Genomic DNA, 71,669 nt, shown 5'->3' with positions numbered 1-71,669 from the left:
TCTAGGCGACTTTCAATTGGTATCAGAGCCTGGTACTTCATTAGAGCCTAACCGCTCGAAGTGATGTCGGGAAATCACGCCAAGAAGGAGATGGTGACCGGCGAGAAGCCCACCACAAGCCATGGGAAGGCTCCATCCGGGGAGTCCGGCAACAAGGTGAAGGGATCCCCTTCACACGACAAGTCGCGTCGGAGCGGCGAGAAGAAAAAGAAGATGAAGAAAGTGGTCTACTACGAGACCGACTCTTCATCACCATCCACCTCTGGCTCCGACATGACGTCTGTCATTTCTAAGCGCCATGAGCGCAAGAAGTTTAGTAAGATCCCCCTACGCTACTCTCGCATTCCTAGACATACTCCATTACTTTCGGTCCCATTAGGCAAACCACCAACGTTTGACGGTGAAGATTATTCTAGGTGGAGTGATATGATGAGATATCACCTAACCTCACTCCACAAAAGCATATGGGATGTAGTTGAGTTTGGAGTACAGGTACTATCCATAGGGGATGAAGACTATGATGAGGACGAGGTGGCCCAAATCGAGCACTTCAACTCTCAAGCAACTACTATACCCCTCACCTCTCTATGTCGAGAGGAGTATAATAAGGTGCAAGGGTTGAAGAGTGCAAAGGAGATTTGGGACATACTCAAAACCGCGCACGAAGGAGACGAGGTGACCAAGATCACCAAGAGGGAAACGATCGAGGGTGAGCTCGGTCGCTTCATGCTTCACCAAGGGGAGGAGCCACAAGCAATGTACAACCGGCTCAAGACATTGGTGAACCAAGTGCGTAACCTCGGGAGCACCAAATGGGATGATCATGAGATGGTCAAGGTTATTCTTAGATCACTTGTATTTCTTAACCCTACTCAAGTTCAATTAATTCGTGGTGATCCAAGATATAAACTAATGTCTCCCGAGGAAGTTATAGGAAAATTTGTGAGCTTTGAATTAATGATCAAAGGCTCCAAAAAGATCATCGAGCAAGGCGCCTCCTCCTCCGTACCTGAGGCACAACCCGTTGCATTCAAGGTAACGGAGGAGAAGAAAGAAGACTCTACACCGAGTAGGGTCCCCATCGACGCCTCCACGCTCGACAACGAGGAAATGGCGCTCATCATCAAGAGCTTCCGCCAAATCCTCAAGCAAAGGAGGGGGAAGGACTACAAGCCCCGCTCCATGAAAGTTTGCTACAAGTGTGGTAAGCCCGGTCATTTTATTGCAAAATGTCCACTATCTAGTGATAGTGACAGGGGCGACGACAAGAAGGGAAAGAGAAGAGAAAAGAAGAGGTACTACAAGAAGAAGGGCGGCGATGCCCATGTTTGCCGGGAGTGGGACTCCGACGAGAGCTCCACCGACTCCTCCGACGAGGACTCCGCCAACATCGCCGTCACCAAAGGCCTCCTCTTCCCAAACATCGGCCAGAAATGCCTCATGGCTAAGGAAGGCAAAAGGAAGAAGGTAAAATCAAAATTCTCCACTAAGTATGCAACTTACAGTGATGAGGATAATTCTAGTGATGATGAAGATAACTTGCTCACTCTTTTTGCCAACTTAAACATGCAACAAAAGGAAAAATTAAATGAATTAATTAGTGCCATTCATGAGAAGTATGAACTCTTGGATAGCCAAGAGGACTTCCTTATTAAAGAAAATAAGAAGCATGTTAAAGTTAAAAATGCTTATGCTCTAGAGGTAGAAAAATGTGAGAAATTAACTAGTGAGCTAAGCACTTGCCATGACACTATTTCCAACCTTAGAATTGAGAATGCTAATTTAATTGCTAAGGTTGAGAAGTCAAATATTTGTGATGATTCAATTGTCAATCGTAGAAATGATAATGCTAGTTTAATTGCTACGATTGAAAAATTGAATGCCTCTCTTGCTAGCCTTAGAAATGAGAATGAAAAATTGATTGCTAAGGCTAAAGATTCAAATGTTTGCAATGCTTTTATTTCCAATCTTAGAGATGAAAATGCTATTTTACATGCTAAGATTGTTGAATTAAAAACTTGCAAACCCTCTACATCTACGGTTGAGCATGTTACTATTTGCACTAGATGTAGAGACATTAATGTTGATGCTATACATGATCACTTAGCTTTAATTAAGAAACAAAATGATCACATAGCTCAACTTAGTGCCAAAATTAATGAGCATGACTTAGAAAATGAAAAATTTAAATTTGCTAGAAGCATGCTCTATAGTGGGAGACGTCCTGGCATTAAGGATGGTGTTGGCTTCCAACAGGGAGACAATGTCAAGCTTAATGCCCCTCCTAAAAGATTGTCTAACTTTGTTAAGGGCAAGGCTCCCATAGTTCAGGATAACGAGAGTTACATTTTATACCCTGTCGATTATCCCGAACACAAGATTAGGAGAATTCACTCTAGGAAGTCTCACTCTGGCCCTAATCATGCTTTTATGTATAAGACTGAGGCATCTAGTTCTAGGCAATCAACCCATGCTAAATTGTCTAAGAAGAAATCTCCTATTGCATCAAATGATCATAACATTTCATTCAAGACTTTTGATGCATCTTATGTGCTTACTAACAAATCAGGCAAAGTATTTGCCAAATATGTTGGGGGCAAACACAAGGGGTCAAAAACTTGTGTTTGGGTACCCAAGGTGCTTGTTTCTAATGTCAAAGGACCCAAGACCGTTTGGGTACCTAAGAACAAGGCCTAAATTTGTTTTGTAGGTTTATGCATCTGGGGGCTCAAGTTGGATCATCGATAGTGGGTGCACAAACCACATGACAGGGGAGAAGAAGATGTTCTCCTCCTATGAGAAAAACCATGATCCCCAAAGAGCTATCACATTCGAGGATGGAAATCAAGGTTTGGTCAAAGGACTTGGTAAAATTGCTATATCTCCTGACCATTCTATTTCCAATGTTTTTCTTGTAGATTCCTTAGATTATAACTTGCTTTCCGTTTCACAATTATGTAAAATGGGTTACAACTATCTTTTTACAGATTTAGGTGTTATTGTCTTTAGAAGAAGTGATGATTCAGTAGCTTTTAAGGGAGTGTTAGAGGGTCAGCTATACTTAGTTGATTTTAATAGAGCTGAACTCGACACTTGCTTAATTGCTAAGACTAACATGGGTTGGCTCTGGCACCGCCGACTAGCCCATGTTGGGATGAAGAATCTTCATAAGCTTCTAAAGGGAGAGCACATTTTGGGACTAACCAATGTTCATTTTGAGAAAGATAGGGTTTGTAGCGCATGTCAAGCAGGAAAGCAAGTTGGTGTTCATCATCCACACAAGAACATCATGACGACTGACAGGCCGCTTGAGCTACTCCACATGGACCTATTCGGCCCGATCGCTTACATAAGCATCGGCGGGAGTAAGTACTGTCTAGTTATTGTGGATGATTATTCTCGCTTCACTTGGGTGTTCTTTTTGCAGGAAAAATCTCAAACCCAAGTGACTTTAAAGGGATTCTTGAGACGGGCTCAAAATGAGTTCGGCTTGAGGATCAAGAAAATAAGAAGCGACAACAGGACGGAGTTCAAGAACTCACAAATTGAAGGCTTTCTTGAGGAGGAGGGCATCAAACATGAGTTCTCTTCTCCCTACACGCCACAACAAAATGGTGTAGTGGAGAGGAAGAATAGAACTCTATTGAACATGGCAAGAACCATGCCTGATGAGTACAAGACTTCGGATCGATTTTGGGACGAGGCGGTCAACACCTCTTGCTACGCCATCAACCGGTTATATCTTCACCGAATCCTCAAGAAGACATCATATGAACTCCTCACCGGTAAAAAGCCCAATGTTTCATATTTCAGAGTCTTTGGTAGCAAATGCTTTATTCTTGTTAAAAGAGGTAGAAAATCTAAATTTGCTCCTAAGGCTGTAGAAGGCTTTTTACTAGGATTTGATTCAAACACAAGGGCATATAGAGTCTTTAACAAGTCCACTGGACTAGTTGAAGTTTCTTGTGACATTTTGTTTGATGAAACTAACGGCTCTCAAGTAGAGCAAGTTGATCTTGATGAGCTAGATGATGAAGAGGCTCCATGTGTCGCACTAAGGAACATGTCCATTGGGGATGTGTGTCCTAAGGAAACCGAAGAGCCTCCACATGCACAAGATCAACCATCATCTTCCTCAATGCAAGTATCTCCACCAACCTAAGATGAGGATCAAGCTCAAAATAATGAAGATGAAGATCAAGAGGAGCCACCTCAAGAGGAGGACAAGGATCAAGGGGGAGATACAAATGATCAAGACAAGGAAGATGATGATGGTCCCAGACCGCCACACCCAAGAGTCCACCAAGCAATCCAACGAGATCACCCCATGAACACCATCCTCGGCGACATTCATAAGGGGGTAACTACTCGATCTCGAGTTGCTCATTTTTGTGAACATTACTCTTTTGTTTCCTCTATTGAGCCACACAGGGTAGAGGAAGCACTTCAAGATTCGGATTGGGTGTTGGCGATGCAAGAGGAGCTCAACAACTTCACGAGGAATGAGGTATGGCATTTAGTTCCACGTCCTAATCAAAATGTTGTAGGAACCAAGTGGGTTTTCCGCAACAAGCAAGATGAGAATGGTGTGGTGACAAGGAACAAAGCCCGACTTGTGGCCAAGGGATACTCACAAGTCAAAGGTTTGGATTTCGGTGAAACCTATGCACCCGTAGCTAGGCTTGAGTCAATTCGCATTTTACTTGCCTATGCTACTTACCATGGCTTCAAGCTTTATCAAATGGACGTGAAGAGTGCCTTCCTCAATGGACCAATCAAAGAGGAGGTCTATGTTGAGCAACCTCCCGGCTTTGAAGATAGTGAGTACCCTAACCATGTTTATAAACTCTCTAAGGCGCTTTATGGGCTCAAGCAAGCCCCAAGAGCATGGTATGAATGCCTAAGAGATTTTCTTGTCGCTAATGGCTTCAAAGTCGGAAAAGCCGATCCTACTCTCTTTACTAAAACACTTGCAAATGATTTGTTTGTATGCCAAATTTATGTTGATGATATCATATTTGGGTCTACTAACGAATCTACATGTGAAGAGTTTAGTAGGATCATGACTCAAAAATTCGAGATGTCTATGATGGGGGAGTTGAAGTACTTCTTAGGATTTCAAGTGAAGCAACTCCAAGAGGGCACCTTCATTAGTCAAACGAAGTACATTCAAGACATACTCACTAAGTTTGGGATGAAGGATGCCAAGCCCATCAAGACTCCCATGGGAACTAATGGGCATCTCGACCTCGACACGAGAGGTAAATCCATAGATCAAAAGGTATACCAGTCGATGCTAGGTTCTTTACTCTATTTATGTGCATCTCGACCGGATATTATGCTTTCCGTATGCATGTGTGCAAGATTCCAAGCCGATCCTAAGAAAGTTCACCTTAGGGCCATGAAACGAATCTTGAGATATTTAGTTTATACTCCTAAGTTTGGCCTTTGGTACCCTAGGGGATCCACTTTTGATTTACTTGGTTATTCCGATGCTGATTAGGCAGGGTGTAAGATTGATAGAAAGAGCTCATCAGGGACTTGCCAGTTCTTAGGAAGATCTCTGGTGTCTTGGGCTTCTAAGAAACAAAATTTTGTAGCTCTTTCTACCGCCGAAGCCGAGTACATTGCCGCAGGCCATTGTTGCGCGCAATTGCTTTGGATGAGGCAAACCCTTAGGGACTATGGTTACAAATTAACCAAAGTCCTCTCCTATGTGATAATGAGAGTGCAATCCGCATGGCGGATAATCCCGTTGAGCACAGCCGCACTAAACACATAGCCATTCGGTATCACTTTTCGAGGGATCACCAACAACGGGGAGGTATCGAGATTGCTTACATTAACACCAAAGATCAATTAGCCGATATCTTTACCAAGCCATTAGATGAGAAATCTTTTACCAAACTTAGACATGAGCTAAATATTCTTGATTCTAGGAATTTTGATTGATATTTTGCACACATAGCTCATTTATATACCTTTGATCATGTCTCTTTCATGTGCTATGACTAATGTGTTTTCAAGTGAATATTATGCTAAGTCATAGATTGAAAGGGAAAAGGAGTCTTCGGCGAAGACAAGGCTTCCACTCCACTCCATCGAATTATTCATCCTTCGCCATCGCTCCACACCGCTCTCCAATTTGGTATAATCTTCACTCCTATATTATTTGCCAAAAGGGGAGAAAGTAAAAGGGCTTATATTTCACTCACAAGTATCCGTTTTTGGCGATTCATGCCAAAGGGGAGAAAGTATTAGCCCAAAGCAAAAGGACCGCACCACCACCAATTTCAAGTCTTTTTGTCGGTGTTTCGAGACCGGGGGGTCCCTGGGCCGACGTGTGAAAATGTCGCCACGTGGCCCAGCCTAGATGGGTCGGCGCGAGACGGAGCGCAAAGGGGGGAAAAGGCGGCCGGAGCGAGAGAGAGAGAGGTGGAAATCCCGCGGTCTTCGTGTTTGTCCCGCGCCCGGGTCGGGTGCGCTTGCAGTAGGGGGCTACAAGCGCCCACGCGGGAGGGGAGCGAGCGGCCTCACGCGAGCGCCTGTCCCGTCCTCTTCCCCGCGCGGCCAACCCTCTGTAAGGGGCCCTGGTCCTTCCTTTTATAGGCGTAAGGAGAGGATCCAGGTGTACAATGGGGGTGTAGCAGAGTGCTAACGTGTCTATCGGAGGAGAGCTATTGCCCTAAGTACATGCCATCGTGGCAGCTGGAGAGGTTTTGGCACCCGGTTCGTGTGGTGTTGTGGCCGTCGGAGGAGCGCTGGAGCCTGGCGGAAGGACAGCTGTCGGAGCTGTCGAGTCCTTACTGACGTCCTCTTGCTTCCGTAAGGGGGCTGAGAGCCACCGTCGTCACAGAGCGTGCGGGGCGCCATCATTACTTGTTTGGCGGAGCGAGCCAGATGGGACGCCGATCTTGTTTCCCGTAGCCTGAGTCAGCTTGGGGTAGGGTAATGATGGCGCCTCCTGTTGACGTGGTCGGTCCGTGCCCTAGGTTGGGCGATGTGGAGGCTCCTCCGAGGTCGAGGTCGAGTCTGTCTTCCGAGGCCGAGCCCCTGGGTCAGGCGAGGTGGAGACCATCGGCTGAGGACAGGGCTGAGTCCGAGCCCTGGGGTCGGGCGAAACGGAGTTCGCCGTCTTCCGGGGCTAAGCCCGAGTCCGAGCCCTGGGTCGGGCGGAGCGGAGTTCGCCGTCTTCTGGGGCTGAGCCCGAGTCCGAGCCCTGGGTCGGGCGGAGCGGAGTTCGTTGTCTTCCGGGGCTGAGCCCGAGTCCGAGCCCTGGGTCGGGCGGAGCGGAGTTCGCCGTCTTCCGAGGCTGAGCCCGAGTCCGAGCCCTGGGTCGGGCGGAGCGGAGTTCACCGTCTTCCGGGGCTGAGCCCGAGTCCGAGCCCTAGGTCGGGCGGAGCAGAGTTCGCCGTCTTCCGGGGCTGAGCCCGAGTCCGAGCCCTGGGTCGGGCGGAGCGGAGTTTCCTATGGTGCCTGAGGCCGGACCTGACTGCCTGTCAGCCTCACTCTGTCGAGCGGTACAGCAGTCGGAGCGGCGCAGGCGGCGCTGTCCTTCTGTCAGGCCGGTCAGTGGAGCGGCGAAGTGACTGCGGTCACTTCGGCTCTGTCGACTGAAAGGCGCACGTCAGGATAAAGGTGTCAGGCCACCTTTGCATTAAATGCCCCTGTGATTTGGTCGGCTGGCGTGGCGATTTGGCCAGGGTTGCTTCTTGGCGAAGACTGGGCCTCGGGTGAGCCTGAAGTATGTCCGTCGCTGGAGGGGGGCCTCGGGCGAGACAGAGATCCTCCGGGGTCGGCTGCCCTTGCCCGAGGCTAGGCTCGGGCGAGACGTGATTGAGTCCCTCGAATGGACCGATCCCTGACTTAGTCGCACCCATCAGGCCTTTGCAGCTTTGTGCTGATGGGGGTTACCAGCTGAGAATTAGGAGTCTTGAGGGTACCCCTAATTATGGTCCCCGACAGTAGCCCCCGAGCCTCGAAGGGAGTGTTAACACTCGCTTGGAGGCTTTTGTCGCACTTTTTTGCAAGGGGACGAGCCTTTCTCGGTTGCGTTTTGTTCCGGTGGGTGCGCGCGAGCGCACCCGCCGGGTGTAGCCCCCGAGGCCTCGGAGGAGTGGTTTGACTCCTCCGAGGTCTTAATGCCTCGCGCAATGCTTCTGCTGGTCTGGTCGTTCCCTCATGCGAGCTGGCCGTAGCCCGGGTGCACGGTCGGGTCCCAAGTTCTCCGGTTGGTATGTTGACGCTGTCAACGGTTTGGGCGGAGCCAGGTTTGTGAGAGCAGCCCCCGAGCCTCCGCACAGGGCGAGAGGACGGTCAAGGACAGACTCGACTTTTTTACATACGCCCCTGCGTCGCCTTTCCGCAAGGAGGAGGGGGGAAGCACCATGTTGCCCTCGGAGGGCGCCGAACATGGTGTCTCCGGTGAGCTGCTGGTGGGTAATCCGAGTGGACGCCCGTGCCCCATTTGTTAGGGGTCGGCTAGAGGCCCGGAGGCACGCTCAAAAGTACCTGCGGGTGATCTGCCGGACCCGGTCCCCTGTCGACGGGGTCCGAGGGCTCGATGCCTCCCTCTGATGGGATTCCGTTACAAGATCGTTCTCGCTGGTCTCGGAAATGTCCTAGGGTACCTCGGGAGCATAGCCCGAGCCTCGGTTATGTATCGAACGTACCCAGGGTCATCCCTCGCTCTATGTTTGAGGCGGCTGTGAACCCTTCGAGGGCCAGCCTACGAACCCCTGATCAGTAGTGGGCGCGGAGCCCGAGTAGCCTGAGGTGGTCGTTGAACCCTTTCAAGGGGCCGGCCTTCGAACCTCTGACCAGTAGTGGGCGCAGAACCCACGCGCTCTGAGGCGGCTGTTGAACCCTTCCGAGGGGCTAGCCTTCGAACCTCTGATCAGTAGGGAGGCTCGGAGCCTGTTTCCTTCATGGAGAAGGATCCTTTTCGGGGTATCCCCCTTTCCCGGTCCCTGTTGTAAGAGAGAGAAAGAGGAAAAGGAAAAGGATACGAAATCGAACGACGTGGCGTACCTTTTTTGACGCGGTCATTATGGCGAAGGCGAAGCGTCGCTCGCTTCCTCTGCCAAAGGCGCCGCCTGTCCTACCGCGGAGTTAATGCGACGGGGCGAGTGGTTCACAGGGCGGCCGTTGCGCGTGCGCGAGCCGTTCGAGGAACGAAACGCGGGCGAGCCGTCTTCACGCCGTGAGAGAGGGTTCTCTCGCTGCCCCCAGATGGGACGTGAGCTTGGCTGACGACGTGACCGCTGCTCCTGCCCGCCTACCACCGCCATTACTGCCGGCCCATTTTTGGCCGTATTGACCGTCGCGCCTGGCTGGCACTGCTGGGTCGTACGCAGGGTTGCCTCGAGTCGCGGTACTGGTTCCGCAGTCGAGGAGGCGTGGCAGTGGTGCGAGTGGCGGTGCAGTTGCTTGCACGTAGCGACCGGCGCGCCGGTTGCATGACGCGTGGGCGTGGGCCCCCATGCTGGCTGTGTTGGAAGTCGGAGGGGCGCGCCCACTTGGCGCGGTTGCATGCCGCCTGCATGGCTGCCCGTCCTTTCGCCCGCTGGTCTGGGCGAAAGCGGAGGAATGCTCGTAACCGCTGGGCGGTTGCATGCACTGCGCGCGGCGGTTTGGCTTCTTCTGCTCTGGGCCAGCTTGCATGACGCGTGGGACCCAGCCCCCGCGCCGTAGGGGGAGGACCTTGGAGCGTGTTGGAGAAGACTCAACCTACGACGGCTAGGGACGCAAGTGGGAAGAGTCACCTTTAAAAGGAGGGTGACCCCCTTGAAAGGCGACCATGTCTTCGCGCCCCCTTATGCATCGTGTCTTTCCACCTTCCGAGCCCCCGGATGGGGGACACCCGCAATCCTTCCGCCTTGTCGTTGGAGGAACGCAACTCCACGGGAGTTGGTACCTTTCAGCCATCGTTCGGCTTCAAGGATTTTCATCACGCGGCCCGGCTGCACCCCCTCGCCGGTGGTCACCCAAGACGGTGACCACCAGCCCCTGGATGGGGAGAAGCAAGCCGGGCTACGGCCCCCGCCTCTCCCTCAGCTTCAAGGATGCTTACCATCCTTGCTGGGGCGGAGAGCGAGGCGAGCCGGGGCTCTACCTCCCGCACGGGTCGGCTGGCCACCTCCTCTTCCAGCTTCTGGTGGAGGAAACCATCCCCCAGCTCTGCGGAGGAGGCGTCCTCCAGCCATGCCGGGGAAGGCGAACTGTTGCTGCCCAGCTAGGATGCAACATTCCGCCCTCTTCCTCGTTTTCGTGGTGAGGACTAGAGCGAGGACCTGCCGGTGCGCTTTGGAGCGGCCCGCTCTTTGGCTTTGATGTCTGGTTCGCGTCCCTTGAGCGGGGACGCGAACGAGAGCCTTCCGGTCGCCGCGTCCGTCCTGGGACCATAGCTGCCGCTGCAGAGGTCGCTGGCGAGTCGCCCGGAACTTGTCGTCCCGCAGGCTCCCCGGTGTAGAGGTCGTTCATGCCCGCGGGGACGGAACCGGAGTTCCGTTTGTAATGGCACCTTGAATGCCGGTCTTTTGTTCATTATGGCTGTCGGGGCCTGAACGTGTATGTATTTTTGGCGCGGAGCCGTGTTTTTTCCTCATTTTCGAGCACTAAGACTCGCATGTTGGTTGTCTGAACCGCTTCACCAAGCGTGAGTCGCCCCGTGCAAAGGTGACGAGTGAGGTATCCGTATCCCGGAGGCGTAGGAGTCCCTCGGCTCGGTCGGCCTTGCTGTCCGAGGCTTCTCTTGCTTAGTTAAAGGAACCCCTCGGCTGCTCTTCGATGAGCCGAAGCCAGGGGTAGCGATGTCAGCACGGACAGAGGCAGAGTTGGCTCGAAAAGAAGACTTGGTCGGCCGGAGCCTGGCCGGGTCGTCCGTTAGCGGGACCGACGCCGGAGTTGATCTGCCGAGGCCTCGGGCCGGGCTGATGTCTTTGGGGGACAGCTGGCCGAGGCCTCGGGGTGACCAGCCGAGCCGCCTGCTCGAGCCGGATTCTTGGAGGAGACCCTAGCGGCGATGGCCCGGGCGTGATGATGACGTCGTCCTTCAGAGTGGAGATCCTCGGACCGCGTCGCCGTCCGAGGCTAGGTCGGACCTCGCCGAAGGTGTAGTCGACGCCGAGGGTGCTGCTGCTCCCTTCAACTATCGAGACCCGAGCCTGCAGGATCGGATTATCTTGTAGTGTGTGTTTTCTGCGGCCGCCGAGGCCCAAACACACCATCGCCGTGTTGTAAAGCTGCACTTCTTTTCCACTTGTTTCGAATATCTGGACTTTTTCGTCGGTAACAGAATTGTCTGTGCGAGCGAGAGTTGCTTTTCACGGAAGGTGATGAGTGAGGTATCCGTATCCCGGAGGCGTAGGAATCCCTTGGCTCGGTCGGCCTTGCCGCTTACGCGCACTCTTGCCCGTCCATAGGGTTCTGTCACCGACGCAGTCGAGAAGGCCCGAAGAATCGCTTCGGCAGAGGGGCTTTCGCGTGGGAACACTTGTTCGGTCCACGGAATCACTTATCCAAACGCGAGTTACTTATCGCAGAAGGTGATGAGTGAGGTATCCGTATCTCGGAGGCGTAGGAGTCCCTCGGCTCGGTCAGCCTTGGCTGCTTACGTGTACTCCATCGTTTTCAGGATCCACTTTCGAAGTAGTCGAAAAGCACGAAAGACATTCTGGCAGAAAGGATCTCTTTTCGAGGAAAAATTCGACGCAGAGGGGGTTCCCCCCTTTTAGCCCCCGAAGGAGGGTCGGGCTTTGCCGAGGCAAGGTTGACCCTTCCTTGATGACTAAACTTTGCGTGGGAACGAGGTATACGAACAACTTGAAAGCATCTTAAGGGTAGAAGCGATGTAGCTGTTGGATGTTCCAAGCGTTGTTGTAGACCTCGCCTTGACTGTTGGCCAGCTTGTACGTTCCGGGCTTCAGAACTTTGGCGATGACAAACGGCCCTTCCCAGGGAGGTGTGAGCTTGTGCCGCCCTCGGGCGTCCTGTCGCAGCCGAAGCACCAGGTCGCCCACCTGGAGGTCTCGGGACCGGACCCCTCGGGCATGGTAGCGTCGCAGGGACTGCTGGTACCGCGCTGAGTGTAGTAAGGCCATGTCCCGAGCCTCTTCCAGCTGGTCCAGCGAGTCTTCTCGACTAGCTTGGTTGCTTTGGTTGGCGTAGGCCCTCGTCCTCGGGGGACCGTATTCTAAGTCTGTGGGCAAGATGGCCTCGGCCCCATAGACTAGAAAGAAAGGCGTGAAGCCCGTGGCTCGGCTCGGCGTTGTCCTCAGGCTCCAGACCACCGAGGGGAGTTCCTTCATCCATCGCTTGCCGAACTTGTTGAGGTTGTTGTAGATCCGAGGCTTGAGTCCTTGTAGAATCATGTCGTTGGCACCCTCTACTTGCCCATTCGTCATGGGGCGAGCCACGGCGGCCCAGTCCGCCCGGATGTGGTGATCCTCGCAGAAGTCCAGGAACTTTCTGCCGGTGAACTGGGTGCCGTTGTCGGTGATGATGGAGTTCGGGACCCCGAAACGATGGATGATGTTGGTGAAGAACGCCACCGCCTGTTCGGACCTGATGCTGTTTAGGGGTCGGACCTCGATCCACTTGGAGAATTTGTCGATGGCGACCAACAGGTGCGTGTAGCCCCCGGGTGCCTTCTGTAAGGGGCCGACGAGGTCCAGACCCCACACAGCAAAAGGCCAGGTGATGGGTATCGTCTGTAGGGCCTGAGCAGGCAGGTGGGTCTGCCTCGCGCAGAACTGACACCCTTCGCAGGTGCGGACAATTCTAGTCGGCCACCGCCGTTGGCCAGTAGAAACCTTGTCGGAAGGCGTTTCCGACAAGGGCCCGAGGTGCTGCGTGATGGCCGCAAGCCCCCGAGTGTATCTATTGTAGGAGCTCCTGGCCTTCAGCGATGGAAATGCATTGCTGGAGGATGCCTGAGGGGCTGCGGTGGTAGAGCTCTTTCCCGTCCCACACCAAGACAAACGACTTGGCACGCCGCGCCAACCGCCGAGCTTCGGCTCGGTCAAGGGGTAGCTCTCCTCGGTGGAGATATTGCAGGTACGGGGTCTGCCAGTTTCGATTAGGCGTGACCCCGCTTCGCTCCTCCTCGACGCGCAGTGCCTCACCCTCGGGGGCCGAGGGTACCTCGGGCTGAACCGAGGGTGCCTCGGGCCGAGCTGAGGGTGCCTCGGGTTGAGCCGAGGGTGCCTCGGACTGTGCCGAGGGTGCCTCGGACTGAGCCGAGGGTACCTCGGGCTGGGCCGAGGGTGCCTCGGGCTCGGACGTGTCGTCGATCTTGACGGAGGGTTGATGCAGGTCTCGGGAGAAGACGTCCGGGGGAACCGTTGTTCGCCCCGAGGCTATTTTAGCCAGCTCGTCCGCAGTCTCGTTGTAGCGTTGGGCGATGTGGTTGAGCTCGAGCCCGTAGAACTTGTTTTCCAGGCGCCGAACCTCATCGTAGTAGGCTTCCATCTTCGGGTCGCGGCAGTGGGAGTTCTTCATGACTTGTTCGATGACGAGTTGCGAGTCACCGCGAGCGTCGAGGCGTCGGACCCCTAGCTCAATGGCGATGCACAACCCATTGACCAGAGCCTCGTACTCAGCCACATTGTTGGACGCCGGGAAATGGAGGCGTAGCACGTAGCGTAGGTGCTTCTCGAGGGGCGAGATGAAGAGTAGGCCTGCGCCGGCCCCTGTCTTCATCAGCGACCCGTCGAAGAACATGGTCCAGAGTTCCGGCTGGATCGGAACCGTTGGGAGCTGGGTGTCGACCCATTCAGCCACGAAGTCCGCCAAGACCTGGGACTTGATGGCCTTCCGAGGGGCGAACGAGATTGTTTCGCCCAAGATTTCCACCGCCCACTTTGCGATTCTACCCGAGGCCTCTCGGCACTGGATGATCTCCCCCAGGGGGAAGGATGACACCACAGTTACCGGATGAGACTCGAAGTAGTGTCGCAACTTCCGCCGCGTCAGGATCACCGCATACAGCAGCTTCTGAATTTGGGGTAGCGGATCTTGGTCTCGGACAGTACCTCGCTGATGAAGTAGACTGGCCTCTGGACGAGCAATGCATGCCCCTCTTCTCGTCTCTCAACCACAATCGCGGCGCTAACCACCTGAGTGGTCGCGGCGACGTAGATCAAGAGGGCTTCTCCGGCAGCGGGGGGCACCAAGATGGGCGCGTTCGTGAGGAGCGCCTTCAGGTTCCCGAGGGCTTCCTCGGCCTCAGAGGTCCAAGTGAAGCACTCGGCCTTCCTTAAGAGGCGGTACAGAGGCAGGCCTCTTTCGCCGAGGCGTGAGATGAAGCGGCTCAGAGCCGCAAGACATCCCATGACTCTCTGTACGCCTTTCAAGGCCTTGATGGGCCCCATGCTGGTGATGGCCACGATCTTCTCCGGGTTGGCCTCGATGCCCCGCTCGGAGACGATGAACCCCAAGAGCATGCCTCGGGGAACCCCAAAGACACACTTCTCGGGATTAAGCTTCACGCCTTTCACCTTGAGACATCGGAATGTCACTTCAAGGTCGGAAAGGAGGTCGGAGGCTTTCCTCGTCTTGACTACGATGTCATCGACGTAGGCCTCGACCGCCCGACCAATGTGTTCGCCGAACACATGGTTCATGCACCGCTGGTACGTCGCACCCGCATTCCTCAAGCCGAACGGCATGGTGACATAGCAGTACATGCCGAAGGGCGTGATGAAAGAAGTCGTGAGCTGGTCGGACTCTTTCATCCTGATTTGGTGATACCCTGAGTAGGCATCGAGGAAAGACAGGGTTTCGCACCCAGCGGTGGAATCCACGATTTGATCGATGCGAGGCAGAGGGTAGGGAACCTTCGTACATGCTTTGTTTAGACCAGTGTAGTCTACACACATCCGCCATTTCCCTCCTTTCTTTCTCACAAGCACAGGGTTGGCAAGCCATTCGGGATGGAATACCTCTTTGATGAACCCTGCCGCCATTAACTTGTCGATCTCCTCGCCTATGGCTCTACGCTTTTCTTCGTTGAATCGGCGCAGAGGCTGCTTCACGGGTCGGGCTCCAGCTCGGATATCTAGCGAGTGCTCGGCGAAATCCCTCGGTATGTCGGGCATGTCCAAGGGACTCCACGCGAAAACGTCGGTGTTTGCGTGGAGAAAGTCGACGAGCACTGCTTCCTATTTGGGATCGAGCTCGGAGCCAATCCGGATCTGCTTGGAGGCGTCGCTGCTGAGGTCGAGGGGGACAGACTTAACCGTCTCCGCTGGCTCGAAGTTGCCGACGTGGCGCTTCACGTCTGGCACCTCCTTAGAAAGGCTCTCCAGGTCGGCGATGAGGGCCTCGGATTCGGCGAGGGCCTCGGCGTACTCCATGCACTCCACGTCGCATTCGAACGCGTGTTTGTATGTGGGGCCGACGGTGATGACCCCGTTGGGGCCCGACATCTTGAGCTTGAGGTAGGTGTAGTTGGGGACGGCCATAAGCTTCGTGTAGCATGGCCTCCCCAGTACTGCATGGTAGGTTCCTCGAAACCCGACCACCTCGAACGTGAGGGTCTCCCTTCGGAAGTTGGAGGGTGTTCAGAAGCAGAAAGGAAGGTCGAGTTGTCCGAGGGGCTGGACGCGCTTCCCGGGGATGATCCCGTGGAAAGGCGAAGCGCCTGCCTAGACCGAGGATAGATCAACACGCAGGAGCCCGAGGGTCTCGGCGTAGATGATGTTGAGGCTGCTGCCTCCGTCCATGAGGACCTTGGTGAGCCTGACGTCGCCGATGACGGGGTCGACAACGAGCGGGTATTTCCCCGGGCTCGGCACTTGGTCGGGGTGGTCGGCTTGGTCAAAGGTGATGGGCTTGTCGGACCAGTCTAGGTAGACTAGCGCCGCCACCTTTACTGAGCAGACCTCCCGACGCTCCTGCTTGCGGTGCCGAGCCGAGGCGTTTGCCGCTTGCCCACCGTAGATCATGAAGCAGTCGCGGACCTCGGGAAACTCTCCTGCCTGGTGACCTTCCTTCTTGTCGTCGTCGCGAGCCCTGCCACCCTCCGCGGGTGGCCCGACCCTGTGGAAGTGGCACCGAAGCATGGCGCACTCCTCAAGGGTGTGCTTGACGGGCCCCTGATGATAGGGGCACAACTCCTTGAGCATCTTGTCGAAAAGGTTGGCACCTCCGGGGGGTTTCCGAGGGTTCTTGTACTCGGCGGCGGCGACAAGGTCCGTGTCGGCGTCGTCGCATTTCGCTTGCGACTTCTTCTTGCCTTTCTTCTTGGCGTCGCGCTGAGTTGACGCCTCGAGGGCGTCTTCCGATGGGCGGCCCTGGGGTTGCTTGTCCTTCCGAAAGATAGCCTCAACCGCCTCCTGGCCAGAGGCGAACTTGGTGGCGATGTCCATCAGCTCGCTCGCCCTGGTGGGGGTCTTTCGACCCAGCTTGCTGACCAGGTCGCGGCAAGTGGTGCCGGTGAGGAACGCGCCGATGACATCTGAATCGGTGATGTTGGGTAGCTCGGTGCGCTGCTTCGAGAATCGCCGGATGTAGTCCCGGAGAGACTCTCCCGGCTGCTGTCGGCAGCTTCGGAGGTCCCAGGAGTTCCCAGGGCGCACGTACGTGCCCTAGAAATTGCCAGCGAAGGCTTGGACCAGGTCGTCCCAGTTGGAGATCTGCCCCGGAGGCAGGTGCTCCAACCAGGCGTGAGCGGTGTCGGAGAGGAACAGGGGGAGGTTGCGGATGATGAGGTTGTCATCGTTCGTTCCACCCAGTTGGCAGGCCAGCCGGTAGTCCACGAGCCACAGTTTCGGTCTCGTCTCCCCCGAGTACTTTGTGATAGTAGTCGGGGGTCGGAACCGGGTCGGGAACGGCACCCGTCGTATGGCGCGGCTGAAAGCCTGCAGACCAGGTGGTTCGGGCGAGAGACTCCGATTCTCCCCGCTGTCGTAGCGTCCCCCATGCCTGGGGTGGTAGCCTCGGCGCACCCTCTCGTCGAGATGGGCCCGACGGTCGCGGTGATGGTGCTCGTTGCCGAGGCGACCCGGGGCCACAGGCGCTGTGTTGCGCGTGCGCCCGGTGTGGACTGAGGCTTCCCGCATGAATCGGGAAGTCGCGGCGCGATGTTCCGAGGGGTACCCCTGCCTTCGGGAGGCGGAGCTTTCGGCCCGTTGGACCGCGGCGCCCTCCAGGAGATTCTTGAGCTCTCCCTGGATTCGCCGCCCCTCGGTGGTTGATGGCTCCGGCATCGCGCGGAGAAGCATTGCTGCTGCAGCTAGGTTCTGGCCGACTCCACTGGAAGCGGGTGGCGGCCTCACCCTGACATCGTTGGCGATGCGGTGCTGGATACCTTGGGGTAGATGGCGCACTTCTCCGGCCGGAGGTTGGCCCGCCCGTTCCTGCCCGATGTCCCGGCGGATCGGCTCAAGTGTTCCTGCTCCCTCGTCGAGCCTGGCCTGCACCCCGTGGATTTGCTCGAGCTGTGGGTCATGACCCCCCGCCTGAACGGGGACCACAGCTAGCTCCCGTAGGATGTCAACGCGAGGCACAGGCCTAGGGAGATCACCGTTCTCCGGCATACCAAGATGGTTGCCTTCGGAGGGACCCCCTAGATCGACGTGGAAACATTCACGACTTGGGCCGCAGTCCTCGTCGCTGAGGCTGCGGCTACCGTCGGAACAGTCGGAAAGGCAGTAGTCGCATGCGGTCATGAAGTCCCGCATGGCACTGGGGTTACCAAGTCTGGAGAAATCCCAACAGAAGTTGGACACGTCATCTTCCTTGGACCTTGAGGGCCCGTAGGTCAAGACGTCCGTCAGCCGGTCCCAGGGTAACCGTATACGAAACCCCAGAGGGTTTGGACTCGCCTCTACGAGAGCGTTCGCCAAAGCGAAGTCGCTTGGCGGGTCGAGGCTAAATCCAAAGGGCGTGAGATGGGAATCGGTGGGTACCTCTTGGTCGACGAGCGGTGACGAAGTCACGTCAGGGACTGACTGCACCGTCGTCTCAGGTACGAGGGTGACGCCTAGCAAGCCTTTCGCGAGCGTGCTGGCGTCGTCCGTTTGCTTGGAATTGGCGTGTTGCGGGGAGACGGCGCTCGTCTTCGTCTCAAACCCGAGGTCGATGCCCGCCGTGCCCCCCGTCGGGGCGCCGGCGCCGTCGACTCGCTCGACAGTCGACGAGGTGCCGCCGCCTGCTTGGCCTTGGTTGCCCCGCCTCCTCCTCCGTCGGCGGGGGAGAGGGCGGGGTGAGCTCGAAAGTTGTTCTTCCACCACGCCGGGTAGACGTCGTTGATTCCGCCGCCGGCGGGCGGGCTGTCGGCCGCCATTGTCGCTGTCGCATGGCGAGGGAAGGAGTATCATGTCGTAGCTGCCGTCGAGGGACATGAACTCAAGACTCCCGAAACGGAGCACCGTCCCGGGCTGGAAAGGTTGCTGGAGACTGCCCATCTGGAGCTTGACGGGAAGTTGTTCGTCAACACGCAGCAGGCCCCTACCTGGCGCGCCAACTGTCGGCGTTTCGAGACCGGGGGGTCCCCGGGCCGACGAGTGAAAATGTCGCCGCGTACCCCAGCCTAGATGGGTCGGCGCGAGACGGAGTGCGAAGGGGGGAAAAGGCGGCCGGAGCGAGAGAGAGAGAGAGAGAGGTGGAAATCCCGCGGCCTTCGTGTTTGTCCCGCTCCCGGGTCGGGTGCGCTTGCAGTAGGGGGTTACAAGCGCCCACGCGGGAGGGGAGCGAGCGGCCTCACGCGAGCGCCTGTCCCGTCCTCTTCCCCGCGCGGCCAACCCTCTGTAAGGGGGCCCTGGTCCTTCCTTTTATAGGCGTAAGGAGAGGATACAGGTGTACAATGGGGGGTGTAGCAGAGTGCTAACGTGTCTAGCGGAGGAGAGCTATTGCCCTAAGTACATGCCATCGTGGCAGCTGGAGAGGTTTTGGCACCCGGTTCGTGTGGTATCGTGGCCGTCGGAGGAGCGCTGGAGCCTGGCGGAAGGATAGCTGTCGGAGCTGTTGAGTCCTTGCTGACGTCCTCTTGCTTCCGTAAGGGGGCTGAGAGCCACCGTCGTCACAGAGCGTGCGGGGCGCCATCATTACTTGTCTGGCGGAGCGAGCCAGATAGGATGCCGGTCTTGTTTCTCGTAGCCTGAGTCAGCTTGGGGTAGGGTAATGATGGCGCCTCCTGTTGACGTGGTCGGTCCGTGCCCTAGGTTGGGCGATGTGGAGGCTCCTCCGAGGTCGAGGTTGAGTTTGTCTTCCGAGGCCGAGGTCGAGTCCGAGCCCCTGGGTCGGGCGAGGCGGAGACCGTCGGCTGAGGCCAGGGCTGAGTCCAAGCCCTGGGGTCGGGCGAAACGGAGTTCGCCGTCTTCCGGGGCTGAGCCCGAGTCCGAGCCCTGGGTCGGGCGGAGCGGAGTTCGCCGTCTTCCGGGGCTGAGCCCGAGTCCGAGCCCTGGGTCGGGCGGAGCGGAGTTCGTCGTCTTCCGGGGCTGAGCCCGAGTCTGAGCCCTGGGTCGGGCGGAGCGGAGTTCGCCGTCTTCCGGGGTTGAGCCCGAGTCCGAGCCCTGGGTCGGGCGGAGCGGAGTTCGCCGTCTTCCGGGGCTGAGCCCGAGTCCGAGCCCTAGGTCGGGCGGAGCGGAGTTCACCGTCTTCCGGGGCTGAGCCCGAGTCCGAGCCCTGGGTCGGGCGGAGCGGAGTTCGCAGTATTCCGGGGCTGAGCCCGAGTCCGAGCCCTGGGTCGGGCGGAGCGGAGTTTCCTATGGTGCCTGAGGTCGGGCCTGACTGCCTGTCAGCCTCACTCTGTCGAGCGGCACAGTAGTCGGAGCGGCGCAGGCGGCGCTGTCCTTCTGTCAGGCCGGTCAGTGGAGCGGCGAAGTGACTGCGGTCACTTTGGCTCTGTCGACTGAAGGGCGCGCGTCAGGATAAAGGTGTCAGGCCACCTTTGCATTAAATGCCCCTGCGATTTGGTCGGCTGGCGTGGCGATTTGGCTAGGGTTGCTTCTTGGCGAAGACTGGGCCTCGGGCGAGCCGGAAGTATGTCCGTCGCTGGAGGGGGGCCTCGGGCGAGACGGAGATCCTCCGGGGTCGGCTGCCCTTGCCCGAGGCTAGGCTCGGGCGAGGCGTGATCGAGTCCCTCAAATGGACCGATCCCTGACTTAGTCGCACCCATCAGGCCTTTGCAGCTTTGTGCTGATGGGGGTTACCAGCTGAGAATTAGGAGTCTTGAGGGTACACCTAATTATGGTCCCCGACACTTTTGTATTAAAAGGAAAAGTTGTTTTCAATTGGTATCTTATTTATGATATAATTTCAAATTGGTATACCCTCTTCAAAATTAATATCTAAAACCCTCTTGAACACTAAGAGGAGGATTTCATTAAGGGAGAGTTTTAGTTTAGTCAAAGGAAAAGCATTTGAAATAGGGGGAGAAAATTTCAAATCTTGTAAATGCTTCTCAAAATCTTATTCATATACCTTTGACTATTTGTAAAAGATTTTTGAAAAAGAATTTCCAAAACATTGCAAAACAAAACAAGTGGTGCAAGCGTGGTCCAAAATTTTAAATTAGAAGAAAGCCATCCATGCATATCTAGTAGAAATAATTATTGGTTTCATTCCAAGCAACCTTTGCACTTACCTTATGCAAACTAGTTCAATTCTGCACATTTATATTTGCTTTGGTTTGTGTTGGCATCAGTCACCAAAAAGGGGGAGATTGAAAGGGAAATAGGCTCACACCTTTTCCTATATGAATTTTGGTGGTTGAAATGCCCAACACAAATAATTTGACTAACTAGTTTGCTCCAGATTATAAGTTTTATAGGTGCCAAAGGTTCACAACAAAACCAATAAAAAGACCAAGAAAGGGTTCAAATAAAGAGAGCAAAAGACAACCGAGGTGTGCCCTGGTCTGGCGCACCGGACTGTCCTGTGTGCCACCGGACAGTGTCCGGTGCACCAGGGAATTCCAGTCTGAACTTGCCACCTTCGGGAATTCTGGGAGGCACTCCGCTATAATTCATTGGACTGTCCGGTGTAGCACCGGACTGTCCGGTGTGCCAGCAGAGTAACGGCTACACAGCGCCAACGGTCGTCTGCAACGAGCAGTTAATGCGCTACAGTGCGCGCAGAAGTCAGAGCAGAGCCAGAAGGCGCACCGGACAGTGAACAGTGACTGTTCGGTGCACCACCGGACTGTCCAGTGGCCCAGAAGTCAGAAGCTTCAATGGTCGAACCCTAACGGTCGGGTGACGTGGCTGGCGCACCGAACAGTGTCCGGTGGCGCACCAGACTGTCCGGTGCGCCATGCGACAGCAGCCTCCACCAAACGCTAGTTTGGTGGTTGGGGCTATAAATACCCCCAACCACCCACCATTCATTGCATCCAAGTTTTCAGTCTTCACACTTCATACAAGAGCTATAGAATTCAATACAAGACACGAACAAAGAGATCAAATCCTCTCCCAAGTCCAGAATCACTCCAACCAAATTAGTGACTAGAGAGAGAGACATTTGTGTTCATTTGAGCTCTTGCACTTGGATTGCTTTTCTTCTTCCTCTTTTCTTGTGTTCAACTCACTTGTAATCAAAACAAGAGACACCAAGTTGTGGTGGTCCTTGTAGCAGACTTAGTGTCCCATTTGATTGAAGAGAAAGGCTCACTCGGTCTAGGTGACCGTTTGAGAGAGGGAAAGGGTTGAAAGAGACCCGGTCTTTGTGACCACCTCAACGGGGAGTAGGTTTGCAAGAACCGAACCTCGGTAAAACAAATCACCGTGTCATCCACCTTATTTGCTTGTGATTTGTTTTCCGCCCTCTCTTTCGGACTCGACTTTAATTCTAACGCTAACCCTGGCTTGTAGTTGTGCTTAAGTTTGTAAATTTCAGATTTGCCTATTCACCCCCCCCCTTCTAGGCGACTTTCAGTTGTTCTATCGGTACTGCTGCTGTTGCTACTGAGGGGACTGCCTCTAGAACTGCTGTTGATGCGGACGTTGATCTTGGTGTCCTTGAGGGTGACTTTGTGTCACACCGGGATTTAAGGGATAAAGCCGGGTGCGTCTCATATGTGCGCCAAAGAAGAACAACACATATAATAACAGAATGTATAGAGATAAATGTCACAATATCATAAAAGTATTTATTACATAGCGGAAGTCTTATGAAAATAAAAGATACACATAAAGCGAACTAAAGTCCATCCTTGGCGCCATAAAGTCGACTGGGAGACACCACTTAGATCAAGTCGAACTCCTCATTGTGCGGCTCCTCCTGGGCCACCTGTTCTTCTCCTGTGGAGGGTTATATATCACAAGTGTGAGCTCACAAATGATCATAGCTCAACAAGTCATGGAGAATAATGTGCATGAACTCACCATAGGTGGGGAGTTCATGTGATGTGTAAGGCTGATCAATAATAGGGGTTAAAGCTAAGCATTGCTTTTAATAAGTTGGTTAAATTTTGTTAGCAATTACTAGATGTAAGTAAATACCAAACCATAATAGAAATAATAGAACAAAATTAATAATAAATCCCTTGCAATGCAAATGACAAATTGAATTTAGTTCCATAGTTTAATCATACGAGAGTCCTGAGCTGCTCATGACCGCGAGCACGACTAGTATACTAGTTTTACACTCTACAGAGGTTGTACCCTGTACCCACAAGTCATGTTACCCATCTGCCACGGGGTTGTACAGGCCCCATACACCTCTACCAATGAAGCGAGGCAGGGTAACACTACGAGGCCTTTACCTAGTTCCACTAGCTTCAGGAAACCCGCTACAGTTTCTAGGAATAGCAATGCAGAAATCCCCCGTCTAACTGCCATCGCAGCAAAATCAACCCAGGAACCTCCTTACACGCCTACTCCCCTACTGCCCTTGCCCCTATCGGGTAGTCCTCCACTAGCTTTCCTAGTTAGTCACCCAAGGGCGTCCCATTCCACCCTTGTGGTGGCACGTGTTTCTCAAGTTAAGCTCCATATTCCAATTAAAAATAATGATCTTAACATGAACATAAATAAAATAACAAAATAATTGGAACATGGACATAATGTATTATTAAACCCAAAACCATATAGAGCAATAGCAAAACTACCCAAATGATTTAGGGATGAACAAGGTAAAAGGATAACCGGTCTAGGGTGACCTATTGGGTCGCATCAAAATTAAACCTATGCATGAAAAGTGATATTAAAGAACATTATTGGGTAATAAAAGTGGTCAAGGGCACAACTTGCCTTCAATGAGCTCCTGCTCAGCAACTTCTACAAACTGAACACCTAACTCCTCTGCCATTGGCTCTTCTACTCGCCACAATACAAACAAGCATAGTACAAAAGGAGAAATTAACATCACACCAAACATGTATACAAAATACATATTAATAATCTGCACATTAAAATAAGATCATAGGAAAAAGAATCACTAAATTCGAAGTTATGGATTTTAAGTTATGAATTTTTGAAGGTTTTATATATTTGATACAAGATTAAATAAGAGATAAATTTTAATATAGTTTTCATGTCAAAACAGAGACACTATGTGATGAACAATATTATAACAAAATTATAGGAACTGGAAACGGGTCAATTTGGACTTAATATGAATTTACTAGGGATTATACAAATTATAGCAATTACTTTTACATTAAAAATCAATTTCTATATCATTTTTCTTGATTTTCCATTCCCTTGGACTGCGCGTATAATAAACAGAAACGCAGGGGCCCTGGCGCAAGATTTTCTAGACTCAATACACAGTGGTCGTGGACTGCAGGTTATTTTCCAGTAAGGCTGGGGGTTCTTTAGCAAGATTACGCGACCGAAGGGGTATCGCGTGATCTGAGCCGTCTGATCTGGAACGGTCGGTTCAGATTAGACCTAGGTTTTCACTGAATGGTAACGCGTTTTGTGCTGCGAGATCGTGATCCAACGACACAGATGGAACCCCGAACCGGTACGCGTAGGGCTCCGTTAGATCGACGATCAACAATCTAGATTTAAAACGACTATGCTCGAATCCTATTCGCATGATCTCAGATCCACGACCCATATTCAATCACGCGAAGGGGTATTTCCTATCTAATCAGGGTCGTTCGGCAGCAGATCAATGGCCAGGCCACGTCTTCCCCCCTCCCGGTCCAACACCGGCAACCTATAGTGATGCCGCGGCGGGGACGCCGTAATCGAAACACCCATCTCGCCCCACGGTGCACAGCCACTAGTTCCGATGATCGCAAAATGAAATTGACACGATGGCGAGTTCGGTAAGGGGAGTTCTTACGATGCTCATGCAGCGCCGTTTCCTGCCAACGACGCGCTCCAGATTTGCGGCCCTAGCGTCAAATTGACGGTGCCCAGGTCGCACTCCCTCCCGGCCACCACCTCCAACACGATCTTGAGGCTTGAACAAACACTTCCAAGCGCACACAGGGCACCAATTCGTGCAGTATACGCGCGGCAACGATGGGGGGCCTTCGGCGGCTCATGGTTCTCCCTCTCGGTGGTGGTTATCCCAAATTCTAGGTTCGGTGCGCGCGGTCGAGGGGGGTACGTTCCCTTTTATCGGCGAAGATGGCACACGTAGCTGGAGATCCCGAGCGAAGGGGAAGGTGGGAGCTATTCGGCGCGCGGGGATGTCGGAGCTCCCGTTGAAGAGGGCCTGTCGTGTGGGGTCCACGAGCAGTGGAATACCCAGGTTCGTGCACTGGAGTCGGTTGACGAGTGGGCACACTGAATCAGTGGCAGGGACGCAAGCAGTCGCGGTTGCATGCGCGTGCCCGTGCATCTAGTCTGACTGACAGAAGGGCCCCGCGCCTCAGCGACACTGGGAGGAGAGCAACGCAGGTGAGGCGCAAGTTGGGCCGACTAAGGTGAAATGGGCCGAGGCATGGTGAAGTCGGCCCGAGCGCGACTTTTACCTTTTTCTTTTTATTTTATTTTCTTTTCTTTCTCTTTTCTTCCTTTTCAAATTTAGATTTCAAATTTGAATTTATATTTGTGAAGTTCATACTTAGGTTAAATTTAAATAACCATATGAAATGAATATAATTACTTTATATATTTATATTATCTCATTTGTATAGTATTTTCTTCTCTTTTCTCAAATCCTGGAATTCCCTCTAGATCTTAAATTCCAATTTGGGTACTAATATATTTCTATTTACATTATTTTTATTTTGTCACCAAATGCACACACAATAAAACCTCATCAAGATGCATATTTTATTTAAGTGTCATTAGCTATTTATTAACTTTAACTGTGGTCATTCACATGCTAAATTAAATAGAGGCAAAACACTCTGATCATATGATTTAAAAATTTGGGTATTACACTCTGCTTGAATTGCTGGGGTGGATTGCGTGAGAAACGAGAATGGCTGCGGCTCCCAGTCTGCGGTCCACTGATCTTGCGCTTCATGTCTTCCATCTCCTGGTGCTTCCTCTCAGTCATGATGGCTCTATCGATCAGATGCTGAAAGGTAGGGAAGGTATGGTTCATCAACTAGTAGTGAAGAGGGTCAACCAAACCTCTCAGAAACTTGTACTGTCTCTTGGAATCAGTGTTGACATCCTTAGGTGCATAGTGAGATAGTTGCAAAAACTTGTCCCTGTACTCATTGACAGACAGAGGCCCTTGCTTCAATGCTAGGAATTCTTCCTTCCTCACTATCATCAAACCTTCAGGAACGTGGTACTGGCGGAAGTTGTTTTTGAACTCCTCCCAAGTAATGGCTTCTTGGTCGGCATGAGTGGCGAGATAAGACTCCCACCAGGACTGTGCTGCTTCCCTTAGCAGACGGGGACCATACAGAACCTTTTCATGGTCATTGCACTGAGCGATATGTAGCTCCCGCTCCACAGTGTGCAACCAGTCTTCGGCGTCCATGGGGTCTGCAGAGTGGGCAAACACAGGGGATGACCTCTCATGTACTCTGCATGCTAGTCTCTAGGCATCTGTGGCATCTGCACTTGCATTTGAGGTTGAGGTGGAGGTTGTTGTTGTTGCACCTGTTGCATAGCTGCTGGAGTCTGGCCAATCGCTTGGACTGCCTGAGTATGCATCACAAACATCTGCTCAATTGTCATAGGAGGTGGTGGTGGCAACTGCTGCTAGGGTGCCTCATCCTGGGGTGCCTGCTGCTCTTGCTGGGCATGCCTTCCATCTTGGCACCTGTTGTTAGACATTTGTAGAAAAGCATACACACATTAGACCTAATCCTGTAGTCTTTCAGCATAAGAAAAAGATATATATATATATATAAGTCTTCATACCACTAAACAAATGAGCATCTTCACAGATTCTCCACACAGCAAAACACAACTTCTCAGATAAAGAGGAAAATGGAAATAAAAGGTTGCCCAACTAAATGACTAACTTTATTAATAACTACACCACATTGAAGGGGATACCCACACCTTGATGGCAATCATTACAAAGAGCCAATTTCATCATAAGTTCATCATGACAAACATAGAAACAGATTATAAGCAAACTAAAACTAACTAAGATTGGCTACGACTAAGACATTGATTTAAACATTATTATAGACTCCGACTCTACCGATCTATGGCTCCAAGTCTATCTTGATCCTGCAGTCAGGGGTGCCATAAGCATGATGACCATGGGGCGTCGAGCGGTAAGGGTGCTGAGTCCCAATCGGAGTGGGGGAACCATCCTCTTGATGGCAGCGCTCCGCGTGCTTAGCACGCAGTTCCACAATCTTCGCTCGAGCCTTGCCCAACTTGTCAAGGGCGTGGTCCAGCTCGGTGTTGAGCATGGCGACCAGGTTGACCATGCTGCTCAATCTGGGATTGCCCTCACCAACTGGTGAGACAATCACACCTCTGGTACTGCCGGTCGATCGACAGGGGGTACTATTTCAGGTCGAGGCCGTTAGCTACCCCGCTGCACAACAAACAGTATTGCAAAAGCGCATGTCATGCAGCATCCTGCATGGCTGCCTCGGCAGTGTCCCGCTCAGTGATAGAATAAAGCTCTGTGTAGGCATCTGCACCCCTGGAGATCATCGTCCAGATGGCGCACCAAGCAGGAAGCCTTCCACTGGTCTAGGTATAACCCACGACGGTGCTAGTAGACTACACAACGGTACTCGATGGACCAAGTGTGTCGATCGAGGGCTCGACACAGCAAGGTGTCGAGAGCATCGTGGAAATGACAACCACGAGCGGCATCATGAGAGATGGGTCGGGTCATCCATCCTTCCAGCTCCTGCTCCTACGAGAGCTTTGTGCTGTGGCTCGAGCTGCCACCGTCGTTGTCGTCTCCGTCAGGGTCTCCTCCAGTAGCTGGGGTGTTCTGTGGTGGTGCAGGGGGCACCTCTAGCTGAGGCATAGGGGAGGGCTGCCTCCTAGACTCCACCTCCTGTTGAGGCAAGGGGGAAGAGTCCTGCTCCTGGCATTGGCGCTCCTGCTCCTCATGCAGGCGGCGGTGCAGTCTCTCCAGGTGACTCAACTGTCCTATCACCGTGCGGCGCAGTGGACGCTCCACAAAGCGAGAACGCAATAAAGGGATCACCGACTTATGTGCTGTGCATCTAAGATGGGCCATCTACAAAAGACATCGTAAGCATAAGTGTGAGAATAGAACTATATGACCAGCAAGTAAACCAAAAGCAAAGTAAGATAAAAATTTTGTAAGGTGAGTATATAGATAGTAATATAACATAGAATTGGTCGAGATGACTGTAACGCCCCGAATTTTTGCAGTTGAATTTTTTCTTTTCTTTACTCGCCAAAATTCGGGCGTTACCTTTCCCTTTTCTTTTTCCCTTCGCTAAACCTTGACCTTTTCCAAAGTTCTAAGCGGGATTCGGTTTGGAATTCCCGTGTAAGAAAAACCCTAAATACTTTATGTTGTTTGATGCACCATGCCGAACCTTGCATTTCTTTTGATTGCTTTGAAAGCGCAATTGCATTCATGTAGAAAGATCGGATTTCGAAAATGTGGAGAAGATCTTTTCTTTCTTTTTTCTCCCTCTCTTTTTCTCTCCTCTTTTTTCTCTCTCTCCCGCGCCGTGGGCCGACCCCGGCCGGCCCAGCCGCCCCTGGCGCCCCCCCCCTTGGGCCCAATAGGCCCATGCCGCCCCCACCTCCCCTTTTTCCCCAAACCCTCTCCCTCTCCCTCTCATTTTTTTCCCTCTCTCATTCTCTCCCTAGCCGCCGCCCCTACCCGCCCCCTGCCCTAGCGCCGCCCCTACCCTAGGCCGCCGCGCCGCCCCCTGCCGCCGGCCGCCCCTCGCCGACGATCCCCGCCGGTGAGCCCCCTCCCCCTCCTCCCTCTCCTCCCTCCCCTCTTCTCTCCCCACCCCCGCGCGCCCCCTGGCCGCGCCGGCAGCCGCCCCAGCCCCGCCGTGGCCCCGGCCGCTGGCCGGCCCTCGGCCGCGCCCAGCCGCGCCCCGCCCGGCCGCCGCTGGCCCGCCCCGGCCGCCTGGCCCCCTGGCCGCGCCCCCCTGTCCCGGGCCGGTTCAGCCGGCCTCGGCCCCGGCTCAACCGCCCCCGGCCCCAGCTCGGCCGCCCCCCGCGCTCGGCCGCCCCAGCTCGGCCGCCTGCCCCCGGGCCGGTTCAACCGCCCCTAGGGCCGGTTCAACCGCCCCCCCCCCCTCTGTTTTTTTTATTTTTTTATTTTATTTTATTTACTTTCTGTGATCATAATTACTGTATTTTAAGTAGGCTAATCACTGTTCATGCTATGGGAAAATAGGAAGTTTAATTTAAAATTCCGTTATGTTATTGATTCACGTAGTTAATTGTTTACCCTGTGCAATGTTGATCAACTAAAAGTGATTAGGTTTCCATCAGTATATATAAATATATATAACAGAATTATTTTGTTAAAAACCAATTGTGTCATTAGTGCATAAGATTTAACCCCCTGCGAGACCTTTCCCGTTTCTTTCTAACCATAACAAATGCGTTATCGAATGTCATACTTGGTGCATATTCACTTTATTTGTTATCTTGTATGGTGTACTGTTCTTTTGTATTAAATATGTGGATGGATGTATGTATGTTTGCGCTCGCATAGAGAACGATCCGGTCGAAGAGCCCGAGGAATTCGCAGGAGAAGCCCCTGAGCAGCAGTCGGTTGGTGGAGGCAAGTGTCCTTTGACCTATCTCTGTCCTATTCATTCTTTAATTCACCTCCCGCATTACACATTTATACCTAAGGATTGACTAGCTTTTGTTATCCATGTCCTTGTTTACCTATTTGGGTCGGATTATTACTACTTAGTCTGATGCTATTGCTCAACTCTAATCAATGAACATGATGTGATTATCTATGATACGCTGTTTTCCCGTTCTTCTTTATGATTATACTTGTGGTTTTCAAGGGGACTCGAGCGGTTTCTCGAGTGCCTCTCCGTAAGGACCTGTTCTATGGATGACCGCCCGGGAAAACAGTGCAACCATGAGGGTGGAATGGGGTGCCCTTAGCTGAATAATTAGAGGATCCGGGATGTAGTTCACTTAGCCGTCGTGCCGTCAATGGGGCTCGGTGTATGCGGCTCGCTCTGCCAAGTTTGGGTTCGCCCCTTGGGGAGGAGTGCGGTGCATTTAGGAAACCTAACGGGTGGCTACAGCCCCGGGGAATCTTTGTAAAGGCTACGTAGTGAAACCCTGCCTATTCACCTTGGTAGTGTTTAAGGGTTTGATCGGCCCGAGGCAAGAGGGAATCACGGCTTGTGGGTAAAGTGCACAACCTCTGCAGAGTGTTATGAAACTGATATATCAGCCGTGCTCACGGTTATGAGCGGCCAAGGGAGCTCCAGAGATTAGTGATACTTGATCAGAGACATTGTGGTACAGGTGGCAATGAGATTGATGGTTCTGGTTATGATTATGGTATTGGTAAGTGGTATTCTTTCCGTTTGGAAAGGATACATTGGGTTAATAACTTGGGTTAATGTTAAAACCTGGCTTTCTACTAGTAAGTAATAACCTGACCAACTAAAAGCAACTGCTTGACTTATCCCCACATAAAGCTAGTCCACTACAGCCAAACAGGATACTTGCTGAGTATGTTGATGTGTACTCACCCTTGCTCTACACCCCAAACCCCCCCCCCCCCAGGTTGTCAGCATTGCAACCACTGCTCAGGCGAAGATGAAGCTGTGGAAGGAGACTTCCAGGAGTTCCAAGACTACGACGAGTTCTAGGTGTGGGTTAGCGGCAACCCCCAGTCGGCTGCCTGTGAAGGCCGCGTTATCTACGTTTCTTTTCCGCACTTTGATTTATTGTAAGAACTATATGGACGTCTCAGACGTATGATGTAATCGACTATTTCCCTTATTAATACTATTTTGAGCACTGTGTGATGATGTCCATATTATGTAACTGCTGTGTACGTGAATAACTGATCCTGGCACGTACATGGTTCGCATTCGGTTTACCTTCTAAAACCGGGTGTGACATAAGTGGTATCAAAGCCGTGCTGACTGTAGGACCGCTAACCTAGAGTAGAATGGTCGTTCTAAGGACTATGGACCTCTGTCCCTGCCTTGACTTTGATATCCCTTCAAAAGTTGGTCATACCGACCAAACCTATGTTCTACTATATATAATACCTTGCTGAAAATCATGTTTTATTCTAATCCTTCATTTACTTGTGGTTCATTACTTGCTGGTCATATTAATTCTGTTCTCACCCTTTTGCTTGCGATGTCTTTTGTAGATGGCTCGACTTAGACACACTGCACGAAAGTCAGTCATCCCCTTCTTACCCTCCCGCCTTGCTGAGCGTCCGCTTCGCCGTCCCGTGGCCGGACAGTCCAGCCACTTGGAGAGACTACACCACCGCCTGTGTGAGGAGCAGGAACGTCGACGACAGGAGCAGCAGAGCTCTTCCTTCTCGCTCCACCAGGAGATAGAGTCTGTGAGGAGCTGCTCTCCTGTGCTTCCTCTGGAGCCGCCCCCTGCACCACCACTGGGCGTCCCAGCTTCTGGAGTAGCTGCTGGAGGAGACCCAGACGACGGAGATGGCGACGACAGCTCGAGCCACGACACCGACTTCTCTGCTAACCCTGAGCCGGAAGGATGGGTTGCTCGACCCATCACTCGCGACGCCGCTCGCGGGTGTCACTTCCACGATGCGCTCGACACCCTGCTACGTCGGGCATTTGACCGGCATACTTGGTCCGTCGAGTATCGCTGTGTGGTCTACCAGCACAGTCGCGGGGTCTACCCGGACCGCTGGGAGGCAACTTGCTTGGTGCGCTGCCCGGAGAACAGTCTCCAGGGTGCAGAGGCTTGCTCAGAGCACTATTCTATCTCTGAACGGGACTCAGCTGAGGCAGCCATGCAAGATGCTGCACGGCGTGCGCTTTCGCACTACTGCTCGGTTTTCGGTGGGGCAGCTGATGGTCTTGACCTGAAGTATTACCCCCGCCGTTCATCTGGCAGCACAGGAGGCGTGATTGTCTCACCTGTCGGTGAGGGCAATCCTAGGTTGAGCAGCACAGTCAACCTAGCCGCCGTGCTAAACACGGAGCTGGACCATGCATTAGACGAGCTGAGTAGGGCTCGTGCTGAGATCGCCCTGCTGCGGGCTGAGCGCGCGGAGCGTCGTCACCTGGATGGTGGTTCCCCCGCTCCCGTTGGGACTCAGCACCCGTACCGCTCACCTCAGCGTGGACACCAGTCTTATGGCAATCCCGCCTGCAAGACCAAGATCAATCTAGAACCATAGATCGTTAGAGTTGGATCTTGTAATTAATACGAAATATATATACATAGAAGCTTCAGTCTTAGTGTTAGTCTCGCTCTTAGTTAGTCTTAGTTAGACAGGGTGGTTTGATATATCCTGTGCATTTATGTTTGTCATGATGAACTATGTTTGGTTTGGATCTTTGTAATGATTGTTACCAGAGTGTGGGTACCCCCTGCATTTTGGTTTACATACTATGTCAATAAAGTTAGTTATATAGTTGGGAAAACCTTTATTCTACTTTCCTCTTTATCTGAGAAGCTGTGTGGTCTGTGTTGGAGATCAGTGAAGATGCTCATCTGTTCAGTGCTGTTGAAGAATTCTATTCTCTTTTCTCATGCTGCAAGATTTGCCAGATCAGTTCTGATGTGTGGTTGCGTTCTGCAGATGTCAGAGAACAGGCGCAGAGGAGGAAGGCGTGCTCAGCAGGAGCAAGCCGGTCAGCAAGATGAGGCGCCCCAGCAGCAGCAGCTGCCGCCCCCGCCCCCGATGTCGATTGAGCAGATGTTTCTGATGCAGACTCAGGCAGTTCAAGCCATCGGTCAGACTCTGGCCGCCATTCAGCAGCAGCAGCAGCAGCAGGCTCCACCCCAGCCTCAGATGCCTCAGATGCCTAGAGATAAGCGTGCTGAATTCATGAGAGGTCATCCACCAACGTTCGCTCATTCTTCTGACCCCATGGATGCTGAAGATTGGCTGCGCACTGTGGAGCGGGAGTTGCATACCGCTCAGTGCGATGACAGGGAGAAAGTCTTGTATGGTCCCCGTCTGTTGAGAGGAGCAGCCCAATCATGGTGGGAGTCTTACCTCGCCACCCATGCCAACCCCGACACCATCACTTGGGAAGAGTTCAGAGGTAGCTTTCGTCAGTACCATGTTCCTGCGGGTCTGATGACAGTGAAGAAGGAGGAGTTCCTGGCCCTTAAGCAAGGGTCATCGTCTGTCAGTGAGTATCGAGACAGGTTTCTGCAATTGTCTCGCTATGCTCCTGAAGATGTCAACACCGACGCCAAGCGACAATACCGTTTTCTGAGAGGCTTGGTTGACCCTCTGCAGTATCAGCTGATGAATCACACCTTCCCGACATTCCAGCACCTGATTGACAGAGCAATCATGACAGAGAGAAAGCGCAAGGAGATGGAAGACCGTAAGCGCAAGATCAGTGGACCCCAGCCTGGAAGCAGCAGTCGTCCTCGTTTCTCAGGCAATCAACCTCAGCAGTTCAGGCAGAACCAGCGTCCACCTCAGCAGCATCAGCAGCGTCAGCAGTATCAGCAGTTCCAAAGGCAGTATCCTCAGCATCAGTACCAGAATCGTCAGAGCAACCAGTCAGGAGGTCAGTTTCAGAGGCAGAATCAGCAGACACCTCGTCTTCCTGCCCCAGCAAATCAGCAGAACAGTCAGGCAGCACCAGCTCAGGTTGGAAACAGGGCATGTTTCCACTGTGGAGAGCAAGGCCATTGGGTGATGCAATGTCCGAAGAAGGCAGCCCAGCAGCAGTCAGGCCCCAATGCCCCAGCGAAGCAGAATGTGCCTCAGCCTGGATCAGGCAATCGCTCTCAGCCGCGCTATAATCATGGAAGACTGAATCACTTGGAGGCTGAAGCAGTTCAGGAGACCCCCGGCATGATAGTAGGTATGTTCCCAGTCGACTCCCATATTGCAGAAGTGTTATTTGATACTGGAGCAACGCATTCTTTCATTACTGCATCATGGGTAGAAGCACATAATCTTCCAATTACTACCATGTCAACCCCTATTCAAATTGACTCAGCCGGTGGTAGAATTCGAGCTGATAGCATTTGTTTAAATATAAGTGTGGAAATAAGGGGGATAGCGTTTCCCGCCAACCTTATAGTAATGGGTACTCAGGGAATAGATGTCATCCTAGGGATGAATTGGTTAGATAAGTATCAGGCAGTTATCAGTTGTGATAAAAGGACAATCAAGTTGGTGTCCCCACTAGGAGAGGAAGTGGTGACCGAGTTAGTCCCGCCTGAGCCAAAGAAAGGAAGTTGTTATCAGATGGCTGTCGATAGCAGTGAAGCAGACCCAATTGAGAGTATCAAGGTTGTGTCTGAATTCCCAGATGTGTTTCCAAAGGATTTACCGGGTATGCCACCAGAGCGGAAAGTTGAATTTGCTATAGAGCTTCTTCCTGGAACCGCCCCCATCTCTAAGAGAGCTTACAGAATATCTGGACCAGAGTTGGTTGAGCTTAAGAAGCAGATTGATGAGCTGTCAGAGAAAGGTTACATCCGGCCAAGCACCTCGCCTTGGGCCGCCCCTGTCTTGTTTGTGGAGAAGAAAGATGGTACCAAGAGGATGTGTATCGATTATCGAGCTTTGAATGAGGTCACGATCAAGAACAAGTATCCTTTGCCCAGAATAGAAGATCTGTTCGACCAGTTGAGAGGAGCCAGTGTGTTCTCCAAGATCGATCTGAGGTCAGGTTATCATCAGCTCAGGATCCGACCTTCGGACATTCCGAAGACGGCATTCATTACCAAGTATGGTTTATATGAGTTCACAGTGATGTCTTTTGGTTTGACCAATGCGCCAGCATTCTTTATGAACTTGATGAACAGTGTATTCATGGATTATCTTGATAAGTTCGTGGTGGTATTCATTGATGACATTCTGATTTATTCTCAAAGCGAAGAAGAGCATGCAGATCATTTGAAGATGGTGTTGCAGAGATTGCGAGAGCACCAGTTGTATGCAAAGTTGAGCAAATGTGAGTTCTGGATCAGTGAAGTCCTGTTCTTGGGTCACATAATCAACAAAGAAGGATTGGCTGTGGATCCGAAGAAAGTGGCAGACATTCTAAACTGGAAAGCGCCAACGGATGCTCGAGGAATCAAGAGCTTCATTGGAATGGCCGGATATTATCGGCGATTCATTGAAGGGTTTTCGAAGATTGCGAAACCAATGACAGTGTTGCTAGGCAACAAGGTTGAGTTCAAGTGGACCCAGAAATGCCAAGAGGCCTTTGAAGCGCTGAAAGAGAAGTTGACAACAGCGCCTGTCCTAGTCTTGCCTGATGTGCACAAGCCCTTCTCAGTGTATTGCGATGCTTGTTACACGGGTTTGGGATGTGTGTTGATGCAAGAGGGAAGAGTTGTGGCTTACTCGTCCCGACAGCTGAAGGTTCATGAGAAGAATTACCCAATCCATGATCTAGAGTTGGCAGCAGTGGTTCACGCACTGAAGACATGGAGGCACTATCTGTATGGACAGAAATGCGATGTTTACACAGACCACAAGAGTCTGAAGTACATATTCACTCAGTCAGAATTGAACATGAGGCAACGAAGATGGTTAGAATTGATCAAAGACTATGAGTTGGAGATTCATTACCATCCAGGAAAAGCGAACGTAGTGGCAGATGCTTTGAGCAGAAAGAGTCAAGTCAATCTGATGGTCGCTCGTCCGATGCCTTATGAGTTGGCCAAAGAGTTTGACAGGTTGAGTCTCGGGTTTCTGAACAATTCGCGAGGAGTCACAGTTGAATTGGAACCTACCTTGGAGCGCGAAATCAAAGAAGCGCAGAAAAATGATGAGAAGATCAGTGAGATTCGGCGATTGATTCTAGATGGCAGAGGCAAAGACTTTCGAGAAGATGCAGAAGGCGTGATATGGTTCAAAGACCGCTTATGTGTTCCCAATGTCCAGTCTATTCGGGAGTTGATTCTTAAGGAAGCTCATGAGACAGCTTATTCGATTCACCCTGGCAGTGAGAAGATGTATCAGGATCTGAAGAAGAAATTCTGGTGGTACGGAATGAAAAGAGAAATCGCAGAGCATGTGGCTATGTGCGATAGTTGTCGAAGAATTAAGGCAGAACACCAGAGACCAGCTGGATTGTTGCAACCGTTGCAGATCCCTCAGTGGAAATGGGATGAAATTGGTATGGATTTCATAGTCGGATTGCCTCGCACTCGAGCCGGCTACGATTCCATTTGGGTAGTAGTGGACCGTTTGACCAAGTCAGCCCACTTCATACCTGTCAAGACCAACTACAACAGTGCAGTATTGGCAGAATTGTATATGTCTCGGATCGTTTGTCTTCATGGTGTGCCAAAGAAGATAGTGTCAGACAGAGGAACGCAGTTCACCTCTCATTTCTGGCAGCAGTTGCATGAAGCCTTGGGCACGCATCTGAATTTCAGTTCAGCTTATCACCCGCAGACAGATGGTCAGACTCAAAGAACCAATCAAATTCTTGAAGATATGTTGAGAGCCTGTGCGTTGCAAGATCAGTCCGGATGGGACAAGCGATTGCCTTATGCAGAATTTTCCTATAACAACAGTTACCAGGCCAGTTTGAAGATGTCACCGTTTCAAGCGCTGTATGGAAGGAGTTGCAGAACTCCGTTGCAATGGGATCAGCCTGGAGAGAAGCAGGTGTTTGGGCCAGATATTTTGCTCGAAGCCGAAGAGAACATCAAGATGGTTTGAGAGAATCTGAAGATAGCGCAATCGAGGCAGCGAAGCTATGCAGACACAAGAAGAAGAGAGCTGAGTTTCGAAGTCGGAGACTTTGTCTATCTGAAAGTGTCACCGATCAGAGGAGTCAGAAGATTCGGAGTGAAAGGCAAGCTAGCACCCCGCTACATTGGTCCGTATCAAATTCTCTCAAAGCGTGGAGAAGTGGCTTATCAGCTCAGCCTGCCAGAGAATTTGTCTGCTGTGCATGATGTCTTTCATGTGTCTCAATTGAAGAAGTGTTTGCGTGTGCCAGAAGAGCAGTTGCCAGTGGAAGGTCTTGAAGTCCAGGAGGACTTGACCTATATTGAGAAGCCAGCTCAGATCCTTGAGGTTGCAGATAGAGTCACCCGAAGGAAGACCGTCAGAATGTGCAAAGTCAGATGGAGTCACCACTCTGAGGAAGAAGCAACCTGGGAGCGTGAAGATGATCTGATGGCCAAGTACCCGGAGCTCTTTGCTAGCCAGCCCTGAATCTCGAGGGCGAGATTCTTTTAAGGGGGATAGGTTTGTAACGCCCCGAATTTTTGCAGTTGAATTTTTTCTTTTCTTTACTCGCCAAAATTCGGGCGTTACCTTTCCCTTTTCTTTTTCCCTTCGCTAAACCTTGACCTTTTCCAAAGTTCTAAGCGGGATTCGGTTTGGAATTCCCGTGTAAGAAAAACCCTAAATACTTTATGTTGTTTGATGCACCATGCCGAACCTTGCATTTCTTTTGATTGCTTTGAAAGCGCAATTGCATTCATGTAGAAAGATCGGATTTCGAAAATGTGGAGAAGATCTTTTCTTTCTTTTTTCTCCCTCTCTTTTTCTCTCCTCTTTTTTCTCTCTCTCCCGCGCCGTGGGCCGACCCCGGCCGGCCCAGCCGCCCCTGGCGCCCCCCCCTTGGGCCCAATAGGCCCATGCCGCCCCCACCTCCCCTTTTTCCCCAAACCCTCTCCCTCTCCCTCTCATTTTTTTCCCTCTCTCATTCTCTCCCTAGCCGCCGCCCCTACCCGCCCCCTGCCCTAGCGCCGCCCCTACCCTAGGCCGCCGCGCCGCCCCCTGCCGCCGGCCGCCCCTCGCCGACGATCCCCGCCGGTGAGCCCCCTCCCCCTCCTCCCTCTCCTCCCTCCCCTCTTCTCTCCCCACCCCCTGCGCGCCCCCTGGCCGCGCCGGCAGCCGCCCCAGCCCCGCCGTGGCCCCGGCCGCTGGCCGGCCCTCGGCCGCGCCCAGCCGCGCCCCGCCCGGCCGCCGCTGGCCCGCCCCGGCCGCCTGGCCCCCTGGCCGCGCCCCCCTGTCCCGGGCCGGTTCAGCCGGCCTCGGCCCCGGCTCAACCGCCCCCGGCCCCAGCTCGGCCGCCCCCCGCGCTCGGCCGCCCCAGCTCGGCCGCCTGCCCCCGGGCCGGTTCAACCGCCCCTAGGGCCGGTTCAACCGCCCCCCCCCTCTGTTTTTTTTATTTTTTTATTTTATTTTATTTACTTTCTGTGATCATAATTACTGTATTTTAAGTAGGCTAATCACTGTTCATGCTATGGGAAAATAGGAAGTTTAATTTAAAATTCCGTTATGTTATTGATTCACGTAGTTAATTGTTTACCCTGTGCAATGTTGATCAACTAAAAGTGATTAGGTTTCCATCAGTATATATAAATATATATAACAGAATTATTTTGTTAAAAACCAATTGTGTCATTAGTGCATAAGATTTAACCCCCTGCGAGACCTTTCCCGTTTCTTTCTAACCATAACAAATGCGTTATCGAATGTCATACTTGGTGCATATTCACTTTATTTGTTATCTTGTATGGTGTACTGTTCTTTTGTATTAAATATGTGGATGGATGTATGTATGTTTGCGCTCGCATAGAGAACGATCCGGTCGAAGAGCCCGAGGAATTCGCAGGAGAAGCCCCTGAGCAGCAGTCGGTTGGTGGAGGCAAGTGTCCTTTGACCTATCTCTGTCCTATTCATTCTTTAATTCACCTCCCGCATTACACATTTATACCTAAGGATTGACTAGCTTTTGTTATCCATGTCCTTGTTTACCTATTTGGGTCGGATTATTACTACTTAGTCTGATGCTATTGCTCAACTCTAATCAATGAACATGATGTGATTATCTATGATACGCTGTTTTCCCGTTCTTCTTTATGATTATACTTGTGGTTTTCAAGGGGACTCGAGCGGTTTCTCGAGTGCCTCTCCGTAAGGACCTGTTCTATGGATGACCGCCCGGGAAAACAGTGCAACCATGAGGGTGGAATGGGGTGCCCTTAGCTGAATAATTAGAGGATCCGGGATGTAGTTCACTTAGCCGTCGTGCCGTCAATGGGGCTCGGTGTATGCGGCTCGCTCTGCCAAGTTTGGGTTCGCCCCTTGGGGAGGAGTGCGGTGCATTTAGGAAACCTAACGGGTGGCTACAGCCCCGGGGAATCTTTGTAAAGGCTACGTAGTGAAACCCTGCCTATTCACCTTGGTAGTGTTTAAGGGTTTGATCGGCCCGAGGCAAGAGGGAATCACGGCTTGTGGGTAAAGTGCACAACCTCTGCAGAGTGTTATGAAACTGATATATCAGCCGTGCTCACGGTTATGAGCGGCCAAGGGAGCTCCAGAGATTAGTGATACTTGATCAGAGACATTGTGGTACAGGTGGCAATGAGATTGATGGTTCTGGTTATGATTATGGTATTGGTAAGTGGTATTCTTTCCGTTTGGAAAGGATACATTGGGTTAATAACTTGGGTTAATGTTAAAACCTGGCTTTCTACTAGTAAGTAATAACCTGACCAACTAAAAGCAACTGCTTGACTTATCCCCACATAAAGCTAGTCCACTACAGCCAAACAGGATACTTGCTGAGTATGTTGATGTGTACTCACCCTTGCTCTACACCCCAAACCCCCCCCCCCCCCAGGTTGTCAGCATTGCAACCACTGCTCAGGCGAAGATGAAGCTGTGGAAGGAGACTTCCAGGAGTTCCAAGACTACGACGAGTTCTAGGTGTGGGTTAGCGGCAACCCCCAGTCGGCTGCCTGTGAAGGCCGCGTTATCTACGTTTCTTTTCCGCACTTTGATTTATTGTAAGAACTATATGGACGTCTCAGACGTATGATGTAATCGACTATTTCCCTTATTAATACTATTTTGAGCACTGTGTGATGATGTCCATATTATGTAACTGCTGTGTACGTGAATAACTGATCCTGGCACGTACATGGTTCGCATTCGGTTTACCTTCTAAAACCGGGTGTGACAATGACCAACTTTTGAAGTGACACCAAATGTCAAGGTGAGAATAAGGGTCTATTGTCCTTAGGGCGACCATTCTAGTCTAGGTTAGTGGACCTATAGTCAGCAAGGCTTTGATACCACTTATGTCACACCCGATTTTGGAAGGCAAACCGAATGCGAACCATGTACGTGCCAGGATTAGAAACTCATATACACAGCAATTACATAGTTGGACATCATCACACATGCTCAAAATAAATAGCGGAACTAGTACTTTATTACATAAATATGTCCAAGACATCCACAGAGTCATTAACTTAACATAGTCGTTAACATAATCAAAGTGTGTAATACGAAACGTAGAAGATAAGGCCTTCATAGGTAGCTGACTGGGGGTTGCCACTAAACACAACTAGGACTCATCGTAGTCCTAAAACTCCACAAAGTCCTCCATGTTGCCTTCATCTCCTCCTGAGCACTGATTGTAGTGGGGACAACCTAGGGTTGGGTGATTTTTAAAGCAAGGGTGAGTACACATCAATGTACTCATAAAATGTCTTGTTTGGCTAAAGTGGACTAGTTGTATGTGGGGTTAAGGTTAAACTAGTTGCTTTTAGTTGGTCAGATATTTATTACTAGTAGTAGGCCAAGTTTTAGTAATAAACCTACTTATTTCCCAAAAGTACTCCCTCCAAGAGGAAATACCAGAAACCATAGTTATAATCATCACCATTAATTATCACAAAGTAACCAGAGTTATTCTAATCAAAGAGGATCCCAAGGCTACTCTTAACCATGAGCACGACTTATATAACAGTTTCTAACACTCTGTAAAGGTTGCATACTTTACCCACGAGTCATGATTCCCTTTCCAGCCTAGGTTGTACAAACCCGATCTTCACTACCGAGGTGAATGGCCAGGGATTCACTTCATAGCCTTTACAAAGATTCACTAGAAGTCATAGCCGCCCGTTAGGTTAATCCAGTTTGATAAACACTGTACTTCTCCCCACAGGAAGGGTGACTAACAAAACCAAATCGAAAGAACCTCGGCAACCAGCCTCGGCAGAGCAAGTACTGTGCCTAGACCCCATGGACGGCCCTATGGCGAAGCCGACTACACCTCAAGTTCCTCTAATTAATCAGCTAAGGGCATCCCATTCTGCCCTCATGGTTGTAGTGTTATCCCGGGTGGTCTCTCAACGAACAAGTCCTTACGGAGGGGTACTCAGGAAACAGCCTAAGTCCCCTAAAGTATCACAAATTTGTCATCATAATTAAGAAAACATCATCGTATCATAAATATTTTCATCATGTTGGTTGATTAATGTAGCGCAATAGCATGAAGCTAACCATAATAACCCAAAAGGTAATCAAGGACAATGTAAATACATACTAGTCAATCCTTAGGTTTCAATTAAGTAATACAGAACAGTGAATTATAAAGTAAGTAGATATAATGGGTCAGAGGACACTTGCCTTCACCAGGTTGTTGCTTAGGGAAGTCTCCGGCAACACACTTAGGAACCACGGACTGATCGTTGTCTACGCAAAGCAATCATGCATTCAACACATTTGGGAAATAATAAAGGAATAGTACACCAAACATGTTCAATCAAGTGAACACAAGTCCAATAGAAAGGTACAAACACCAGAGTGAAATCTAGATTCTAGGGTAAACAAATATACTTAGGGGTTTGTGGTTCTCTAGGTACTGCTTATCTTAGTGGATTACATAATTTACTATAGTCAACTTAATGGATTATTAAAGTTATACCAGGGATGGGTCCATACATTACATGATATTAGCCTCACAAAGTAAATCACCTGATTATCATTAGTGTTTCCTTTTATTTCCTTTTAAATAACAAACCATTATTTTAAATGCAACTATAGCCTAGGCATAATTTAATACATGTAGACTATGAAGGATACTAATTTAAACAGATAGAAAAAAAATTATGAACATTTTGCAATTTGAACCACGCAATTTGGAGTTCATATGCAAAAGATATGAAATAAACAAGTTTTGGAATTTAAAACCCTAAACCAGACCTATTTTTGAGATTAAATACAAGCTCGGGGTCCTTTCTGCAAAGTTTCAGGGGCTCGGCTACAATTTCTGGGGATGGCAGGTTCTAATACTCGAAAGTCAAGTGTCCTTTTAATAAAGTTGCTAATCGAAGGGGTATTGGGTCCTGCAAGTCATCAGATCTCAGATCAACGGTCCGGATTAGATCCAGCGAGCGGGCGTGCGGGTGCCTGACAGATGGGGCCCACGAGCCAGCGACCTGGGCGGGCGAACGAGCGGGTGTCAGGGCGCTGGCGCCTGATGGGTGGGACCACGGCGAGACCGGTTTCGATGGTCAGCGACGCGTGGCAAGGGCTAGCGCGGATGCGGATGTGTGCTGACACGCAGGGCCCACCAGGCGGCGACATAGTGCAAAGGGGAAGGGGTTTTGGGTGCTGCTCACGGTGCAGACACGTGGGACCAGGAGGTCCACCGATCAGCGACTACGCGAGGAGAAGTGAGAGGGGAGGCGTGTGAGGTTGACGGACGGGTCCCTCTTGCCAGGGTCGCCGTCTTCCTCGACCTCACGCTCGGCGCGAGCGCCATGGCTGGAGCCGGCGATTCCGTGCGAGCGAAAAGGGAACACGACGGTTGCGGTTGGCCGGGGGGTCTCGGTACGACGGCTAGGTGCCGTCACCGGCGATCACCGGTGACTAATTGACGGAACAAGGAGAACGGGGGAGAGAGAAGGGGAAGTCCGGCGGAGAAATTCACCTCGGGTGAGGCGCAATCAACGGTCGAACTTCGCCTGGTGGTGGCAGAGCGTGGTCAAGGATGGCAGGCGGGCCTTGCCGGGGGTGCAATCAGGCGCAGGAAGCCTGGCGACGTGGGAGCTCCGGCGAGCTTGAAGAACGGTTGTGCAGAGGCGAAGTGAGTGGAGCAGGGGGAAGTGGGTGCGCGCAGGGACTTATAAAGGGGGTCAGGACAACGGTTTCACGCGAGGAGGTGACGTGGGCACGACGATCTCTGCGTGCGGTCCGCACTTGCGGACGGTTGAAGAAAGGGAGAGGGGCTAGCAAGCGGGTCCCGCGGTACAGCGACACAACGGGAGAGCGTGCAATAGGCCGGGGCACCGACAAGGCGGCCCCACTAGGCAGAGAGGGAGAGAGCGTGAGCGAGAGAGCGAGACGCAGCACCGACAGGCTGGCCCCACCGGGCAGAGGAAGAGAGAGGGAGCAAGGGCATGCGAGCGCGGGCTGGCACTGGCAGGTTGTCGGACTAGGCTATTTGGGCTGAAATGAGTTTTTCTATTTTCCTAAATTTCTAAATGCCTTTTCTTTTTATTTTCTCTATAGAATTCAAATCAAATTCAACCACAATTCAAATTCAAATAATTCAAACATGTGCATCAAACAAAAGAATAATTTAGGCTCAGTATGATACAACATTTCATGACTCCCATAGATTTTGATATAGTAAAGAAATAATTAATCACCCACCTAATAGACATAATTCTAATAAAAAGGAAGAGAGAAGAAAACTTGAGAGAGAGAAATAAGAGGTAATGCCTAGATTTGGTAGGCATTAGAGAAGAAATTTTATACCACCAAATTCAGGGTGTTACATGGACTGTGTGTATAGCTTTTCAAATGAGGGATTCCTATATCGCCATCGGTCTATAAACCGTAGCGGGTTCTCTCATCAAGTGCAACTTTGGAAAGGCCTCGCTATGGATCCCTAATCATTCACCTTAGGAGTGTCTAAGGGTCTTGCAACCCCTGGCTAAATGGAAAACAAGTATTGTGGGTAAAGATATGCAACCTCTGTAGAGTGTAAAACTGATATATCAGTCGTGCTCACCATCAAGAGCGGCTCAAACCCTCTCATGAGTAATTTATGGAATTAAACTTAAATATGTCATTTCCATTACATTATCGGATTTATTATCAATTGTGATCAATTATTTAATTGGGTTGGTATACACTTATAGTTAGTATTGCTATTAAAATTTTGACCAACTTATTAAAAGCAATGCTCGACTTTAATCACTTTCTCCTTGGTAAGCCTTACACTTCACATGAGCCCCACCGTAAGTGATCTCATGCACATTATTCTCCACAACTTGTTGAGCGATGAACGTATGTGAGCTCAATCTTGCTAAACTCACACCAGGTCAAGAACAGGTACCGCTGAAGGAGCATGAATGATGCTACGATGAGTTTGGAGAGGTCTAGGCCATTGTCACCCAGTCAACTATGATGGTGGAGGATCGTTGTCGCCATATGGTCTATTTATTTAGCTATTTTGTATACAACCCCTATTATATAATAAAGATATGACATTGATTCATGTACCATGAGTCATCATATACGTGATTTATATGGCGATTATCCGCGTCGAGCGGTGGCTCCATGGCGGCGTCATGTTACCGGCGAGCGAATGTCGTTGATTCTCGGCTTCGCGTGCTCAATGATGCCCATGACCATGACCTATTTTTCCTAGTGATGCTCTTCAGCTCCTCCTGGGGCTCGATGCCACTTCCCTGCTCGATCTTGACTGCGGCGACCTTCTCTCTCTCTTGATTCCTCTCCCCTCTTTGCTATGCTTAGATGAGGTGCTCGACATATGGTAAAAAGGGTGCAGTGCCTATATATAGTCCCAGAAGGGGATGCCCAGGGGTGAGTCCGACCAAGAATCGGCGATAGGAGATCTCGAATTCCATGGCGTGTGTTCCGCGTTTAGTTGTAAAGAACCCAGGAAGAAGGAAGCTTCTCATGAAGTGGGGTCCATTTGCCAGTGATAGTCTTCGTGTGTGTGTGCGTGAGGCATGAGTAGTGGGGTCCATCTGGCAGTGGGACTGTGCGCGCACGCAGCATGGGCCATGTTGATACAATAGATAGGCTGACGGGATGAGAGCAAAGGAGAGGAAGTTGGGCCAAAACGAGCAAAGTCGGTCCACATGCTGGTTTTCTTTTTTTCTATTTTCTATTTTCTTTTATGTTTTCCATTTTAATTTGCAAATTTCAAATTCAAATTGTAATTCCAATATACACATACAAAAATCCAACATCATTGCATAAATTATTTATTTATTTATTTATTCATATATGATTTAATCAAGTGCTTTCAAATATGAAATCCACATACACTCATATAGCCATGCTAAGAAAATATCATTTTAGATATGAAGTAAATCTAAAAGTTAATTCAAAAATCGGAGTTATTAAAACCTGAAGCCGTTTGGAGCTCTCCCCGCGTTTCGCGGTCGCAGTTTTGCACAAAGATCCTCTGTCTTTTCGCGATTTAGCTCGTGCTCCTCCCTCGACGTGGTCTCCGGAATCCAGGTGCAAATCCCTCCCTCTCCCTCCCAGTCCCCCTCCCCACCTCCCTCTCCGCGCGGCGGCTGCCGTCGAAGCCGCCGGGGCTGTCCCTCCCTCCCTCCCAGCCCCCCTCCCCACCTCCCTCTCCGCGCGGCGGCTGCCGTCGAAGCCGCCGGGGCCGTCCACCACCAACCCCTACCCGCTCTTCGCCAACCCTCGCCTCCTGCGCCGCCGCCTGGCGCTCTCCGTCGCTGGCGCCGACCAAGCCCCGCGCCGCGCCGCGCCGACCCCAGCCGCCGCGGGTGAGGGCCCCTCCGCCCTCCTCCACCGAGGACCCGGTCCTTGTCCGCGTCGCCGACGAAGGCGTGCCGCTCGAGGGCGTCATCCAGATTGAGAAGCTCGGGGATGCGGCCGCCGAGTCCAAGCTCGTCTCCTACGGGTACGTGCAGCTGGCCGACTCGAAGATCGTAGAGATCTGGTCACAATGGGCGACGAGCAGGCTTGAGATGGGGACGGAGGTTCTTGTCGCGATCACCTCTCGTCGCGTCCCCATCTCCCCACCAACCCCAAATCCCAAGATCTGGTTATCTCCGTCGTCGCCCTCTCGAGGAGGCGACGAGCAGGCTTCTCTCCCCGCACAGCCTCCTCCCCACTAGGCAGCTGGATCCCCACGTGTGGTGCCGCGATTCTGCTTGCGCGTTGAAGCAACAGTTGCCTCCTCCCCACTAGCGCTCGTTCTATGTTCGGTAAATTGTGCAGTGCAGGTCGTAGCATTCAAGTGAAAGTTCCCTTGCATGAGCAACCGTAGCTGCAGTATATGTAGAAATTCCTTGTTTGTACAATCATGATTGCACAATATGGAGATGTTGTATCATCACATTCATATACACAAGAGTTTTGGCAACAGCATGAATCCAAGCATATTAGTTTACCTTGTTATTAATGTAGGAACTTGGGAAAACAAGATATATAACATTCCTGTGATCTTAAAATGTTTGTTGAGAAGCCTCACTCGGCGAACACTTGCCATGATCCAACAATACCATTTTTTCATTTCAACCTTAAAACCTTGTCCCCTCTTTTTTTTTGTTTTGTTTTGCAATAATCTTGTTCACATTTTGAACCCAAACTGTACCTATATTCAGCTTATCCTGTATCTTGGATTGCAGATCTGTATCACGGGAAGCACATCTGCTGGCCTACACCAGATTCTTCCATGGTTGTATTATCACAATGTCATTGGTGTTTCACATTTCTTTCTATTAGTTGAAGGAGAGGCTGCAAAGCCAGCTGTCACCTCTGTTCTTGAATCTATTCAGGTAAACAAGTAATTTCTATCCCATATCATGTCTTATTTCTTTGCATTATCTAAGCACTGACTTTCTGTGTCTTTAGGGGGTAAAAATTATTTACAGAACTAAAGAACTGAAAGAGAAACAGGATAGAAAGTATGTCGATGACACAACAGTTCCATGAGAACCTTTTCAACCTTAAAATGCCTGTTCCATGAGAACTAAAGCACTGACTTTCTGTGTTTTTAGCATAGATTTAAACAGTAATCTTGACTTCCATAGCCCTTTCCTAAGTGTTGTAATTGTTGTCCACGCCTATATTCGCAGATACATTGCTCTTCATATTATTTAATTTTCAGCATCGTTTTCCTCACTATTGGGAATTATATTATAATTATGTAGCAGTCTTGTTTCGAGCTCTGCTGTGCAGAAATTGATATATGAAAACAACACTGGAATTCACCATGTTGAGTTATTGATTGTGCGTAGCAGTGTATCTATACAGTTTATAGCAATGAAAGGGGGAGGCTATAATAAAAATAATGTCAAGTTCCGAACAGTTTATCAACATTTTCCTGCCCCGCATCCTTTTCTTACTTCCCTAACACAACTTTTAGGATACAACCTTTTGTATTTAGGGGTGACATTGATGTGAATGTCCCTCGTTTGATTGTCACAGGATGCTAGAATGGATTGGATCATTCACCTCGATACTGATGAGTTGATTCATCAAGCTGGTGCCCGAGAGTACTCCCTGAGGCGATTGCTTTTAGATGTTCCTGACAACGTTGACATGGTTATCTTCCCCAATTATGTGAGTCACAGAAGCAACATGTTTGTTGAATATCGTAACGTGTTTCACGTCTGATTATTGTGTATATATTTCTTTTTTTCCAGGAAAGCAGCATTGACCGTATGACATTAAGGATCCTTTTACTGAGGTATAGAACTACTGTTATCTGTAACATATATTCAAAAGAAAGGGAAAAATGCTCTGTATCCTATTGATGATCCACTGGCTTGAGAAACAAAGTGCCACCTGTACGTAACTGGATATAGTTTCACTGTCTAGAAAAAAACTATAGTTTAGCAAACACTACACATAACTACTCTCATTAATGCATTGCAGGAATTGATAGGATTGGTCGGATTATCGTTGGCTGTGTTTGATAGGTTGCATGTTTTATAAATTCTTTTGTGCCTGCAGGTTTCCATGTTTAAGAAATATCTTTACGATTTCATTTTTCACAATATGCATATGGTATCATAACTCTCGAAATGCTCACGGAAATTGTCATGAGTGGAAACGATTTCATTTTTCGCATATGCATGTAGTATCTTTTTTTTAACTGAAATTGTATGACAGGATGTAGTTATGTCTGAATCAGATACAATATTTTACCTTCTTCATGTGCCTTGTACTCATCACAGAAATGTTTCCTCATGGTCCATTCTCCAGCATACAATGTATAGCCAGCCATGCCAGAGAACCATATAGGTGTCTTTTGAATGGCCCTTTTCTTACTGTGCATTGGTAGCTAACTGGATAACTGACTCGGAGAGCTAATGAGTAATGAATCCTCCCGTGTATTGTGTCATGGCAGGCCTTTATAATTGCATCGACAGCAACTGAGGAGGAGATGGGGAACTGGTAACACCCTTAGCCCTCCGTGTACCAAGCATCGACCATTCCTCCCTATCCTACCTGAATTAAGAGAGATCATCACATTGGTCTGATGATTACCTTTGTTCAGGTACCGGGAACATAACTATGCCCCATGGTTAGTCCTGATCTCAATCTTGTAGGCGTGAAAGCTGTTTTTCTTATTGCTGCTACATTTTATGCCCCAAAACTCTGCAGGCTATCATTCGTGGCCTCAAGGAACCCGACGTCTTTACCAATGCAGTAACATCAGCGAAAGCACAGTCGAAAACGAAGCCGTCAAACATGGGTCTCGGAAACAAGGAGGCTATGGATCCAACCGAACGTAACTGCTGGTCAGTCCACACTGGAAGGTGGTCACGAGAGGTTACAGGCAACCGTAAGAAAGATCTTGGAAATGGTGGACGCCCAGGAACAGGAAGAAGCAATGCCGCCGAGGCCGTCCCCTGGTTTGCTCGAGCTCTCGGAACGCGCCACTGCTTTGTCATGACGACTTGACGACGCTGTGAGGTTCTGGAGGCGTTATTAAGCATGGACTCGGGTTGTTTAACCATGCTAGGTGATACAGCGCCCGATAGGGCGCTATTTTTTCTAGTGAATATTCATATTTATTAGAGAAATTAAATGTATAATATTTTATCAAGATGAACTTTAATTCGAATACTCTTAAAGAGTATTTCTAAGTATATAATTCATGAGAGGCATACTCCACCTTTAATGAAAAGGATTTCTCTTTTTTTCAAGTGAAATTTTAGTTCTCAAAGTTGAGGTCTAAGTTTTTAACTACCAATATTCGGATATTATTATGTATTCATTTTAAGGAGAAACAAAAATATATTCCAAAGGAAAAGAAATCCTTATTAAGGACATTTTTAGTTCATAATCTTTTTAGAGAATCCTTCCAAAATCCCAAAATAAAATATTAGGGTGTTACATGGCCTTAGCTCATTACGAAAATGACCTTATTCCACGAGGGGCTACTGTTGGGAGAGGGCCTTCGTCACCGAAGGTCTAAAAGATATGAACTTCGTCATGAAAAGCAAGTTTCAGATAAAAGTCTCCACCTTCATCACCATGTCGAAGCTAACAACATGGACGAAGCTAAGAAGATTCAGGTTTGTGAAAGCGTTAAGCCAGACGAAGCCGAAGCAGGTACCTTCGGGTGATGCGCTATGACTTACGAAGTGAAGGCGACGATAAATATTATGGAAGACTTGATCCGTAAGACGTATAGATGGAAAAAATATAATTGCTCTCCTAATGTTTGTAGTAGTCATATATAGAGTCTCCGGGTATGCTTATAATTTCATACAAAGTTGTACCACACGACTTTAAATAGAGGAACTGTGCCATATATAAAGTCACTTTCCAGATCCCAGAGTATTTACTCGCTCAGCCTTCTAAGATATGTTCGAGCTCTCATCCATGTAAAGCTGAAGTTATATTTGTAATCATTTGATATATTGCCAAGAAATTAAACAGTGGGTTCACATATTCAGACGAGTAATGCATTTTTCTCCTCGCATTTTACATGCTTTTGTTATTGATAAACCCTCGGTACCCTTTGTCTTCTCTCATGAATTAACCTTTGAAGAAGATTTAATTGAAGGGAGAAGCTTCTAATCTAATAACTTGTTGCCTTTTTTATATTCTTTAGAAATAAAAAACCGAGTGACCAGCACGCTGCATAGGCCTTTAGTCTGGCCAAGCTTCATGCAGCCTAACAAACATGCAGCCAATCGTAGCAGGACGCGCGCGCGCGCATAGGCGTGTCGTCCCTCCGTACGCTCGAGCTTGGAGCTAGTAGCACAATTCCGACTAATGCATGCAGTCCGGCGGGCAATCATGGCCGCCGCCGCATGTGGCGGCCTGGCGGGTGCATGCTTCGCCGGAGTTAGGTGAGACTAGTGCTGCGAATTGGGTCGGGTCGGGCCAGCCCGACCCAAACTCATCGTTCTTCGTGCCAAACGGGTTCGGGTCAGGAAAGCTTAAACAATTTTTGGGCCGTGCCGTGCCAGCCTGAAGTATAAAACAGTGGTCTAACCCGGTCCTAAACCACGTCGTACCTTTGTTGGGCCGTGCCAGCCCAAGCCAGCCTATATATTTGACAACATAAAATTAAAATATTATAACCATATAAAATTCATAAATTACTAAATTAAAGATATTAAACAATTTTAGCATCATTTAACCACATAAACTTCAAATATAACAACAATATAAAGTCGATATCTTACTAAATTAAAGAAATTAAATAGATTGAGCTTAATTGGGCCGTGCCGACCCAAACCCAGCCCATCTATGCGGGTCGTGCCGGGGCTCGATGGGTCGGAATTTGAGGCCCGGCTTAGACCCGTCTTTGAGCCATGCTAGATCGGCCCATATTATTTCGTGTCAGGCCGTGCTTTGGGATCTTATTTTCGGGCCGTGTTCGTGCTGACCCGAAAAGCCCGGCCCAGATTCGCACTAGGTGAGACTGCGGCGTGGTCTGGCGTGTCATCATGCAGCAACAGTTACCGCGCTCTGCATGGACGGTGGACGCGTGGATCATATCGACTGGCGGTGACCATTATTGTAACAATCCATCCACTTTAAAAATGAACTCGAAATAAAGAAAAAAAGAGATTTACAGGGCCTGGTTGGTCGTAGTGTGTACAATACGTGTGCATGAGTGGCTCCACCTTTGCCGCTAGCTCGCGCCGGCCGTTCGGCGCGTGTTAGTTGACCTACCATACCACCATGTGACGTGACGACGAAATCCTCATCACACCTCACGTGGTGTGCTGTGCTCGCTCACCGGCGACTGCGGCGTGCTGCACAGACGACGCCGAGGCGGTGTAAAATAGAACGACGAAGTGGTATATAGATAGATAAACGTCCTTGCACTCAGGGGCGGAGGGCCCAGTGTGGCTCGGTATTGCCCCAGCAATACCTTAGCCTAACCCAACAACGGACCAGCAGTAAAACAAATCCTAACCCTAGCCGGCTATTTCCTGTTCACTCCGAAGGAGGCGCAAGCCACGACTGTCAACGCCTACCAATCCACACGACCACAACCGCCCCCAGCCTAAGGTCCGAGCTCCGTCAGTCGTGTGCTAGTGGCCCGACCACAATATTCATGACGACGCACCTCCTCCCATCGGTCCAGACCATCCGCCTGCATTGAGATCCTTCCCGCAGCCAAGCTCCTCCCCGACAACTACGTCGTGCTGAGCTCGTCCTAGAACGTTGCTCCTCCCACTTCCTAGGATGCTGCACCAATCTCCTCCCCTACAGCCGCGTGTCGGCGCTCGCGTCGAGCTCCTCCCCAGCATTTCCTCTCCGACTACCATCGCCTGTGAGTGACTTTGTTGGCATCGAGCTCATCCTCGGTCATCATGGCGAGCTCCTCCCAGACCATTGTGTGGGTGCATGTGGGTGTTGGAACTCGCTCTCTGCAGCAAGAAGGCCAACAAGGGTGAGCGGTGGTGACAACAGGGTTACGTGCACGGGGGCAATAGCTCTGTTGATCTAGCCTCTCACGGGCACTGTGCGGGGGTATTTATAGGTATCTGAGTGCCCAGCGTCTTGTGTTAAGGACGCATGTGCCCTCAGACACCTATTTTATCCCCAGAATATTCCCATAAAGCAGGGTTACAGACCGTAATTACAAGTACTCCTTTACAAGTCAGGCCCGTAATACAGAGGCGGCCACGCGGGGCCCGTTACAATGGGCCAGATCGCACGTGGGCCTTGGGACTGAACGAGGACGCGCCGTGGTAGGACGTCGCCGCAGGCCTTCGTCAAAGTGCCGAGTCTTGCGAAGGGTGTCCCTGCCCGCTTTGTCTCTGTCGGACCAGCGGCTGCAGCGAAGGCCTCGAGCGAAGGGTGGCGTCTTTGCCTTCGCCCCAACATTTGCCCTCCGAGGGACCAGTTCGACAAAGTCACCTGGTGCCGAAGACGTCGCTAGATGGCGGAGACGCTGCCCTCGCTCGAAGTGGTTCCGCGGGGGTTTTTGATGTGACCGTTGATGGACGGCGTACTGTTGGATTGCGGGTTTCCCGAGGCGTCGCGGCCTGTCGGATTGCGGGTTTCCCGAAGAGCCGCGCCCCGCCTATAAAAGGGGGGCGGGGGCGGCGCTTTTTGAACTCTGCCTTCCGCGCTCCGTAAAACCCTAGCCGCCCGCCGTCTTGCTGCTCCTTTTCCTCCGCTGCTCCCTTAGCTCGCCGGCGTTCTGGCTCGAGTGAAGCAGACCGCCCGCCGCCGACGACGGTACGTAGCAATGCCATCCTCTTCTTCCTCCGCCGACGCCGCGTCGCCGGCCGCCGCCTCGTCTGAGGAGACGTTGAGTAACGTGGAGGTGGAGGAGTTGCGCGCCGGCGACTCTGTTGAATTTGGTGTGTCACGGATGACGTCAGCCCGCATTGAAGATATGCAGCGGTTGGGCTACTTTGGCGGCGGGGTCGCCCGTGCTCCGGGGACGGAGGAAGTCCCCGAGCCGGAGGGCGAGTTGGTTGTTTTCGAGGCGTTCTTCGTCGCCGGACTCCGCTTGCCGGCGCACCGTTTTGTCAGCGAAGTCCTGCGTAGATTCAGCGTTCAAATACATCAGCTGACACCGAACGCCATAGTGGCGCTGGCGAAGTATGTCTGGGCGACGACTTCGTACGGCGGACAGCCGTCGGTTGAGGTTTTTGCGAAGAATTATTGTTTGCATTGGCAGAAAAGGATGGTTGAGGGCGGAGTTGCCCAGTTCGGGTCATGTACATTCACGCCGAAGACCGGCAAGACCACAATGCCAGTAGTGGAGTTGGTCCCGTGCGCCCGCAACAAGTGGGGCAATTGGAATGAATTTTGGTTTTATGTTGCTGAGGCTACTGTCGAAGGCCGTGAAGGGCTCCCCGTGTCCTTAATGTGCTCTCACTATTACTCTGCGTATCCACCTTATGAAGTGGCAGAAGAGGATGCAGACGAAGGGGCCCTTCGGTGCGCCGCCGGTCAGAGCAGCGGTCGAGATTTAGTTGAAGAGTTCGTGGCGTACGGGGTCTGGCCCTTGGCGCACGGCTGGGCGCTGGGCGAAGTATGCCCTCGCCAGATGCCCTTTCACGGAGGAAGGGTGGTGCGAAGTCCTGCCTTCGCACTGAATTTGCGAAACCGTGACCCGGCCGCCTTTGTGCGTGATGCGGAGGGCTTGGCGGTGCGGCTCGTGGGGCGTTACGTGCCGAGGACGGAAGGCCAGCGCAGCTTTGACATCCGCGGGTCAAATGAACGTTTGAACAGGGTCTTCGAATTAAATCAACTGCCGTACGACGGTTACCCTGGTCAAGACGAAGCAGACCGCCGTGGGAAGAAGCCGGCGGTGGATACTGGAGGCGACCCTGCGCTGGTGGCCGCCGCCTCCTCGAAAAAGAGAAAATTAGGTACTGCGATGGGAAGACTTGGGGTGTCTGATAGTTTCGCTAGAGATTTAATGAGGACGTGTGCGGCCCCGGGGGAGAGGATGTCTTCGCCCGAGCTCCGGGAGTCTTCGGCTCGGATGCTGAGGGTTACCGGGGGTTGTTGGCCTAAAAACATTCCTATCCCCTGCGCGGCTGAGGAGGACTGTTTTACATCTCGTATGGTTCATCGGTGGAAAGTTTTTCCTTATGGGCGAAATATCGGTCATGTTGTGTGGGCAGTGATGGACAAGGATCGCCAAGGCGCGGCGCGAAAACGCCAGGCGACTGTGAGGGTTCACGAAGCCCGGCCGAAAAGGCATCGGGGAACGGCGAAGGCTGAGGCCTCTGGCGGAGGCAAGCCGCCGCTGCCGACGAAGGTGGGCGCCTCCGCGCCTGGCAAGGCGCCGGAGACGACGGTGGGCGCCGGAGGCCCCAAGCTGTCGAAGGTGGTGCCGTCTGCCAGCGGGGTGGCGGAGGCTGCGAAGGCGGCCCGATCGCTACCGCTGCCTGGCAAGCGCGTTGCCGACTTCGGCACCGAGATTGATGTGGACGACTATCTTGGGGGTAAGTATATATGAATATATATACCTCTTTTTTTTGATTGTTGATGCGTTGCAGGGTCGGACGAGGGCCCGCTTGCTCTAGTTGTGCCTGGCGCGGCGATCGCGACGGCTGCGCCAGCGCCGAAAGCGGGGGGAGAGACCCTTGGCGCCGGAGGCGAGGTGTCTGCCCTCGCGCTGGTCAGAGACGAGGCGGGCGTGGCGACCCGTCGGCTGAAGGGAGCGACGGAGGCGCTGAGTCGAGCGACGGAGGCGCTGAATCAGGTCCGCCGAGCTATACGTTTTTTTTTTTTTGCACAACGACCTTACGTGTGTTCTGCAGGTGGCTGACTTCACCAGCCGCACTGCGTCGGGGGCCCTTACGGCAGCGTTGTCTGCCGAGGTCGAGAGACTTCGGACGCAACATGCGGACGCTGTCCGTGAGAAGTCGGCCTCCGACAGCAAGTGCCGCAAACTGGCGGAGAAGGTGGCCGTCCTTGAGAAGGAGAAGGCTGACCTCCGACGCCAGCTGGCGGGGGAGAGGAGGGAGGCCAACGAAGCCATCGCCAAAGAGCAGGCTGCGCAGGCGGAGGCCAGGTTGGCGCGGGCGGAAGGCAATATCGCCAAGGAGCTCGCCGGAGAGCTGCAGCGGCGGCTTACTGCCCAGGAGAGCCGCGCGGAGGGGGCCGAGGCCGCGATGCGAGCGGAGGCCGAACGGACGCGCACGCAGCTCATGACTTCATATCGCGAGCTGGGTGTGCGGACGGGTGACTTCGAGGTGCCGGAGCGAGAGGCCGGGCTTCGCTGTCTGGAATGGGTGCAGGAGGAACTGCAGGAGCTCCCCACTGTCTTGGCGGGGTTGATGGCGTTCACCTCCCTGGTCACCTGCGAGGCAGCGATGAACGCGCTCTCTCGCGAAGGCTGCCGGCACTTTGAGGCCCTCGACCAGGTGGATGAGGATTTTGGGCGTGATATCTTTGAGGTCGAAGACCCCGTGGTGAAGGATTCCGCCGGGGCCCTCTATGACCGGATGTGGGGTTCATACGGTCGTGAGGTGGTCCGGGCGCGGGCCGAGGCTGCGAGGGCTCAGGTAACGCTGTCGTTTGCCCGGCGTGTGCTGGATGCGGTCTGTGCGTGTGTTTGCTGAGTTTTTGTGCGTTTTGTTTTAGGCGGAGCGCGGCGAGCGGGTGGACGACTTCGGGGCGCTGAACAGCGAGCTGCCTGAGCCGGAGACGACCCCTGCGGAGGCCTCGACTGGAGTCGCCCCGGGACCTACCCCGGAGACTGCGGAAGATGCACCGGGCGCTCCTGCATCTGCCGCGGCCGGCGAAGACCTTCCCCCAAAGGTGGCCGAAGGCGCGCCAGATGCCCCCGCAGCTGCTGTGCCGAGCGCTGAGGATCCAGCAGAGGCAGCGGCGGAGGCTCCCGCAGCGGCCGGGCCTTCGCAGGTGGCGTAGGTGGTGTTTAGGGTTGAGGGATTTTTGGATGTTGTACTGAATTTTGGTTGCTGCGCAGGTTCAAGATTTTGGGCCTGCGCACGCAACCGCTACCACTGAGTTTTTGGCGGCTTCGACCGCGGAAGATGGAAATGACTGTGGTGGGTCTGTTTCTGAGTTTTTTGATGTTACTGACTCTGGGAGCTCGGTTGAGTGGACTGAGGAGTCGTCGGAGGAGGACTTGGATTATTTTGCGGCCTTGGACGTGGCTGCGGCGGAGGCTGCACCACATGCTGCGGACGCGCCAGGCGTGCCCGGTCCTAGCACCGGGCACCGACGACGAAGGGCGGTTGCAAAGCGTAGGATTAGTGCGGAGGAAGGGGCTCGGCTTCGCGTTAGTAGGGCTGGCCGGCAGGAGCTGCTGTCTTTGCCGGCCGCCTCGGGTGCAGGGGAAGGGGAGCTGCGAAGCCTTTTTGCGGGTGAGGAGCTTAGGATAATGTTATTTAATTATAGAGAGATGGGGATTATTCCTAAGGTTGAGCCGATGTAGGGCGTGGTGCCCTCGCTTGTGTATGTGTAAAGGCTTGTAAAATGGAGTTGTGTGCCCTCGCGTGCCTGTGCCTGCGAGGGCGCTGTGTACTTTGTCTGGTGTGATTGATTGATTGGTCTTGCTGTTGTTTCTGCTTTTTGTTATACTGTGCTGGCTGCGCCCTTAGGCGGTTCCTGCGATAGACTTCGGATTTTTGCGCGTTTGTGCTTGGTCCGGCTGCACCTTTTAGGCGACTTCTGCGTGGATAGTCTTCGCGATAGACTTCGGATTTTGCGCACTTGTTGTGCTAAGTCCGGCTGCACCCTTAGGCGACTTCTGCGCGGATAGTCTTCGCGATAGACTTCGGATTTTGCGCACTTGTTGTGCTAAGTCCGGCTGCACCCTCAGGCGACTTCTGCGCGGATAGTCTTCGCGATAGACTTCGGATTTTGCGCACTTGTTGTGCTAAGTCCGGCTGCACCCTTAGGCGACTTCTGCGCGGATAGTCTTCGCGATAGACTTCGGATTTTGCGCACTTGTTGTGCCAAGTCCGGCTGCACCCTTAGGCGACTTCTGCGCGGATAGTCTTCGCGATAGACTTCGGATTTTGCGCACTTGTTGTGCTAAGTCCGGCTGCACCCTTAGGCGACTTCTGCGCAGATAGTCTTCGCGATAGACTTCGGATTTTGCGCACTTGTTGTGCTAAGTCCGGCTGCACCCTCAGGCGACTTCTGCGCGGATAGTCTTCGCGATAGACTTCGGATTTTGCGCACTTGTTGTGCCAAGTCCGGCTGCACCCTTAGGCGACTTCTGCGCGGATAGTCTTCGCGATAGACTTCGGATTTTGCGCACTTGTTGTGCCAAGTCCGGCTGCACCCTTAGGCGACTTCTGCGCGGATAGTCTTCGCGATAGACTTCGGATTTTGCGCACTTGTTGTGCTAAGTCCGGCTGCACCCTTAGGCGACTTCTGCGCGGATAGGTCGCACGCGAGGGTGGCTAGCGCTTAGCCTCGCGGTGACTTCGAATTGGTCGAATGCCGAAGACCGTTGTTGCGGTCTTTTTTCGACACATGCTTTTGTGGGGGATTTTTTCTCACATATATTACATGGCTCCGCCTCGTTAAAAACCTCACCCCCCGGGAGGAAAAGAGTGCGGGCCGGTACAAGATTGTTTGCGGCGAATTACAAGGGCGAAATCGGCCCTAAATGGGTTAAACAAAAAATTTGCGAAGGTTGTCGACGCTCCAGGAGTGCTCTAGGTCCTCGCCGTTTGGCGTTGTGAGCCTGTAAGCACTGGGGGAAGCTTTTGACTTGACTATGAAGGGGCCCTCCCACTTGGGCTCCAATTTGCCCTTGGACTCCGTCCGAGCTGTTCGGATGAGTACGAGGTCCCCCTCGCTGAACTCCCTCGGGATAACTGCACGGTCGCGCCATGCTTTGGTCTGGGCCTGATATTTGTTCAGGGCCTGTAAGGCGAAGACCCGGTCTCCGTCAATGAGATCTTTTGAAGTTGGCTCATCCACGTCGGGGACGGCTGACGGAACTGTACGTGGGGACCCATGCTTTATCTCTTGCGGGGTCATTGCCTCCGATCCGTATAGAAGGCGGAAAGGAGTAAACCCGGTTGCTCTGCACTCGGTTGTGTTGAGCGCCCAGACTGCCTCTGGTAATAAATCGGTCCACTTGCCTTTTCTTTCATCGAGGAGCATCTTTTTGACAGCTGTGAATATTTTCCCATTGGCGCGCTCCACGACCCCGTTGGACTGCGGATGATAGACTGAAGCGAAGGCAAGCTTGGTGCCGATGGAGAAACAAAAATCCTTGAAATCTTGGCTGTCGAACTGCTTGTCGTTGTCGACTGTTAGCTCGGACGGTACTCCGAAGCGGCAAACGATGTTCTGCCAGAAGAATTTTTGGGCAGTCTTTGATGTGATTGTGGAAACAGCCCTCGCTTCTATCCATTTGGTGAAGTATTCGACTGCTACGAAGGCGAACTTAAGGTTCCCCTGAGCGGTGGGCAGGGGCCCGACGATGTCCAGGCCCCAGCGCTGGAGAGGCCATGTATGGGCAATCAGCTTTGTATATTGCGAGGGGTTGCCTGACCGAGGGGAGAACTTCTGGCAGGCTTCGCAGGACTTCGCGACCCGATTTGCGGCGCAGATCATTGCGGGCCAGTAAAACCCTTGACGGATCACCTTGGCAGCCAGGGCCCTTGGCCCTGCGTGCGAGCCGCACGTGCCGCTGTGGACTTCGCGTAGGATCTGCATGCCTTCGGTCTCGGTGACGCATTTGAGCATTGGCTGACTGACCCCTTTCTTGTACAGTTGGCCTTCGATCAGAGCGAAGTCCCGGCTTCGATGTCTGAGGCGCTTTGCCTCACTGACGTCGGCTGGATGATAGTATCCCTGTAGGAACAGGGTTATTGGTGCCCTCCAGTCTTCTGTCATGATTAGGTTGACTGTACGGTGGCCTTCGCTATCATTAGTGATCTGGAGCCCTTCGGGGCTCCGGACAGCTGGAGTGCCGATGGTGTGGAAAAACACGTCGGAGGGCAGGGGCTCGCCCCTGGCGGCGGCCTTGGCTAAGGCATCGGCCTCCTCGTTCTTGGCCCTATCAACATGCTGTAGGGTGAATCCCTTGAACTGTCTCTCGAGACTTCGGATAGCCGCGAGGTATTGCATGAGCGCGGGGTCTTTTGCTGCATAGTCTTTCTCGACCTGACCGGCAACTATCTTGGAGTCTGTTTTGATGATGCATGTGGTGACTCCGAGGGCCCTTAGTTTGCGGAGACCGAGGATGACTGCTTCATACTCTGCTATGTTGTTTGTACATTTGTCGGATTCCAGAGCAAAGCTGAGGCGTGCTGCGTATCTGTGTTTGACTCCGGCTGGTGAGGTTACGACTGCAGCGACGCCTGCCCCCGCATGACACCATGCACCGTCGCAATGGATAGTCCAGACCTTTTCTGTGGATGGGTCCGGCTGCGTTATTGGCCCTGTCCAGTCGACGACGAAGTCTGCCAGGACTTGCGACTTGATAGCTGTCCTGGGCTCGAAGCTGATGTGGTAGCCGGAGAGTTCGGCTGCCCACTTGGCAATCCTCACTGATGCCTCCGGGTTCCTGAATAATTCGCCGAGCCCCCTGTCTGAGGTGACTCGGACCTTAAATGCTTCAAAATAATGGCGCAACTTGCGCGAGGACATGACAACTGCGTAGGCAATCTTCTCCAGCTCTGTCATGTTGCATTTGGACGGTGTCAGGACTTCGCTGACAAAATAGACAGGGCACTGTTTGACTGCGCCCTCGACTGTCTGCTCCTGTACCAGTGCCGCGCTGACCGCGTGCGGCGAAGCCGCGACATAGAGCAATAAGGGGAGCGAGGAGTCTGGGCTTGTGAGGATGGCCAGCTCCGTCAGGTACTGTTTTAATGAGGCGAAGGCCGCTGCTTGCTCCGGTCCCCAGGCGAAGTCTTTCGCGCCGCGGAGTGTTTTGAGGAATGGAAGACTTCGCTCGGCGGACCTGGAGATGAATCTGTTGAGAGCGGCCATCCTGCCTGTCAGGCGCTGGACGTCCCTGGCCGACTGCGGAGGCGACATATCGACGATGGCCTGGATCTTGGTTGGGTTGGCCTCGATGCCCCGACGGGACACCAGGTAGCCCAATATCTTGCCCTGGCGAACACCGAAAACACACTTTTCCGGGTTTAGGCGGAGTCGTGCATCTCGCATGTTCGCGAATGTTTCTGCCAGGTCGGCGAGATGGTCCTCCTTATTTTTGCTGGCGACGACGATGTCGTCCACATATGTGAATATATTTCTGCCGACCTGCCCCTCGAGCACTGTTTTGGTGAGTCTGGAGAAGGTGGATCCGGCATTCTTGAGACCCTCCGGCATTCTGACAAAGCAATAGGTGCCGAAGGGTGTTATAAAGCTGGTGCTGGCTTTGTCTTCCTCCTTCATGTATATCTGGTGATAGCCAGAGAAGCAGTCGAGGAGGGACATGACCTCGCATCCGGCCGCGCTATCGACTATTTTGTCGATCCGCGGCAACGGGAAATTGTCCTTTGGGCAGGACTTATTGAGACTGGTGAAGTCTATGCACATGCGCCATTTTCCGCTTTTTTTCTGCACCATCACAACATTGGAGAGCCACGTGGGGTAAGCCACTGGCTCGATGAATTTAGCCTCCAGGAGGCGATGCACCTCCGCCTTGGCGGCCTCTGTCTTCTCGTCTGACATTTTGCGAAGCTTCTGCTTTTTGGGTCGCACCGAAGGGTCAATCCCCAAGCTGTGCTCAATTATGGCTCGGCTGACTCCGACCAGATCGAGGGCAGACCAGGCGAAGACATCTTTATTCTTGGCCAGGCAGCAGAGAAGTCTCTCTTCTTCGAGTGAGGTGAGGTCTTCGCTGATAGTTACTGTCTGCTTGGGCGTGGCCTGATCGAGGGGGACGGTCTTGGTCCCATCTTGGCACTGCAACTGTGCCTTGTCGTGCTGCTTGTCGGTTGGGCTGGCCGGCGCAGGGACCTCGCGCTGGGTCGTGAGACAGTGTACGTTTCTCTGACCGGGCACGAAGTCCCGCTCAATGTTGCGCGCCGTCTGCTGGTTGCCGTAGACTGTGATGGCGCCTAGCGGGCCTGATATCTTCATGCATAGGTACAACCCGTGGATGGCGGCTTCGAACTTGTTGATGGAGCCCCGGCCCATGATGGCGTTGTATGGATATACCATGTCGACAATGTCAAAGGTTACTTGCTCACTTCGGGCATTGGGCGCTACACCGAAGGAGAGGGGCAACTCTATCTTGCCAACTGGGAAGGTGCCCTTGCCGCCGAAACCATACAACGGGTTGTCCGAAGGCTTCAGCAAGCTGTGGCTTATACCCATGCGGTCGAAGGCGTGGAGGAAGATGATGTCCGCCTGACTGCCGTTGTCGACTAGGACTTTGTGTAAGTCCCAGCCTGCCACGCTGCAATTGATGACCATAGCGTCGATGTGGGGGGCGCTGCGCAGGTCGACGTCTCGTGCGTCGAAGGTTAGCGGTATGTGGGACCACTTCGTCTGCACGACTGGGCCAGTGACGGCGACATGGTTGATGCTGCGGTAGTGGTCCCGCTTCTGCCGCTTGGTGTCGAAGTCAGTGCTAGACCCCCCTGTTATCATGTGAATGACTCCGCGATATGGTTGATCGGCGAAGTCTTCCTGCTTTGGGGCATGGGGGTTGTTCTGATGTTGCTGGTGTGGTGGTGGGGGTGGAGGAGGTACGATTTGTACTTCCTGATGGTGTTGGTAAGCGTGGTGCGGTGGATGCGGAGCGGGAGCGTGAATATATGGTGGAGGGGGTGGCTGGTAATTATGCGCGACAATTCTGGGGTTGTCGGCTGGCTGCGCCCGCGCCATTCTGTCTCTGGTGGCCTTCGTCTCGGGGCAGTCTTTGGTCTGGTGGGCGCAGTCTTCGCCGTGGAAAAGGCAATAGAATCGGCGCGGCGGCTGTTGCGCCCGCCCTCGACCCCTGCCGCGAGTTCCGTTTCCGCGGCCCTGAGGGGGATATTCCTGGCGGCGAGGGGGATCAGCAGCAGGCTGTTGGTTGACGATGTTGTGCACTTGCTGTTGACTGCGGCCATCTCGACCGGAGTCTGGTTGCGGAGTCCTCGTCCAGGTGCGGCTGGACTGCGGGGCATCTTTGGGCTTCCGCTGTGACTCAACCTTGCGCTGGTGGAGCTCTTCGGATTTGGCATATTTTTCGAAGAGCTGATATAGCTCCTGCAAGCTCTTTGGTGGATCTCTGATACAATGGCTGTAGAGGACGCCAGCCCGAAGGCCATTGATGGCGTAGTGGATAGCGATCTGATCGTCGACAGAGGGCAGCTGTGACTTGAGTGTTAAGAACTTGCGGTAATACTCACGCAGAGTCTCTTTTTCCAGCTGTTTGCAAAGTGAGAGCTCGGCCAAAGCGTCGGTGTCTGGACGGTAGCCTTGGAAGTTGAGGAGGAACTTGTCCCTGAGACTTCTCCACGAATCGATGGACAGCGGAGGCAATCTGGTGAACCAGGTGAGTGCTGGGCCCTCTAGTGCGATGATGAAAGACTTCGCCATTGTGGCGTCGTCTCCTCCGGCTGATGCAACGGCGACCTGATAACTCATGATGTACTGCGCCGGGTCGGTGCTGCCGTTGTACTTGGGGTATGCCCCCGCTCGAAAGTTAGCCGGCCAAGGCGTCACTTGTAGGTGTGGCGCCAGGGGACTTCGCTCGTCGAGGTAGTTGACCCCTTGGAATGGCGCGCCGTGCTGGGAGACGTAGTCATGCTGGGGGAAACGCGGGATCTCCGGCTGCGCCCGGTGTTGCAGGGGTGGGCCATGCTGCCGGCCGAGGTGGCCTTCGTGCGCGTCCTCCGGTTGTGTGCGCTGTTGGAGGGGTGGCTCTTGCTGTAGACCGAGGTGGCCTTCGCGCTGCATCAGCGCGATCTCGCGCTCGAGGTCTTGGGCTTTCTGCTCCTCGTCGCGTATCATTTGCCGCACTTTGGCTAGTGCGGACACACGCTGGCGCTTGGCCTCCAGTATCTCTTTCTGCCTCTGGAGATTGCGGTTCCTGAGGCGCAGGGCGCGCAGCTGCAGCTGTTCTTCTGTTGAGACGCCGAGGACCTCGCCGTCCTCGGTGAGGTCCACGCCCTCCAGTGGGGCGAAGCCTGGGGGCGGCTGTGACTGTCCTTCGGTTCCGCAGGTGCGGAAGGTGTCGTCTTCGCCGGTGTGGGGAACATTGTCTTCAGTGGGCTCTTGGTGGGTGGATTGGGTGAGGACGAGGGCCTTGCCCTTTCTTGCGGCCAGCAGTGCTGCCTTCGCAGCCTCGTCAGCCTTGGGGTTAGCTCTCTTGGGTGCCATCGCGGGTGGTTTTGTCGTAGCACGAACAGTGGGCGCCAAATGTTGGAACTCGCTCTCTGCAGCAAGAAGGCCAACAAGGGTGAGCGGTGGTGACAACAGGGTTACGTGCACGGGGGCAATAGCTCTGTTGATCTAGCCTCTCACGGGCACTGTGCGGGGGTATTTATAGGTATCTGAGTGCCCAGCGTCTTGTGTTAAGGACGCATGTGCCCTCAGACACCTATTTTATCCCCAGAATATTCCCATAAAGCAGGGTTACAGACCGTAATTACAAGTACTCCTTTACAAGTCAGGCCCGTAATACAGAGGCGGCCACGCGGGGCCCGTTACAATGGGCCAGATCGCACGTGGGCCTTGGGACTGAACGAGGACGCGCCGTGGTAGGACGTCGCCGCAGGCCTTCGTCAAAGTGCCGAGTCTTGCGAAGGGTGTCCCTGCCCGCTTTGTCTCTGTCGGACCAGCGGCTGCAGCGAAGGCCTCGAGCGAAGGGTGGCGTCTTTGCCTTCGCCCCAACAGTGGGTTGTGCCGAATTAAACAAACAATTTACATTTAAATACACTGAATACATGTGGCCTCTGTACAGCATTGAGCATTCCGCCTGCTTCATGATTCTGCAGCTCTGATGCCGAGCAAACAAAACAAGCAGTAGAGATGAAGAGAAACTAGGCAAATGCGGTTGTCTATCTTCTAGAAATGGACTCTTATTTCATTTGTTTAATAGTCTCGTATGTATGAATTGATTTAAATTATGTTGTAAGTTTTTTTCGTTGTTGCGTTAGCAACACCTTAATTTTGACGCGTCCTCCGCCACTGCTTGCACTTGAATCATCCCCGGTCGGTGTAGTGTAACACATGCATGCGGCCCGAATATAATGTTGTACATGTCAGTTTTCGGTGATAGTTCCATCGTAACCAAAGCATTTGGGTGCTGTTTGGTTCACATATTTGTAACGTAATGGGTAACGGATAACGTTAAATCATGTTTGTTTTAGTCCAACCGTAATCAGATATCACGCTAAAATTTGATACCAGCCTATTCAAATTTGTTACCGCCAGTAATCAAGCCGAAACCATTACCATTACCATTTGCGTTACATTTTTTGAACCAAACAGCACCTTGGTTCTATATACGACGTGTTATGATGGGCGCCCGGTGGTACATGCAGAGATTGTACGTGATGACAAGATCTGATTTATCACCTATAGGGTGGGTACGGTGGTTGGACTGTCGACTAACAAGCTAGCATATATGACAGGACCAAGGCACCGGTTTGTCCACAGTAATTTGTAGTGTGAGTGTATTTAATTTCTTGCGGTCTTTTCTTCCCATTTGCCATTCTAATTAAACAGGACGTACGAGCTAATTAACCTTACGACTTTGCATGTTTTGATGGCACGTACAATGTAGATACTATGTTATGATTCTCTAAGTACTAGATACATCTAATAAAAAACATGTTCATACAACCCAATGTACTTCAATATTATATCTTATTTACTAGAACATATCAAGATATAACTTATTTATGTGATATAACTTATTTATGTGGGTTATATAACTGAAAGTGTATCTAAACTTAAAGAACCGTGCTAAATACGTTCTTCGTCAAGTTACGTTCTTACTCTTGTAACACCCCGTCCAATCCTTGGACCGGCGGTACTTACTCCTGTCAGCTCTCTAGGATCATATATCGTCCCCACAGACCAACACAAGTCTTTTATGCGCACTTTGCCCTCACTCATGCGCACCCGAGAAAACTTTCCGATCGGTCACCCATCCCAAATTGCTCCAAGCCAAGCACTCTTAACCTGGAGGTTCTTTCGAGATATGCTTCCGAAAAAAATGCACCTTGTTGGTATGATTACACTATTAATTATATTAAGTCTTGGGCCAGGAAATCACCATCCCAGGGGTCAGGATATGACAATCCACCCCTGCTTAGAAGACCGACGTCCTCGTCGGTCAACCTCAATCCAGAAATCTCCCCTCTTAACCACGTCTGTGTGTCTAGTATCGTCATATGTCATGCCATGTGACCACTCCGGGCCCACATACGCCATGCGCCATATACCCGAACCCCTTAGCCCACACACGCCCGTGAAACCTCGAGGGTCGGTTCTGATACCACTTGTAACACCCAGTCCAATTCCTGAATCGGCAGTACTTACTCCTGGCAGCTCTATAGGATCATATATTATCCTCACAGACCAACACGAGTCTTTTATGCGCACTTTGTCCTCACTCATGCGCTCCCGAGAAAACTTCCCGGTCGGTCACTCATCCCAAATTGCTCCAAGCCAAGCTCGCTTAACCTGTAGGTTCTTTCGAGATAGGCTTCCGAAAAAAAGATGCACCTTATTGGTATGATTATACTATTAATTCTATTAAACCTCGGGCCAGAAAATCACCATCGCAGGGGCTAGGATATGACAACTCTTATGCATTTTTGCATTTAACCCTTTAAGATACAAGTTATTTATGTCTAAGGAATGGTATCTAGAAGAAAGACACTCCACAACGAAAACGCACTATTAATTGGAACCCCGTTGCTAAGCCAATCGATACATCCACTTTGGTTCTCAACCACAACCACTCTTTATTCTCACCGAATCATTGTCCTTTCTGTTTTCACACCTTCACTCCAAAGAAAAGATAACGTGGTCCACACACTTTATTATCTGCTTAGTAAATAACATCAAATCGTCGGTCTAATCAGTGTGGGCAAAACACCTCATCAGCTGCCAACTACCTTGTGGGACAAAGTAGCTAAGCACTTTTGATTCCAATCCAGCGTCGTCAAGCTCATGTCACCTCTTGCCGCCGGTGGTACAACTTATCTTAATTTATGCCCTAGTATATTTGGCAATCATTGACCTCCACATTTCCCCAACAATGCTAATTCTTGACCATACCCATGTCATTTATACTAAATATACATCCGAAAATAAAAATACATCCACTTTCTCAAAATAATGAAACAGCTTAAAAATGAGCCGTCTTCCAGTAGTATTCGCAGTTTATATACTTTTTTACACAAAATCGGTAATTATTATTATATTTACACAGTTTTTTCTTGAATTTTTAGAATAACTACTTAATTACTAAAAATAAAAAACTATATAAAAATAGTTTAATATTTTTGTTGCTGATTCATTTCTTATCTCTGATGCTAAAACTTTTACTAGAGTTAACTAATACTATCACTAAACTACTACATCTTTTGTTGATTTTATTAATCGAGTTAAGTGGACTTTTTCTAATTACTAACTAAATTAATTTTACATTTTTTTAAAAAAAATAGCAAACAGTAACAAAATGATCTCCAATTTTTACAAAGAACTTATCTTAGCTAAACTAACTTACATAAATATTTCCAGAATTTTTTAGAAATTTTAAATCTAGACCCATATAAAGTTCTCAGAAATATTTGTGAAAATTAAGGATCTAGATCTAGATCTCTGAAACTTCTAGAAATACTTTATATGTTAGTTTAGATAAGAGAATGTATTTATAAAGATTAGAGATCATTTGATTATTGTTTGCTAAGTGTTTCTTTGAAAATATATGTAAAATTGATTTAGTTAGTAATTAGAAGGAACGTCACTTAACTTGCTTAATAAAATCAACAAAATTTTAGTAGTTTGATAATAGTATTACTTAGCTCTAGTAATATTTTTATCCTTAGAAGATAAGAATTGAATCGGGGAAAACTATTAAGCTCTTTTATGTAGTTTTTTGTTTTTAGTAATTATGTTGTTACTCCTAAAATTACAAGAAAATTAGGGAAAATATAATATCTAGTTACTTATTTTGTGTAAAAATTATATAAACTAATAGAAGAGAGATTGAAAAGACAAAAAAAGTGCCAATTAAATCAGTGTCACGTTTTGATTTGTCGGGGAAATGATCCCCGGTCCCCAAGACCCATCGGTCAGTGAGCACACTGGGGAAGGACCCCTGGTCGCTGGGGCCTACCTGTCAGTTGGAAGAGGCGGACGCGTCAACCCTGAAAGGACTCACCCCCAGTCGAACCCTGCGGCACCAAGCCCGTGGTTGGGCGTGGCGGAACCTTACAAGAGGTCGAGCGTGTCGGAAGGGAACCACCCTAGTGGATCCCGCGCCCAGTCCCAAACTAACTCGCCATAAGTAGCCAACCACATTTAACCATGTCTGACATCGAGCCACAGAGTTGCGCCAGTCCGCTTCCCACTCATGACCTATGAGCACCTCAGGCCACATAACACTCATGACCTACGAGCCCCTCGAACTACAGCGCATTAATGGCCTATGCACCCCTCGCCCTACAACACACTTATTGCCTATCAGACTAGAACTAAGTGCGCAGACCTCCTGCAGGACACGACGGGCTACGCCGAGCCCTAGGCTACGGAGGCCAGGGGTCGATGTAGCCAAAGTGATGATGCCTGGGTCCATCACCGCTAGCACGTCATCAACCACAGTAAATACGAGACAACCAGGCAGCTTCGAGCCCCACGAGTACACATGGCTCTACTCGAGGTAAAACATTGGTTTTACCCTTGCCTTACGGCCCCTCTCCCAGTTGGCCGACCCCTCTCCCAGCCTATAAAAGGGAGAGGCTATCTTCAGGGCAAGGGGATCGAAATAAGAGAGCTCTTGGGCAACCAGACGCCTTCAGACGGACATGAACCCATAAGGAAAAACAGGAGGAGGAGGAGCGCCGATGAGGACCCGGAGGCTGGAGCCCTGCTGAGCTAAGACATACCTAGGATTCCACTCAGCAGCTTCTAAGCTCCACTTCCACCCCGATAAAAGGTACTTGGGAGCCACTCCTCCCTCTCTCAACCGCTTGTAACCCCTAGTACGAGTTTGATCATCAATGGTATCGTTAGCGCAAGCCACCGATGACTCGAAGCAGGGACGTTCTGCCCAAACCAGTATAAACCTTACGCCCTCTATGCACACCCTTCGAGCCTAGAACGCGTATAATAAATTTACTTGTCAGAGAGAGGTACAAAACACTGATAGTTGGTGCACCAGGTAGGGGCCTTGCACGTTCTTTGATGATATTATCCAAGCTCAGATGGCAAGTGGCGAAGCCAATCGACCTCCCAGAATGGGGTTCTGTTTTGGCAGTTTTAAGTTCCCCTTCAACGGCGAAGAAGAAGCGATCAGGGCCCTAGAAGCCTGACCCCCTCTGCTGAGAAATCTTGGCACGACCATGAGGGTCGACAAAGGCTCCCATGTTGAATGCACTCTCGGAGCGTCCATTCGCTTCAGCAGCCTCGACTTCACCATCAGTCGGGAGGTCGACATGGTCTAGGTGGTACCCGCCCGACCTATCTTGCCCAAGAGCCCCAAAGTCGTCTCAGTGGCCCTTGGCGCCCTTAGTCTCGCCCAGCGCGGGCGGCGCGGGGGGGCCCAGTACGGCCCTGCCTTCCAAGGCCGAATAATTAGGGCGATAGATTGTGATTCATATGGAGCCAAACCCCTCATATGATGATCTGTCAGTCTTCTTCGCATCCTACACAGAGCTCTTTGCGTCGTATGACGCAGAGACGATGCCTTACCATGACAGCTCTCGCAACGGCTTCGACGCCTTTCCATCTCGAGTGCACCACGCCCCGGCGATAATCACTGCCCTCATGGCCCATGGCCACCTCCACACGACAGATGACTAAAGTTCATGGAGATGGCCGGTGGCGGCGAGGACCTCATCTACGATGCACTCTACACGGACTCGGACTCAGATCTAGGTCCCTCTAGGGGCGATGATCAGTAGCCCCCCTAGCGATAAGGGGGACGAGGACTGTTCAGCCACCATAGCTTCGTCGATAATCCTACTAGGGTGGGACCCCACACATGGTAGGACTGGAGGAAACATCGGATGTAATGCCTACGGCAAAAGATCCCGTAGTAGATGACTAGCCGAAGCGGATATACGCCTTCTTTGTAAAACCCCGAACGATCATAAATAAAATGTGTTGTCAAGAACACTCTTTGCGATGAACATGGTAAGCAGGGGAGAGAGTCTCGGTCGAACCCTTGTCTCCCCTTTCTCGATTTTTTTCTTTTTTCCATTCCCTTCTGCTCATTTCTCGTAAGTGACTTCAAGACAGGAAGCGTATCGAGAACCAAATGAGGTGGGATGAATGAACAACAGACTCAACGGAGTAACGAGCGAAAACTCTGATCGTAAAACCAGCTATGTCATTTTCCATTTTCTATAACAATGTGCTTTGAGTATTTACAACTTTCCTTCAAAGAGTCCTAGAAAAACACAACATCGCACCGCTCGTGCTTCCCCGGGGCACCCTCGATGGGAAGGGGACCTTAGGACAATGTAACCAAAGACCCTGTGGCTAAACCTTGGGGAAAGCATCAAGCGAGAAGCCTTCATCCCCATCTTCGCTAGAAACCAACCTACGGGGCGGGCAACGTGAATGGAAGGACCTGATGGGGAAGCTGGTCAAGACTATGAATACCTATGCCTCGAAGGCTAAGGTAATGGTCACCACTGGAACTTGAGGGAACCGAAAACTTGCGAACACCCGTCTCGACAGAACGGTCGCTAGCGAAGACGAACGAAAAGCACAATGCCAAGGACCCTAATGACTTTTATTAAACATATCCTTGCTTTTACAGTACCCCACAACAAACTTATTTCTCTACTTTTCCTTCTCTAGGGAACTCATAAAATGAGCGACCACAGGGAGAGCGCCATGCAATGGGTCCCGCCAATGCCTTCAGGTCTTAAGAGCTCGCCATGTGACCAACTGATGGTGCATCCGAGGCAGGCTCAACCCCGCTTGACCGAGTCCTCATCGAGAGGATGAGCAACGACTGAGGCATAGAGGACCCCAAGCCGAAACCCAGTGGCCTCTAGTTCGTGAATGTAGCCAGAGACAAGTGCCATTCGAGGAGTACGGGCGGACACTTACCTGCAAAACCCCAAGGTGGTCGCATACAGGGTCGATGGTCGTGGACAGATTGGAGCGCTCACAACTAAGGACCTAGAGACGCTCCTCCGCACGCGCAAGCTCCTCCAGCACCATCACTGGTAAAAACAGGAAAACCCATCAACGAATTACTGGGACTAAAAGGATCAAAAGTTAGGGATGGGAGAGTACGATACTCACCTTTAGACATGGACCTTGACAAAGATCCATCGACACAACAACCTTGCGACTATGTCTCTGCGAGGTCTAGCTAGGCTATTGGGAGACTGTTATTTGTCTCGACCACGAGATGCTTAGGCCACACCGATTGACCGAACACGGACCCTGCTGCCACAACTCCCTCTACGGTGGGACTTCGAACGGTGGCATGAGTCCCATGCCTCCTCAAAATGGCTAAGATGTTGTCGAATCACTGACGCCCCGTCTTAGGGAAAAAACGCTCCCTTGACCTCCACGGGGCAGGCGCGCACCTCAGACGCTGCGTGTGGACCATCCCCGTCCTCCGAACGCAATCCGCACCGATGACAGGGAGGTTGCATCTCCCCCATTGGTGACGGTTGGCGTAAGGGCCCGACACCCGTGGGAGGCAGTCCAACAAAGGGATGACCTCTTGTGGCGAGATCCCCCGGCTGGAGAGGATTGTCATCAATCATGCTCACCGTGGCGGGCTCCTGGGCCGCAAATAGGGGATGCGTAGGGGGGACTATGACCTTCAACAATGCCTATGTCTCACCCAAAGATTTTTCCGAACTCAAAAAAGTTTCTCTAGAGACAACCACCATGGGAGGGGAGTCGGGACGACAGAACGATGGCATCATTGTAAGCCACCCTTGGGGCACCATATCCCCAATCAGGAAGGGGTAAAAAAGGCAACGAAATAAAATCATCAGGTCCGTGTGATAAGGGAAGGCACCCAAAGGAGCAATAAAGGATACTTACAAATTCAATAAAGCTCGCCTCAAAGCACATCGGAGGGCACTCAGGGCTATAGGAAAGGGTGGTCTCGTTGTCCCCAGCACCTCCTTCCAAATTTCCAGAGCCTGGTTCACCCACCGGGCGATGTCCGAGTCACTTAGAAGGACCCAAGCAGAAGAGGCGAGAAATCTTTTCCCATCTTATAAGGGGCATAGATTGAGCCTTTAGAGGAGCCACCCCTCGCGAAAGATAGGCTCTGATGACGTCCGTGCCTATGACACCTTTCTCTCAGAGGAAGAACACCCCCGCAAGATGGCATCAGACTCAGATTTTCTCCTCAGGCGTGACATTGTAGCTCCAATTAGATGGAGCCTCGGATGGAGTGCTTTGGCCGACACCATAGAGCTATGGCCCCGGAAAAGGCCCTCGACCGGCATCCCACAGATAGAACCATCGCCTATACAAGTCCTTGTTAGAGAAGGAAAGGGGAATCAGGATGTACTTTCGTGACCTTTCGCTGTAGAGGCAGATGCTGCGCATCCGATAGGCCATGCTTCTGTTATCCATTGCTCCTCCCTCTTCCGCAACAGCTCAATGCAGAATAAGTACCACCACAAGGTGAGCTTGGGTTCGAAGCCCAGGTACCCCTCACACATAGCAACGAAAGTAACCATGTGCTGGATCTCCTTCGGGTTCAGAAAATGGATCTGCACCTGCAGGTACTTTAAGAGGGTTACAACAAAATGAAGAAGGGGAAGAGTGAGACCTCGCTCATGGAGGTGAAAAAACAAAACCACGTTACAAGGAGGCGGGGTCAGTGATAGAATGGTGAGGCCCGATCTTCTGTGAGATACGATAACTTGGTTGGGTGGAGATCTCGATGTTGATGATCCAAGGCTCTGAGCGAACAGATCCTCAAAATCACTACACCACTGCTCCATTGGTTATCACCCATGACATACGAGTGACCTCGCCATGAAGGATTATCCCTGCAAGCGCAACCAAGAACATAAGCAAGAACAGGTAGAACGTAACCAAAACTGTGTTGATTACGAGTTGGGGTCTCACAAACCCATGAACGACGAACTGTTCGATGACATATATGATCTAAGCAAAATCCAAACCCTAATGTGGTTGCGGCTACTGTTAAAATAAAGGTTAGGGGCATGCACAAGCCCTGGAGGTACCCCTAATGGGCTTCAACACGATACATGACCCAACAGCCCAACAGACGGTGTCGTAGCACCAAAACAGAATCTGAACGTTGAATTGTTTCAATGATTCCCGTTGACTTCTGAAGAATTTTAAGGTGGTTCCAGTTGAGTTAGAAATATTATCTCCTTATCTTT

The 71,669-nt window shown here is 51.5% G+C and overlaps 1 pseudogene across 1 annotated transcript; it reads left to right on the top strand.

Moving 5' to 3' along the window:
- The first annotated feature begins 27,132 nt into the window (after positions 1-27,132).
- On the top strand, positions 27,133-48,312 carry LOC103640993 (KOB1 pseudogene; annotated as a pseudogene). Its single transcript, XR_004853087.1, has 7 exons — positions 27,133-27,252; positions 44,632-44,739; positions 45,885-46,034; positions 46,687-46,821; positions 46,905-46,948; positions 47,612-47,788; positions 47,869-48,312. The product of XR_004853087.1 is annotated as a KOB1 pseudogene (transcript).
- The last annotated feature ends 23,357 nt before the right edge of the window (positions 48,313-71,669 follow it).

Source organism: Zea mays, chromosome 10, assembly GCF_902167145.1.
Source record: "Zea mays cultivar B73 chromosome 10, Zm-B73-REFERENCE-NAM-5.0, whole genome shotgun sequence".
Taxonomy (NCBI): Eukaryota; Viridiplantae; Streptophyta; class Magnoliopsida; order Poales; family Poaceae; genus Zea; species Zea mays.
The sequence above is the reverse complement of the archived record's forward strand: the minus strand, read 5'-3'. Positions and strand labels throughout refer to the sequence as shown.